This window comes from Pseudopodoces humilis, chromosome 11 (assembly GCF_049639895.1).
Source record: "Pseudopodoces humilis isolate 2021_Gansu_Grassland_sample_001 chromosome 11, ASM4963989v1, whole genome shotgun sequence".
NCBI lineage: Eukaryota > Metazoa > Chordata > Aves > Passeriformes > Paridae > Pseudopodoces > Pseudopodoces humilis.
Window position 1 is genome coordinate 22,679,689 of NC_142210.1, and position 72,089 is coordinate 22,751,777.

The window sequence follows — 72,089 nt, forward strand, 5'->3', positions numbered from 1 at the left end:
AAGTAACAAAGATATGGGAAGAGATTAAAAAGCCCCAGTCATGCAGCTGGATGAGCTGACTGGCTTTTCACAACTGCTTTTCTCTCCTTTGCAGAAGCTGATGCTTCATCCTGAATATTATTAATTAACCAGCAATCCCTGGACTGCAATAATCCCAGTGTTTAGTCCAAAGAGTGTCTGTAATCTGCCTGTCATCCCGGCTGTACCTGCCATTGGCCCAGGGCTTTGCAAACACACCTGAGAACTGATAACAGCAGCTCATAAAGCCCAGGCTTGATGTTGAACTTCACAGCCTGCAGCAGCAGATGAAGGAGCTGCAGGAAATTTAAGGTAAGGCTTTCATTTTATTGCTTCCAAGGTTCTTCTGGACAGCTTTGCCTCCCTGGTGAATGCTCGTCGCACAGCAGAACTTAGATTTATAAATTATAAGGATTTATTTCCAATGGTTTCGGGTTTGGAGGGAGACCAGGAGAAGAAAGAACTGAAATTCAGTGAAATGTGAGGCTTTGATGACAAGAACTTGATTAAAATCCTACTTTTCAGAAAGACAAACATTAGGTTTTTAAAGTTTTAGCATGATATCTAGGGCAAGACAGCAAGAGAGGATTTTGGGTTGTGATGGAGGAAGGGTGGTGGGTTAAAAATGGCAGCAGGAGCACACAACAATTTAAACTGTTATTTCACACACAAAATAGTTCATTCTGAAGTATTTTTCACTCCTTTGGGTCATCACTAAAGCATGTAAAAGTGTTCTGATGTTCAATGCACATGTGCTCCCACACCTCCTTAACTTCAAAGAACCAATTTCTCTGTATTTGAGGTGGTTCTATGAGGTTAAATGCTTTTTACCAAAAGTTAAATGCATTGGTAGCTGCCAGTGTGTATTGATCCAGCTGCTGACATTAGTTTTAATTAGTTTTATTTCATTTTAATTAGCTTTAATCAGTTTGATTGCTGATGCACAGCTCAGTGTTGATGGGTCTGGGTTGTCCTCTGAGCCAGCAGTGTGCTTTTCTTACCAGAAGAATACAAAAGGAATTTGGGAAAAACCTTGTGTTTTCCACAGCTTTTTAAGGCACTGACTCCACTGAGTTATTTCCCATATTTCAGTTGTGATTCCAGCAGCAATTTCTGTGCCATGAGCTTGTACACAATCTGTTCTCCCACTGTACAAATAAGCAATTTACCTCTGTCTTGCCTTCCCCACGTGTCCTGGACACAGCCTCAGAGTTTATTCCAGCTTTTCTCAGGTATATTTTTAAAAAATCAAGTCCCACCCTTCTAAAAAAGAATAGACTTGGAGAAAAGAAAGCTTAGAAAAGGGAAAAAAGAGAAGAAGATTTTCTTAGTTTTCTGTTTCAGGAGTTTTAGTAACCTGTGGGAAAGCCCATGGTTAATCTCAGGAGTGAATTGTTCTGTGTTAAGTGATTTGCAGGGTGAAAAATACATTCCCTCAGTGTAATAATTTAATAATCTGCACTGGGTGAATTATCATGAAGTGGAGATTTATGGCACGTAGTCTTTAAGGAGAGTTTTATTTAAGCCTTGGGATTAGGTGATACGGCTTAAAACCAGAATAATTTGTAAATGTTGCTAATTTAAGAAATTGGAAATGTAATTTGTAGCTGTTCCTTGTGTTTTACTTTGGCTGATGGAGTTTCTCTGGGTTCCTAGATGGGCAGGAAGTTCAGTGGGCTGGAGCTCACGCTGATTGTCCTCTTCTCCGTGGTGACTGTCATCGCCTGTGTCCTCATTGGGCTGCTGGCCACGGGACAGCCCGGAGTGAAATCTCCAGGTAAGTGCTGGAGGAGCAGAAACCCCGAGTGCAGTCTGCTCAGCTCTGCCTCAGGGCTCCTCTTCTTATTACCCAAATGCTCTTTTCATCATGAAACACCGAAAAAAACTCTCTAACTCGTTCAAATTAGAAAGTGATATGTTTATTGTGACACTGGGCAGCACCCTCCCAAAAATGTGTGTGAAATCCACAAAGCTCTTGCCCTCTTTTATCTACAAAAATCTTCAATGTTCAGGGAAATGATTACCTGTACCTGTGCATTTCCTAACCCTGCCTCATATTCAAATGAGCTCAAAGTCCTCCTGCACAGTTCTTCTTTCCAATTGAGTCGGTGGGTCTTGAAATGGGGCAGTGGTCTCCTGAGATGAAGTCAGGAACTCTTCCTCATGTTAAACTCTTCACCTTTGCCTTGTTGGCAGCCTCTTTAGTCCCTTGGCCATAATCCAGGCCTCCCTATCCTGGTTCTGGGCCCAGGTGCAGTTCTGGTTTCTTCATCCTCACAGTGGCTCGTCTTCCTCGTCTCCTTCCATCAACACAACCAAGTCAAGCAAGTCATTTATTGCCTTAGCTCTGTTGGCTCCATCTATTAATCCTATTTAATAATTAAATGATCCTTAATATATATATTATGATAATTAAATTAATCCTTTGCACAGCCCCTCTTTATCAAAATATATTGCCTCTGCCTCTCTAGCTGCATTCTCAGGATCTGAGTTCATTTAACCCTTTGGTTCTGTTATCCAGAGGTGGATTGTGGCCAGTCCTTGCTGTGGATAAAGTTACCAGTTAGGAATGCAATAAATGGCCTGAGTCAGGGTTTATTGTCGTGGAAAATCTCTTCTCTCTTCCTCCACTGATTGGACTTTCTTTAGGAACATAGAGCTCAGATAATTTCAAATTCTTTTTTGAGTATAAAATAAGATAACACTGGAAATAAAAAAAAAATTCTCTGATCCCCATGTGGGAGAGGCCAAATTGTGTGGAATATTACTGTAATCCAAAAATCCCACAGTATTTCTTGCTAATGCACTGGGAAATCAGGAAACCCTTGTGCTCCAGGGATGTGATGCAGAGCACCTGCTTCACTTCCAGTCCCATTTTCTGTAATTCCATTCCCACACAGGGACTGAAGCAAAAAACTCGGAGGTGAAAAGGGCAGAAAAATAAAAATTTTTGTTTTTACAAGGCAAACACCTCGGTGTTTTAGCAAAACTGCCCATCCAGACTAATATCTGCATATCTTTTTCCTGTTTCTGTCAAGAGCAGGTGTTTCCCTGAGCAAAAAGCACAAGTGCAGATGATGCAAAGAGGCAAATCTGGGGGAGTGTGTCCATCTCAGCCCAGGGCAGCTCCCTGCACTCCACAGTTCCACACATAAACAATGTTCCCAAACACATAAAGCAATCCTCACTGTTCTCTTTAATCTGCTAAAGCTGCTCACCTTAAACTCAGTCCCACAAACCTGAAATCTAAAGGCATTTTAATGGAGCTCTGAGGTGTTTCCAGCTCCTGTGTAAAACTCTCCTCAGGGGAGGGAGCACACTGACAGCCCAGCCTGAGAAAAGTTCCTCCAGTTTTTAATTTTGCACATATTTTCAATGAAGGGGAGCACATTGACCCACAGGAGTCCCTGGGGAGTGGACTAATGAAATAAAATTATCAAAATTACCTGTATGCTCAAAACTTCACAGTGAAGTTTTCATATCTGAAATAACTGTGTGCCACTTTCCAAAGGTAAAAATGAATCACAGAAGCAACTGTTGATGGTGATTTGAATCAGCAGAAGCAGGTGCTGAGTTCAGAGGGAATGAAGCTGTCCCCACAGTTTAGAAATGCTGGTTCTAACCCATTTCTTTATTTCCCTGACAGACTTTTACCCACAATGTCAGAAGATTCCAATAGCTGAGAGAATTGACTGCATCCCGGATCAATTGGCAACAAAGGTCTGGTAACATTCTGGAAAATATTAGAAAATAGATTTCATCCCATAAAACCTCCTGCTTATTTATTAAAATGTAATTTGTCTCTACTAGATCAGGTATTTCCTTTACCAGTTTAAATCTGTGCTTGCCCCAGCGTTTTCAGGGGAGCTCAACCCCTGCACAGCCATTTCAGTCTGCTGACAGAAAGTCTGATTTCTCTGGTTGGAGGAGAGGTGGCAAAAATATTGGTCAGGCAGTTAAAAGAGCAACTCTTGGTTTTTAACAACATTTTCTGAATGGTTTCATTTGGTGTGATGGTCAAAAACTGATGTTTTTAATAATAATAATTCATATATATAATTGAATATATTAAAAAGTCTATATATATAATACTATATAATATTATATATGTAGAATATATATGATGTATGTCACATTATATATAATTCAATAATAATAATAATTCAGAAACAGTGGGCTTTGCTTGGATGTGCAATTTTACAAGGTACAAGATGTGGTCAGTGTTTCCTTGTACACCCAGTTTGGATCCCAGTGCCTTCCTCTCCTGATTGGGGTGTCTGAAATACCAAAGTATGGAAAAGACTTTTGGCTTGAGAATCTCTGAGTTGAAATTCCCAGTGAAAAGCATCATCTCAGGCTGGATGAGGCTTGGGGCAGCCTGGGATGGTGGAAGGCTCCCTGCCCATGGAAGGAATTGGAATGAGGAGCTTTGAGGTCCCTTCCAACCCAAACCCTTCCATGATTTTATGATGCCCTTTATTTTTTCAGAGCTTTCACACTGAGAATCTTTCTGTAATAGTTAGTCTTGTAAGACTATTAATATTAGATTATAATTATAGATTATAATTATTTTATTGATATTATTATACTAATATTTAATTATATTGTTAAATTAATATATTATAAAAATATATTATATATTAATATATTATATATTGTATCATATATATTACAATATATATTATATTGTATATAATATATAATATACATTATGTTATTATATAATAATATATATTAATATATTAAATTAATTATTTATAATTATTAATTAATTATAGGTTAGATTAGAATAATATAATTATATAATATATCTTATATTATTATATAATAATATATTAAATTAATTATTTATAATCATTAATTAATTATAGGTTAGAATAATAAAATTAGTATTTTTCATCTTTATTACGGATTTTCTTGTTTTCTGGTGGATGCCTGGTGTCTCTCCTCGATCTGGGGAGGGGCAGCTTAGGAGAAAAATACAACCCAGTGTGATGTGGGTTATTTCTGTCATTCACAGAGGTATAAAAATTGTTAACCAGCTGTCTGAACCTTGGACAAAATTCCAGCCTAATTCCAGAGCTGGCTGTTGTCAAAGCCTCTCGTGCCGTGGGTTTTGTTATGATTTGTAGTTCAATAAAGTCCTGCAGGGGGTGGGTTAGGAAAGGTTCAAATCACAGCCTGTTCCTCGAGTCTTCAGGTTCCTTCCCTGCCCCAGGAACAGGCACAGCACTGCAGGAGAGGCCACACAGATCATTTAAATCTGTAATTCCTGCCTTTGGAGCACAGATCATTCATTTAAATCTGTAATTCCTGCCTTTGGAGCAGCCACCCCAGTGCAGGGCTGCTCTCCCTGAGCAGGGAGGGGAGCAGTGCTGCTCTGGGGGCAAGGCTGCTGCTAGGAGAGAATTAAAAACAATCAAATCACAGCTCCCAGCAGAAAAGTAGATGCAGATTGCAATAGTGAGGGGCCCCAGTCTGGAATTAGAGGTAAAGGAAATTATTTCTGAATATTAGTGAAGAGCAGGCAGCAGATTTGACAGGGTTAGAGATAAATATCACCTTTACTCCATGAGGAAAGCCAGAATCCCATCCCAGTGATTCCATTCACTCCTGGGCACGTTTTACTGGTTGTGCCAGGCTACACTAATGCAGCAACCTGTAAAACTGCATTTCCTGCATCACTCTTCTGCAGAGGTTTGTGTTAATGGTTTTCAGAATAAACAGCAGCTGGGAAAAGTGATTTGGCTAAGCTGACCTAGAAGGTTTGGTGTCTGCCTTGATTAATCACTGAAGAAAATGAGTAGAATTGCAGAAAGTAGAAGTAAATAGAAGAAAGAAAATGGAAGTAAGAAAAAGGAGGAAATAAGGAAGGAAGAAGAGGAGGGTAGGAAGAAATGAAGGAAAGAGGAAGGAAGAAAAGACAAATGAGGGAAGAAAGGAAGAGAAAAGAAAGAAAAATGAAGAAAAGACAAAGGAAGGAAGAAAGAAAATAGATATTTTGTATGTGATCATGTGGTTGGTGAAGACAGAGGTGCAGGAAGAAGTAAGATATTTAGGAACTATCCACTGCTGTAAAAAATTGCCAGGAGGTCTGATCAGACAAGCAGAACACACCAGTAAAACAAGAATTCCACTGAGCAGAGCTCGTGTATGCCAGGCTGACACCTCTGAAAGCCCAGGAAAGGGAGAATTGTTGGTTTGGGCTCAGTTTCTGAGCTTTTCTTCCCAAAATACCCTGCTGGTAAAGGCCTGAAGCACAGAACAGCACATTTTAGCTCAGCACGTGGCCACGCTGCTCTTTGAGTCGTTGGTGCTCAGCTCATGCTGTACCCCAGTGTGAACAGCTTCCTCGTGTCCAGGGTTATTCCTAATTAAGCTTTGGCTTTTCTGGGTGCTGGTATCTATTGTGCTGCTTTTACAGCTCACAGGCTGGGATTACATCTTTGTTTATAGCAGATGATTGCTTTTACAGCAGGCTCCTCAGCGTCCCTGGTGAACTCTGCTCTTCCCCTGTGCCAGGCATAACCAGTCCTCAACTCCTGTGTTTACTTCCTTGTGCAGAAAGCTCAATATGCCACAAAAATACAAATCTGCCAGGATAAGATCCAGCTGGAAAAATATCACTGGACTGTGAAGGAACTGCTGAAAATAGTTGAGAAGTATTCAGGAGAAAGAAAAAGATGCTTAGGAAGCTGGGAAAGTGGATGCTGAACTGCCAGGTTTCAGGAAAACCTGTTCAGTTTATTCAGATTTTTATGGGATGGTCACTGGTCTAGGAAGGGATAAGAAGATGGAAGTAGCAAATCTGTTCTCATATTTAGGATATTCCCCTATATGTGAAGGGACTAAAGCTGAGATCTCTGCAGTCTTGGAGGGTCTGGTGCTTCCTCTCCTTTACTCTGCAGTAGTTTATAGATGTGAGGTGGGAAGTGAGCCTGGGTTCTTCACAGCCTTGCATTGATCTGTGAATCAAAGGGGGGAAATGAGTGCCTGCATCTCTCCTCCCACCCTTCTTTTTGGCTTGGAACCTGATGGGAATGACAGCAAATGTTTTCTGATGGGATGAGTCCACGACAGAGAGAAAAACATTTCTCTGTGTGATCAATCTTGGGTTTATTTTGGGTGATTTCTGTGCTCTGCAAAACCATCAAATAAATGCTTGACTGAGACTTGCCAGGCCAGTGGCTTTGTGAGCTCCCTCAGTGCTTCCTTCAGCTCCTGCCTGATTGCTGGGCTGGAGCTGCCTTTGCTTTCCTCTGTCCAGAGCCTCTGGAATAATTTGACCTGCACTGACCAGTTTGGGCTCTCCAACCCCAAAGTGAGGACAGCAGAAGGTTTTGGGTCATGTCCACCTATTTCAGGCTGCAGAATATTTTAAATATTTATTACAAACACCAAAAGCACCTGAGCACAATCAGATGAAGGCAGAAAGAGCTGCTGAGAGAGGAAAGTGAGGTTTTGAAGGTGTCCCTGCTGGATTTGGATACCTGAGATCACCAATGGACATTCACCCTCAGTGAGAGTTGTTTTACCACTGTCCTTTGCCCTAAGTTATGAATGGGGGTTTAAGGAGAGAAAATGGGTGGAAACTTAGTGATTAATTGCCCCAATCTTATCTCCAAACATAAACCTCATGCACACAGCATGTGAGCAAGTTAATTTCTAACAGCACAGCAAAGGAATTTCACCTTTTTAGTGAATGTGTGTGTAAAGGTTGGTGCCGTTACATTTGAGGCTTGAAACAATAGGTTTGTTTGTTAAAAAAATATATATATTTATCTAAATTTGATGTAATACAGAAGCAGTCTGAATATTTCTGATACTGGAAAATGACATTAAAAAGTAGATATTATACAAAATGAGCAACTATGCAAATATAGATATTTCTTTGATGTTAATCATTTTCACGCCCTCTCCAGTGTGTGACTTTTGGTCGGACTCTGCTGTACCTGCCACAGCTCAAAAGTTTCAATAATTCTTCTAAAATGTTTGTTTTACCTGTGGATCTTGTGGTCTTAAGAAAGAATGCACGCCCAGTAAGCAAGTTTACTCTGAATCCAGAAAAAAATCCTCTTTAGTGCTTTGTGTGGTGCTGAGTTCACTCAACAGAGTTCTTCAAAGGAGGACTTGGCCTGGGCGCAGAAATTATAGAGTTTTCTGGCGTTAAGGGGTGAAATGTGTGCTTTAACTGGTTTAGTAGGGATTTATTTGTGTAACCCCAGCTGATTTGTGTCCCTCTGCCCTTGCTCAGAGCACCTGCTCCCTCCGTGGCTGCTGCTGGAGCCCCCAGAGCGACACCAGCGTGCCCTGGTGCTTCTTCTCGCCCAACCACGGCTACCAAGTGCAGGGTTCCCAGAGACCCACCCAGGCAGGTAAGCTCTGGCCTGGGCCCCCCAGCTGCCAGCCCTGAGCTCCCATTCCCCACAACACCCCGTGTTTGTCTCCCAAGGGTTTGAGGCCACCTTGAAGAGGCTGCCATCCCCTTCCCTCTTCGGGAATGACATCCAGACCGTGCTGCTCACGGGAGAGTATCAGACAAAGAACCGCTTCCGATTCAAGGTCAGCCTTTGTCCTCTTCTGCTCCAAGGCCTGTTTTCCCTGCAAGATGTCAGGTTGCCTGTGCAGGGAGTGTAGGATTGATGTCTCTGGAGCACTCTCATGATTCCCACTGAAGTCCTTTCGTTGTCCTCCCTGCTGTTGCAATGCCTCAGGTTAAAAGGCACTTGGCACGGTGGGAATTCTGCACAAAAAATCACCAAGAGCTTTGAAAAGCTCAGCTTTTTTATTACCTACCATTTGTCCTCATCACAGGAAGATCTGGGGGGATAAATGTATTTACTTTTTGTTTATGGCCTGGTCACATGTCTCAGTTATTTTGATAGACAATATTAGCTTTTGCAGTGGTTTGTGTTTTCCATGGAGAACTCGAGCCTGTGCCATGGATGTGGGGTATCAGTGACTTGTGGGATTGAGAACTTTCTGTGGGAGTCTGTCCTGTGGTGCTGGGTTCATGCAGAGCCAGGGAAACACAGAGTCAAATATTCTGAAGAAAATGGCTGGAAATGAGTAATTAAACTTGGAAGTGATCAGCGATGAAAGCAGGAGACGGGGATAAGGGGGGAAATACCCTGAGTATTATGGATAATGCTGGAAATTGTCTGTGTTAGGGACTAATCTGTAAAGGCCCAACATTTGTGCTGTGTAAATGTGTGCAGATCACTGACCCCAAGGCAAAAAGGTTCGAGGTCCCTCACGAGCACGTGCAGCCGTTCAAGGGCTCCATGGCCTCCGACCTCAGCTACAAGGTGGAGCTGAAGCAGAAACCCTTCGGCCTCGTGGTGACCAGAGCCAGCAATGGCAAAGTGCTGTAAGTCCTGCTGGGGCTTCCTCAGTGGCTCAGGTGGCACTGGGGCTCCCTGAAAGCTGGTGATGCCACATCAGATGCCACCTGTCAGGTGTCCTCTCGGGCACAGACTCTACTTTTTCCCTTTCCTTGTGTGGTGGATGTCCCTCCAGCACTCTTGGGATGACTTTGGGAACAAACTCTGAGATGAACAAGCTCTGTCTGAAAGGTTTTGGGTGTGGCTCCCTGATCACGTTCCCTCAGTGCTGAGGAAATCTCATTATGGGGAATTTTTATTACCTGAAGGGCTCTCTGCCAGTGCTTCCAACCATGTGGGAAAACTCCTGACTGTACTTTTATCTTCTTTGCTGTGCTCATGCTGAGGGCCTGAACCACCAAAATCAGGCTGCCCTTTAGCACCACCAAAATCAGGCTGCCCTTTAGACCTGTGATATCCAAGGGCAGCTGGTCATGTAAGGCTGTGTGTAAAATATTTAATGACCTTGAATATTGAATTATCTCATCCCATTTATGCTTTAAAAATAAATGAGTACAACCAAACCCACCAACCCAGAGGTGTCCAGGTGGCCTCAGAGAGGGGAAGTGCCAGGGTGAAGGTGTTCATTAAATCAGCCAGGAATGATTACCTGTCACAGGGCTGGGCCACTTGGATTAGCAAGGCTTCCAGCTTAATTAATTAAGGGTTGCTTTTGGCTCTTATTGGTATTGTTTTTTTGCTTGGAATCCTCTGTAATGATTGATTTGCAATTACAGAGGGCACAGACCTGGCAGCCAGCAGTGCCTGACTGATTAAACAGGTCCAGGGAGGGGCACAAGACACCTGTGGGATCACATGGAAACAGTTCTCTGGAATACTGCATACATTTCCTCAGGCCTTTGTTTAATTTCATACAAGTGTTTACATTTGGGTCTCTAAAGAAGGAATGATGATGAAAAGGATCTCAAAGGAAGCTGTTGCTACTACAGGATAAGGCAGCCCATCAGAGATAAATCCTTGATAAATTTATTTGTAGAAGATCATTGGTTTTCCCCAACTCTTAAGCAGTCCAACAAAACAGAGGCCTGTATAAAAGGACAATGTGTTAGACAGTTCATTACCAAAATCCTGATTATTCTGATTGAGTCTGTGACCTTCCACCATCATTTGTTCCACTTGAGGCCCCAAAAGAGAGTTCTGCTCCCAACAGCAGCTGGAAGAAAACCTGAAAGGTCTGGGTGTAGACCTGGCTCTGCCATCCATCCCCAGCTGAAAGGAGCAGAAACACCTCTTGCAACAACTCTCAGTAAAACTCCTCCTTCCTGCTCATTTTTCTTGCACTTTCTCACCAGGTTTGACACGACCATCGGGCCCCTGCAGTACGCTGACCAGTTCCTGCAGCTCTCCATCAAACTGCCCAGCGCCAACATCTACGGCGTGGGGGAGCACGTGCACAAGCAGTACAGGCACGACGTCAACTGGAAAACCTGGCCTATCTTCAGCAGGGATGTTGGCCCCTCTGCAGTGAGTTTGGGCTTGTTTCCCCTCATTCTTTGCAGTTTTGTGACCCAAACCTCTCGGGCAGTGAGCACATTCATGAATCCACTGAGTTTTCCCTAAAAGATTTTCCTGGATTGTTGTTGTTACTAAAAGCTCTGTGGCGCTGATGGATGTTCCCTGATTTTTTTGTGTTGGTGTGCAGTGGAAAACCAGTGGATAAACCTTAATAGATGGGTCTTCATCTTCTACTGATAATCAGAATAAATAACATACTAATAAATAACATACTAATAAATGACAATGTGCTTTGCTGCGTGCAGATGGCCCAGACTGCTGCAGCAACATCCTTGGAGCTCAAATGATGGGAAAATTCTCCTTAACAGCTGTCTCTTTCCAAAATAAAATATGTCTGTCAGCTGCTATTTGTTTCTATAGTTTTCTGGCTGTCCCTTTATGAAACAATTTCTGTGCCACCCATTCTTTGATAATTGTAAGATTATTTTCACCATTACCTCAGCTTCATAAAGCAACTCCCAGCTTTGAGAGAGAACTTTTGTTCTGCTGCACCAGGTGATATACAGACTGAAACCTGAGGGTGAGATGGCTGCATGTGGTTAATTAATGATCTGGAATTTGTACCCATTGCCTTGAGATTCCTTCTCAGTCTTTCCTCTGGTTTGAAGATAGTTCTTCACTGAATGGCTCCATTGAGTGCAGGCTCATTAAGATAAAATAACACTGAACAGCACCAAGTTAGGCTGGTTTCTAATTGCTCAGGTCCTGTTTCTTGTGCATTTGAACTGAATTTGCTTTTTCAGGAGAAAAAACACAACTATTGCAACAATCATTAGCATTTCTGAGGGGTTGTGATGCTAATAATAACAACAGAAATAAAAAAAGGATTAGAAAGGAAATGAAAAAGCAGCGTGGCACTCTCCTATTTCCACAGATTAAACATCAAAATTATTGCCTTGTAGGATGAATAGAAATACAGATTAGTTGTAAAACCTAACCTATGGTGAAAGGGGATGGAAGAACCTCTCAAGTTCTTGATGAGCACATTTATTCCTCAGAAACAGAGCTGTAATATCTTCCAGTTTTCCTGGAGATCCATCAGATCTGTTATCTATTTATTCTTGTTTTAATGGAAAATAAAGGAGAATAACACCAGGAACACCAGAACATATAAAACAGGGAAGCATCAGGATTTACATTTCTGCTGTTTGCTCCATTTTGAGACATTTCAAGTTCTACCCGTGATATGTTTTGAAATATTCCAGAACAGATCCTGCTATTAGATGTTAATCAGTTTGCTGTTCCCTTTATTATTTTAGGCAATGGATAATTTATATGGAGCCCAAACTTTCTTCCTGTGTTTGGAAGACAGCACTGGAGCCTCCTTTGGTGTTTTCCTGATGAACAGCAATGCCATGGGTAAGAAACCTTTCTCTGTGGCTCTGAGCAGTTGAATTTCTTTTGAAATGATCTTTTGGATGGCAATCAAAACTGAGCTGATGTAAGTGTCCCTTCTTAAAAACACCCCTAATATCTGAGGGCAGCCACAGGTGTGGTGTATAATAATATTTCAAATACAAGCAGTGAGTAGCTCTCAGTTAACTGGAGGAGTTTGATGGAAATCTGAGGGTCAGGAACTTATCCAAAGACTGTACAGGACTGCACTGGAATAAGAGACTAAATTTGTAGTGAAAAAAACTTGGAAGTAAATGTCCTTTAGTCCCTTCAGAGATAAGTATATTTATATTTATGTTTACTGAGCTCTGCACATCTTTGGGCAGGAAAGTTGTACTAAAAATTCAGAGATAAAAGGCTGAACCATTGGATTTCTTCTGGTTCTCTTTTCTGTAGGATGTAAAGGAATGGAAATAGGGACACAAAGAGTTGTCTGATTTCCCCTTCTTTGCAAGTTCAGCTCATGATTTCAGGTTCTTTAAGCATTTTGTGGTTTTTACTTTCATAAATTCCCTAATCATCAACTAGAAAATGGCAAAGTTATTTTAGGCTTTCCTGTCCTTGAGAACTGTTTTTGTGCACTCTTGTCTGGCAGAGTTTGTGGTGCAGCCTGCTCCAGCAGTGACCTACAGAACCATTGGAGGCATCCTGGATTTCTACATCTTCCTGGGGAACACTCCAGAGCAAGTAGTCCAGGAGTACCTGCAGGTACCTTCACCTACAGGGATTATACTTTGAGAAGAATTTTTCAAAGTGCTTGGGATTTATTTTATAATATTCTTTTTCTCTGGGTGCTGGAGAGGAGACCGTGCTCCAAAATCCATTGCTCCATTAATCTGTAATTTACCCTGTGGTCATTAGAGCTGGAGATGGTCTCTAGAATAATTGAAGTTTTCTTGCTCCTGTCATGAGGACTAATTCCTGTTCACATGGCAATATTATGGGATAGAGAGTGTGTTTGCAGGATGACTGGATTTTGTGATCATAAAATATCACCGAGTGTCTTTTGCACTTCTTGAGACCTGCCTCAGTTCCAGTGACACCTTAAAGAGTGGGCATTGTCCCAAAATACCAGCATTTATTAAAACAAATAAATAATATGGAAACAATATTGTATTTAGGAGTGGGTTGCTCATTTAGTGTGTGCTGTTGGAGTAGACTTGAGAAATGTGGTAATGCCTTTTTCTGAGGCTACCCAGAAAGAGAGGCCAGACAGAATTAAGGGAATACAAATCAGTTCTATTTCTATTTATTGAGGGGCCTCCAGGCACATTTAGGGCAGGTGAAGCCCCCCAGGGGCTGCACCCAAAATGTCCCACGGCTCACGGGTTTCACACTTTTACAAGTTTGGTCCACTTGCACATTGGGGGTCAATCCTGCAATTCCAGCTGCAGCTGATGAAGGCATTCAGCCCAAGTTTGCTGCCCCAGCTCCCTTTTGTTCCCATTTCTGGGGCCTGGGGCACTGAGGTGTCCTTGATTGCCAGGCCTGGGGAGGAATTGTTGTGTCTGCCCAGAATGGGAAAGCAGCAGCTGACGCTGTGTGTGGAGTTTGGAGTTCTGGAAAGAACTGCAGGGTTACAAATGTATGGAAAAGATAAAAATAAAATCCTAAGGGATCAGTGGATGCAGGGAAAGGGGATGAGGTGACACAGGGTGTCCAACAGCACGTGGAGTTTTTGTTTTCCCCTCGCAGCTCGTGGGACTGCCAGCACTGCCCTCCTACTGGAACCTGGGGTTCCAGCTCAGCCGCTACGGTTACGCCTCCCTGGACGAGGTGAAGGAAATTGTGGAGAGGAACAGGGCTGTCGACCTGCCCTACGTGAGTATGGAGCTTGGGGACACCACCCACACCCTACAGCTGGCTCAATTCCCATGAGTTTGGGTTAGGAAATGTGTGGCGTCAAAGGTTTTTGTGCATTTTGATGTTAGACCTGTTATCAGAACATCAGAACGAGGGGGGTGGGTTTACTGCAGTTAGATTTATTCAAACACTTTATTGTAATCGTTTTTCTTGTATTCTTTCCAACTTTATTTTTCTTCTCTTGAAATATTTTTTTTTTTATTGTCCTATGGACAGTTATGGAACCATATATTATTCTTAATATATTGTCAGTCAAAGACAAAGTACAATTAACTTCTAAAATTAACTTTTAGGAGATATGAACCTAATGTCTTCAATAGAATCAAAATACCCTAATATGTAGCTAATATTTGGGAAGCAAATGGACTAATAAAAATCTTAACCAAATCATTTCTCATGGGAAAGCTGAACTCTCTTCTCTTTCAGGATGCCCAAGTCATTGATATTGAGTACATGGACAAAAGGAAAGATTTTACCTATGACAAAGTGAAATTTAAAGAGCTCCCTGAATTTGCATCTTATTTGCATGACTATGGACAAAAATACATCATCATATTGGTAAGCATTTAATTACTCCTTTTTTCACTTGGGAACACTTTCATTACAGTTATTTATTATTATTCTTTATTTGTTCTGTGTAATTATTGCACTTATGGCCTGGAATAATGGATGGAATATCCTGATTTCTTCTTTTCTTTGTCATTTTCTAATTTCTTTAGGATCCTGCTATCAGCACCCAAAATCTGTCTGATGGAAGTCCCTATGAAAGCTACAGGAGGGGAACAGCGAGAAAAGTCTGGGTTAACGAGTCAGATGGAATAACACCATTACTTGGGGAGGTAATTGTGGTTTTACACATTTGAATTTGATCTCTTGTCACTGTTATGATTTAATTTAGCTCAGGGACTTATCTGCCAGTGAGAGCAGAGTTGTAAGGTCTCTCGTAAAATATGATAAAATGTAATTCTCAACTTTTCTTTACTTTTTTCAATTGTTTACATTTAAAAGGTATTCTTCAGTAATTCTACATCAAAATGAATATTTTTAAAATTTTAATTTCTTAAAGAAAAATAGAACTAAAATAGCAATTAAAATTTGACTTGCTCACAATATTCCTAATTTTTTTTTTACATTAGCATTAAAAGTTTTTTACATTAAAGGGTAGTTTGAAGGCCCAAGGGACATTTCACCAGCCAGCTCCTGTTTATTTCCAGCAGCAGCTGAAGAGCCAGACCCCACATTATCCTTTTAATTTATAATCCTAACTTCTGTTGAGAGTTTTCTCAGCTGTGTACTGTTCCTTGTAGGACTCACAAGAAAAGCAACTGAAGAATTTAAAGTTAAGAAATTCTTACTCTTTGTGTTCTTCAAGCTCCCATCCAACCTGAGCGGGTCTGTGATCCTATGAACCCTTTTAAATCCCATTCAAAGTTTCATTAATTATCTTCCTTGGAATTTTCCAGGTGTGGCCAGGGGAAACTGTGTTCCCAGACTTCACCAGCCCCGAGGGCACGAGCTGGTGGGTGGACGAGTGCAAATTGTTCTATGACATGGTGCCCTACGATGGACTATGGATTGTGAGTAATTCAGGAGTTTGATTTTGGATCTAGGTGATAGTAGCTGTTTATTACAATGAATTTTTATTGGGTTGAAAGGTATTTTTGCAATCAGAAAGGAGATGCTGAAGAATAGCAGTTAATGATTCCTTAAAGGATGACGGAATAGAGTGGAAGGATTTTTTTAGGGAAATGTGCTTAAGGCAACTTTATTACATCCTGTGTCTTTCCTTTCCAGGATATGAATGAAGTGTCCAGCTTTGTTCAAGGCTCAAAAAGAGGTTGTGCACAGAATGACTTAAACTACCCTCCTTACACTCCCAGTAAGTCCAACTACTTTAATCAGAATAATAAAATATCAAATAAAATGTTAATTGCATTCAAGGATGATTTTAGTGTAGTTCTTATGGGTGGGGTTTGGACATTCCTATTGACAGAAAATAATATTTATGGGCTTGTATTTGTGTATGCTTCAGGTCTGGTTTATAGAAATTCCTCTTTTATCTTGTCAAATAATTATTGGATATTGCTATTGCCTCTAATTATGTCTGATAATGTAGCGATCCTCTTGAAGTGTCGGTAGTTTTTCAGATATTTGCAGAACTCAAATGGAGTTCATAGTTTGTATTAATAGCAGATTTAAGTAACCTTTTGCCAGCGTGTTGCCAGATGTTGACTGAGGAATTTAGAGCACAATTCCCAGTTCCTTGGATGGGTCCAAAGGAGTGGAACTGATGAACCAAACCCACAGCCAAGAGCAGCATCTCGGTTTTGGAGTAATTAAACTGCCTGAGTGAAAGAGTAAAGAGAAAAAAAGGGTGCTTGGATACCACAAATGTGCATTAAAGATTGGAAATATTAACAGTAAAAATGTACCTTACCAGTGCTATTTGTATTCCTTTCTTCAAGGGATCCTTGACAAACTCATGTATTCCAAGACGATTTGCCTGGATGCGGTGCAGAAGTGGGGGAAGCAATATGATGTCCACAATCTTTACGGATATTCCATGATCATATCCAGCAGGAAGTAAGGAATGCATCCTAAAAATCCTGCAGAAAGGTTTCAGAACAGTCCATGACCTGTATTTTCCAAAGTACCACAAGACCTGACTGCTAAAGGAACGAGGTTCTTGGAAAATGCTGGGTTACGGTCAGGCCAGTTTGGCCAAGGCAAAATCCACAGCCTGGAGTTGGTAGGAAAAGCCACACATTGGCTGTCACAGCTGTGTAAAGAGATTATTTCAAATGAATATCTTGAACTTTGCTAAAACACACCTGCAAAAGGGGTGTCTCCATCCCTGGGATGAATCATCAGGGCAAATCAGTATAAATCTGCGTTGTTCAGGATTATCCATGTCCGAGCTGTGTTTTCCTCTGTGTAATTCCAGTCTCATTCCTTTCCAGAGCCATCGAGAAGGTGTTTCCAGGAAAGAGAAGCTTCCTCATCTCAAGGTCTACTTTTGCAGGATCAGGAAAGCACGGGGGACACTGGCTGGGGGATAATGCAGCCACATGGGACCAGATGAGATGGGCAATCCCTGGAATGCTGGAGTTCAACCTCTTTGGAATACCTTATGTAGGACATCAGCTTGTGCTGTCCTTTCAAAACTGAGGACAGATTATCTAACCACTCTAAATAACCACTTACATTGGCACCTCAAAATTAACCCTTCTTAGGAATATCCTTTGAACATTTCAATTATCAGGTTTTGATTTAGGCCATTTATTTTGATTTTGGTGGTTGTGGCAACATAAAAGTGGGTAACAAACTTATTATCTTATCCCAATCTACCTCTTAGTTTAGAAATTTTTAAACACTACTGAGGGATGTGAAACAATTCCTGGTTTTCTTATAATTTCAAATTAGAGACATCCACTTAGAAGGGAAATAGCCAGAATCCTTTTTATGATTTAAATTTGAATGGCTTTGAAGCTGTTTTCCCATTCTGTGCATATGATCACCAAGCAGGAAGGTAAAATTTGAAGGAAGCAGAATCATGGGCAGTGTTAGTGAGGGGTCAGTTTAATTTTTTGGGCAGCATAGCTGGATTTGGGAGAGGGAAGTTACAAACATGTTGTGCCTTTCAAGGTGCAGAACACTGGACATCCAACACATTCTGATTTTTCTAAATTTTTATTTTTTAAAGATTGGAGCAGATATTTGTGGTTTCAGTGAAAACACCACAGAGGAACTTTGCAGACGATGGATGCAGGTGGGAGCATTTTACCCATTTTCCAGGAACCACAACTGTGAAGGTTTCATGGTAAGTTGTGCTTTCTGTTCAAAGCTGCTTTGTGTTACACAACCACATTTCCTCTAATATCACTTCTAATCCTCACTATCACTGACCAGTTTGAAAACAGAACCCTAAGCTTTATGAAACTATGGATGGGAGAGGCTGGGTTTCATAAGGGTTAATTGAGAATACAATTATCTGGCAACAGTTTTATGAATTTTTTTGATCCTGCCACCAAGAACACCGAGGTCTGTGTGATCCACAGGCCGAGCCCCTTGGCATGAACCTGAATGCCAGGATGAATCCTGGAATAACCCCGATGGACAAGGAGGGATGGGCAGTGCAAACAGCACAGAGGGGCAGGACACCAGGTCACAGCACCAGAACAGAGAACCCAGTGCAGAGCTGCCCCACACAACCCCAGCCCCTCTCAAACAGCTTTCCTCACGTTTGCAAAGTGTTTTTGAAAACCTGGAAATAATAACAGTGGGTGTTTGCTTCCAGCATCAAGACCCAGCTGTGTTTGGACCCAACTCCTTGCTGGTGAACAGCTCCAAGCATTACCTGAACATTCGCTACACGCTGCTGCCCTACCTGTACACGCTGCTCTACAAAGCTCACACCCAAGGACACACCGTCGTGAGGCCACTGCTGCACGAGTGAGTTGGGGAGTTTCACAACCACTTAGAAAATCTGACACATTTCATGGGCTTGGGGACTTCCTGAACCTCTGCCCTGTGAAGAAAATGCACGTTGGGATGTCTGTAGGTGACTTGCCAATCTGTGAAACCCCATTTTGGGGTAATCAAGAGGGGATTTTTATATGGCATCCTTTAGTCATGACGGTGGACAATCAGTGCACTGAAACCTTGGGGTTGCTGCTGATATAAATCACAAAAAAACCCCAATTTCTTCTCTATCCTTCACATTTATTCAGGTTCTACTCTGATGAAACAACCTGGGACATCGACAGGCAGTTCCTGTGGGGCCCTGGGCTGATGATTTCCCCTGTTCTTGAGCCGGTGGGTTTGGCTGCTTTGGGATCTCTCCAGTAACCATGGGCCATGCTGAGTCACCCGTTCCTGCTCCTTCATTTATTGCTGCCAGTGACAGAGCCCACTGCTCTCTCACGTATTTTTACCCCTGCTGAAACAGAAAATCTTGCAGTGGAATCCTACTCCTGTTTTCCAGTCTTCTATGGAGCCAAGGATATCTGGTCTGATATTCTGCTTTACCTCATCTTCACATCATTTCCTGAATTTCCTTTGGAGTCAGCTTCTCTTGCTGCATTTCAGCTGCTCTGTGGTACAGCAAGAAAACAAAAAGCTTGTGGCTTATTCTGTGGCAGAACCTTGTAAATAATGATTTCTCCTGCCAGCAGCGCATTTGCCATGGAGAAACATAAAACATTTCTTAAATACAGAAAGGGAAAGTGAGAACCTGCAAAGTGCCAGCCCCAAAATACATGGAAATAAAGAAGATGGAGAGGTACTCGTGGATAGGATCTGGTTCACTGGGTTTAAAGCATTGTGGCTTTCAATGAGCTGCCACTTTGCAGAGCAGCAATTGAGTTACACCCCAGCAGCTTTGCAGAAATCCTGCTTGGATTGCCCTTTTCCCCCTGCCTGGGCACCATCCTAAACACCAGGAAACAGCCAAGCGTAGAAATATCAATGATTTCCTCGCCGTGAACTTCAGCTTTATTGGAAAATTGAGTTTATCTGGTTAAGTTGAAATATGAGAGTTGTTTCTTTGTTCCCTTTTAGGGTGCGGAGTCCACTCGTGTGTTCTTTCCTGAGGGAGAGTGGTACGAGTATGACACGGTAAGGAAATGCAGGGGATATTATGGGATTTTACACCATTTTCTAAATGGGATTGTGATGAAATAGGATTGTCAGCCCTGCTTTGGGGACAGAGACGCAAGGAAAGACTTTGGGGTTATTTGGGAGACAAGGGATGGAGGGTGGTTGGATGAGTACAAGAACTGGTGCCTCAAGAAAGGGCTCAGATTGACATTAAATCATAATGATATGCAATTATTTTATTTTATGTGCCCATCAACACATAGATATTTACATAACATAAGCTTTTTATCTAAGGAACAATTTGATGAAACTCAGGACTTAAGAAAACACCCAGCAGTAATACAAAATTCCTGTTCTCTTTTCACTCTCTGTCCATAAGGGTGAACCAGTCCTTTTAAGGAAAGTGTGGCATGAGATACAAACCCCAGCAGATAAAATGGGGCTGCACCTGAGAGGAGGATACATTTTCCCTACTCAGAATCCAGCCACCACCACAGTGGCAAGGTAGGATCCCAAATGGAACAATTTTAACTTTTTTTTTTTCCCCCGTAACGGGGCTGAGAACTTCTAGGTTACAAATAATAGCAGCTCATTGTATTTATGATTTTCACCTTGAAATGTGGGAATAGGTGTGAGCCAAACCTCACTTCCACTCCTTTAGTGATGAATTCTTTGCATAGAAATCTCTAAACTCACAGGGTATTTTAATCCATTTGCATGAAAACGAAAGGAAACCAAGGATTAGACTTAATTAACGCAATTCTCCAAGAACTGTGACCCTTTTGGGTGTTTCACACTTACATGAACATGGAGGATGCATCAAGAATGTTTAGATGTTTGTTATGCAGATAAATCTCCTTCCACAGCCGCAGGAATCCAATGGGACTCATAATTGCCCTGGATACCAACAGTGAAGCTTCCGGGGATTTGTTCTGGGATGATGGAGAATCTACAGGTGAGCAGTCATCAGGAGTGAAATAAATATGGTTAACAAAGATTTGACAAACTCAGATTTTAAAAGTTCCTGCTGAAAAGAAGACATTGCAACGCACTGCTGCTACTTGCTCGTAAATCAAATGGTTTTCATCACTTTTAAGTAGAAAACTGTGACTATTATTTAATGTAAGATTGAAGTCGCAAGTTAATTCGACACAAGCAAAGGACAAAGACACAAGGCTCTACTTTAAGGTCAAACCTCTGGTTTTCAGGAGAAATCTTTAGATTGTCATGAGGTGACAGGGTTTTCCCATGGGATTTAGGCAAACCACTGCCCATCCAGGGAGGTATTTGAGCATCAATATTGGAAATCTTCATGCATTCCGCTTGTCCAACACCTTTTTCTTGTGGGCTATACCAGTCATATCTCCCAGGAAACCTCCCGAGCCTCTGCTTTCTGGAATTTAGTGAAAGTCGGGGCTGCTTTTAAGAAATAGAGCAGTGATTCAGCTGATTATTGCTGCCATAAATCCGGCAGGCCTTGGGTGGCTGCTGTGCATGGGGGTGGCAGCTCCAGTGCTCCCCTGGCCTAAAATAACAAAGCCATTACTGCCCTCACTGCTGCTGCCAAACAGAGCAATAAAACATTGCATCATTTTATGGCCTGCCCAAAACTTACAGGTTGCAGTTTTATAGGGGAACCATTGTCAGGATTTGTCTTTTTGTATGTGGGAAAAAACAAAACAAAACAAAAAAGCCAAACTGACCGCATTTTCTATTTATTTTTCCTGATCATGTGTTATTTCTTCTCTTATGGTTCCATGGCATTTATCATTTTTATTGTCATCACCACTGTTATTTTTGCACGAAAAATCCTTATTTAGGTTATGTTAAAGGATTAGCTTTGATCAAAACTTTTATATCTAAGACAAACTAAGAAGAAATAGCAGTAGAATTAAAAATCACTACATTTTAGAAGAGCTGATTTCAATGAATTTTTGTGAAAAAAAATTGTATCTCCTGGGAGACTGGCCAAAGGAAAAAGGGACATTTCAGTTCCTCAAAGAAACATTAATAAATATTTGAGTTGCTTAGTGCAGCTTTGACTGCAGTCCTGATAATTAACAGTTTAATGGTCTCTACTTTAATTTTATTCTTTTCTGCACTCCAAGTGTAACTTGTTTCTTTACCTTCTAGGTACAATTCAGAATAAAGCCTACATTTACTATGAATTTAAAGTTTCCAACGTAAGTATTTGATTTTAAATAATCTTATTTTCCTGATTTTTATCCGGTATCTTTCAAGAGTGTTCTTTTCTCTCTTTATTGTCCTGTAAGCTTTGCTGGAAAACAAAACATTTGCCAAAGCCAAAAGGAATCATGTTCAAAATACTCTCATTTAACTGGGATGAAATCTGTTGGGTTTTTTTCCTCCTAGTTAATACAAATATCTAAATAACTCCTTTTTCCTTCCACATAATAAACTCAGCAGCAATATTTACTGAACAAGAAAGCTCTAAAGCCTAAGAGGCACTTAAAACAGAGTGAAAAAGGAGAAGCATGGAGTGTTTGTGATTCTCAAAACAGAGGCACTGTAAAAAATGTATATTTTTATACAGTGAAAATACAGCTGAATGGCTCCAAAGAGTGAGGGAGACCCACACCTTGCCTGAGCCCTCAGAAACTACATCAGGGTTAAGTTTTATTGTGTTATTTTTAGGTGGAAGCGCCTTTGCAGGGTTAATTGACATCAGGGTGGAGCTGTGATAGTGTTTCCATCCAACATTGGCAGTAACTATCACATAAACAAGGGTTGCAAATGGCATGATAGCACATTATTTGTACAACAATGATAATAATAATATGAATATTGGGTAAAAGTGTTCATTCCTTTCCCATGATGAAAGAGCATGAACCAAGTGAGAGAAGGCAGAGGAACACGAGTGAAGCGCATGAATCAGTAATTATCTAAACCATAATTAATCAGAGAAGCATTTGTAGATATTGTTGCTGTTGGAGTTTGAAACCCCAGCAGTGAAATCATGACTGTGATGACATTTGAATTAATAATTAACCTCAGTGTTCCTGTGGAGAGCAGGAGGGAAGTCCTGCACACACGTGAGACAGCCACGGCGCAATTCCTCTGCTTGGACTCCTAATCTAAAAATAATTAATGGCATGGAATAGGAAGTGGTATTTTTATATCAAGAGAAGTGAGAACCTTTGGTTCTTGGTTTGGTTGTTGGAACCCAGACAGGTGGAGTTTATCTGCCCTGTCACAGACCCACCCCAGCTTTTCTTTATTTCTCAAGCAAGGCAAAAATAAAGCCGAAACATGACTCTGAAAATTATTTTTTACGTGGTAGAAAAGCTTTGTTGTGGTAACACCAAGCAGAGCAATAATTAATTTGTGTGGGAAAAGATATTGGTTTATTTAGGCTACAATGTGAAAATCTTAATAGAAAAAAATTGGTAAATCAGGAGGATTTTTGGCAGATTTTTAAAATAAGAATATGACCACTGTATTATTTTCCAGAATGCTCTACAAATGACTGCGACACACAGCAACTACAGTGATCCAAACAACCTGAAATTCGAGGAAATCAAGATATTGGGATTGCCCCACGAAATAACAACAGTTTCTGTGTCTCAGAACAACGTTGTACAAAATTATCCCACTAATACCACCTATGATTCTGCCAGAAAGGTAAAGCAATAACAGGAAAATGGAAAGTAAACATATTTAAAATTGCATCAACTTTATGTTATGTGTTGCAAAGGACAGTACCCAGTGCCAATGTTGTTTCAATGAAATACAATGTGAATTTTATTATAGAATAAAAGTACAATTACACTCAACTCTGCTGCATGTAAGTGCATCTAAGTTATGCTCGTGGTGCAGCAGACAGCTTATTTCATGTATTTATTCCTGTTGGCTTCCAAGGAAGCTGTGGGATTAACTCCATATTTTTAGACTCTTAATTCTTCAGATTTTATCTGTAAAAATATCAGTTGTGTGTGTTTGTAAAAGTGAAACTGTATCAAAACTTACCAGATGGGATTTTGTAAATTTTCAGTTTTTAAGTGTATTATTCTTAAGGACCAGCACCTCTTCTGACTGAAGGAAAGCTGGATGGGATGTGACATTTAATAACTGTTTATTCTTTCATATTTATAAGGTTGCTGTTATAAGAGGACTTCAGCTTGAACTGGGAAAATCTTACACAGTCAAATGGGCTCTAAACGTGGCTCTCAATGAAAGATTTGATTGTTATCCCAGCCCTGACCCAACAAAAGAAAAATGTGAACAACGTGGCTGCTCCTGGGAAGTAAGTCATTATTTCACTAAACTAATTAGACAAAAAAAAAAATAAAAAAATAAAAATCCAGAATAAAAGGTTTTCCTTTGTGGTTGTTACAGAATAAAAGTGGTCTGGGAGATCAGTCAGGTTTAAATAAAATGGTACTGATGGATTTTATTTACCTCAGTAGCTGACAACCATTTAAATTGTACCAGATTATATCAGGAGTTGAGGGAAAATGAGGTATTTTTTGAAAGATGAACAGAAATAATATTAGAGTTATGAAAAAGTGGAAGAACATCTTCAGCTGCCCCTTCTGCCTCAGTGGCACCATGGCCTGCAGGGCTCAGCCCCTTGTGTCACCTTCAAGGTCACTCAGGGACATTTTAAGTCAAATTAACTCCTCTGGATCTCAGTTTGAGAGGAAATCCTTGAATTCCACAAAAAAACTTGATTAATTTGTGAACTTGTTTATATCTACATCAAGGAGCTATTTCCAAACCTTTATCTCTGACATGAAGCTCACTGACACGTGGTTTCATGAATTAATATTATAAATTATTTTATTATTTATTGTATTAATTTCTCAATACAATTATTTATTAATTAATTATTAATAAACATGTGAGAGCAACATGGCCTGGCAGGGTTGAACTTCAGAGGGTGCTTCCAACTCAATTATTCCCTGTTCTTCTAAATCTAAAATGCCCATTTTTGGGCCTTTCCTATAGGAATGAAATCCAAAATTCTGTGCTGGCTGCTCCTGCACCAGCACCTTGCTGAAACAGAACTGCTCTGGTTTTGTTGCAGTGCTAAAAGAATTTTTTGTAATTTGAGACATTTGGAAATGTCAGGAGATCTCAGATGAGTAGGATGTAATTTTCACTGGATGTATTAAGGATAATTTGTGTGAATAAAGGCAGTGGGAAGATCTGCTCTGATGTTGCCTGGGTATGAAATGGGTTTTGGGCACATCTCCTTGAAGGCAGCCAGAGAGCAATGGGATTAAAAGGGACGAAGCTTTAGGAATTTCCACAAGCCAAGATTAAACCACATTGAGGGATTGATCTGAAGATCACAGAGATGGGGAAATTAAATCCATCTTCATTGCACGAGGATTCCGTTTCCTGACTGAGCTATTTGTACAGCCTTCACAGGATGGCTTCATTACACCTGAGCCAGGGCAGAGATTATTCTGTAATATTTCTTTATTCAGGATTCCATTAATTTCACAAAAAAAAAATTCTACATTTGCCACGGATCTGATAAAAAGAAGGATTCCATGCTAATACCTAATAAAAAAGATCCAGCTGACTCTCTGAACTGAAACTCCTTTTTGTTTGCACCAGGTGACAGGAAAACCAGGCGTTCCTTCCTGCTATTACAGCTCCAACAACCCTTACTACGTATCCAGCCTCAATTATTCCTCCACTGGAATCAAAGCCACCCTCACCATAGACAGCAAGGTCAGAGCCAACGAGGATTTCACTGCCCCAATCAACACCCTGGGCCTGGAGGTGAAATATCATCACAACCACATGCTGCAGTTTAAGGTAATGCCATCCCAGAATTCCTCGAATGTTTTATTTATGGGAACTCAAAGGGCTTCCTGGAGCCAAATTTATATTTCCCAGACAGAAGCAGCCTTGTGTGAATATGTTTCTCCTTCTAACCAATTATTATTGCTCTTAGCCTGCATCTTTTTTTCATCCTAGAATCCTAGCTCTCAATTTTACAAAGAAATTACATGAATCAAAGGTATAATGTCAGTGTATGTATGTAATGTCAGCCAGGAACTTTGAAACTGGAAGTATTTTGTTAATCTACAGGTAAATTTATCTGTAAGTCTCTCATGACTACAGTTTATTTTTACATCCAGCATTGCAGTTCTATTCCAAAATTTTACAAGCACTGTTGTTTAACTGTAATTTATTGCCATGTTTTTAATAACATGATAATTATATTTAGATATATAATATAAATAATATAATTTTGAGCTAAGTGGTCAAACATCAAAAAATAACTTCTATCCACTTTCAAAATACAGAAAACCTGAAAAAGAACCCTAAAAGTTGAGTAAAAGATGAACTAGAAAATTAATTATCACACTTGCAAAGTATATACACCTATATTTTAAATATAAATATATACTTTAAATTCATGTAGTTAATTAGATGAGCCATTCCTGAGCCACAATAAATCTTTAAGGTTCATTGGTTGGGATTCTTCACCCCACAACAAAATCTTGTGAAAGAACCAGTTCAAGAATACGCATTTGAAAGAAAATACCACAGCAAGCGTTTTACAATTTGTATCAGATCCAGCTTTCAGAACAACTGTCTTGTTTAAATCAACTCATTTCTGCTTGACAGATCTATGATCCTCAAAGCCCACGATACGAGGTCCCCGTGCCCCTGAACCTGCCCAGCTCCCCCACGAGCTCCAGCCAGGACCGGCTCTACGACGTCTTGGTCCAGATCAAACCCTTCGGCATCCAAGTGCACCGCAAGAGCACGGGCACAGTCATGTAAGCCACTGCCCCTTCCTGCTCTTTCATTTCACACCTTCCTGCCAGCTTTTTTCTCTCTGTGCTTATTTTGAATAAGCACAGCCTCTCTGTGTGATTATTTTAAATGTTCTTTGTGTTGGGAGTGAAGAGCGCTGGCAGCTCTCAAGCTCCTTCTGCGCTTCCCAAGTTTCTGGGAGGCAGAATCATTTTATACAGTTCCTAAAATACTCCTTAGGTGACCACAGCACTGTTTATTAAGGATTGACCATTTGGGTCAGTTTTGGGGAAAAATATAGAAGTAGTGTCCCAACTAACTTGAAATTTTTGTTTTGGTAACGTGACAGATGAGTCTGGCAGGAGCTCCATTTTTCCTTGACTAAGTCAGATTTGGAAAGCAGAGAACAGTTGAGTGTCTTGTTTTTTATTCAATAAAAAACCCAATTTTATTCATTTTTCTAAAGTACTCAAAACTCAATTGCGAGTTGAGTTCTCTTTTGCCAACCAGAATAATAACTCAACCTGCAAATGAAACTCCTGGAACAATGGAATTCTCTGGCAGAGCCCACCAGGCTGCAGTTTGATTTCTAATTGGAAAGATGCTGATTTATAATAAATATGACCTGTGAATGCAATTTCAGTGTAATCTGCACAGAAAGTTCAGTGAACTGTAAAAAGCACTTTATTTAGTGTATTCCATGTGGCTCCAGTCTGGGAGGAAAATAGGACTGTAGTGTGCTGAAGTGCATTTTCTCACTAAATTGCTAAAATACGACGGAACTTGCAGTGCACGATGCCTGTGTGCGATTCCTCTCTGAGAGACTCGGAGGACTTTGTGTCCCTAAACTCCTCAGCAATTCTTAGACACCCCCATTTCATGTCCTTTAAGTTTCCTTGACAACCACAAGAGTTGTAGTCCACTTTTACTGAAGCGTGAGATTTCCAGAGAAAAAGAGCTGCCCAAAAGAAAGCCCAGAAACACAGCCCTGAGGACGCTCTATTCTTATTTTATTCTTATTTTCCCTCTCCTCTTCCCTCTTCAGCTGGAATTCAGGCCTGCCCACCTTCACCTTCAGTGACATGTTCATCCAGATTTCCACCCGCTTGGCGTCCCAGTACATCTACGGGTTCGGAGAGGCCGAGCACCCCACGTTCCGACACAACATGAGCTGGAACACCTGGGGGATGTTCACCAGGGACCAGCCTCCAACTGTGAGTAGGCAAAGCAGAAGAAAATATGATTTTTTTTTTGAACCAATGAGTGCAAAAATGTTCAGCAATGACTTTAAAATCCGGTGGATGTCTGCTGGTACCTGGGCATTGCCTCTGACCATATTGACCACAGTTCACAGTTTAGATGGTGTCTCCATGGCAAGGGGATTCTGTAAAGCCATTATTTGTGACCTGCAGGAACAGTGTGAGGAGCTCAGGCTCTCAGATATGGGAAGGTGACAGATAACTTAGGAGTAGCAGCACGTTCCTCCGTTTTTTATTCTTCTCAGCTCATTGTTTTGAAAATTAGACATGAGTCAGAACAATTCCTGTTGCTTGGGGATTAATTTAGTACTTACACGGGTGAAGCAGAAATCTTATCTCTGTTTATTTGTCTTATTTCCTGCAAGATAGCAGATTTCCAATTATCAGGGAATGGCCAACAAAATAGCAGCAGCTAATTATAGCTCTAACTTCCAGTTCAGGCTGTAAAACATTTTGGGAAAATTAAATGTAATGTCACCAGCGCCTCCTGAGCACGTAGACATGATTCTGTTTGTGAAGAAGGGAAAGTTTTGTCCTGAGGAAGCACCTTCTAGTGAAATTTAAGTGCAGCAACACCTTTGCTTTCCTTCCTGCCTGAGCAGGAAGCTCAACAAATTGTGATGTTCCGAGTGCCCTTCTGCAGGTCTGTTTTTTGGTTAGGTAAGATTTAGGTGTATAAATTTAAAGTTTATTTGCTATGTCTGGCAATTGTCTCCTCTTTCATTAATTTTATCACTAAATGTTAAAAAGCGAATGTTTGCAATGTTTCCCCAGTAAAATGTATTTTATTTTATTTGCAGTACATGATGAATTCCTATGGTTTTCACCCATTTTATATGGCTCTTGAAGAAGATAGCAATGCCCACGGAGTTCTCTTGCTTAACAGCAATGCAATGGGTAAGAAAACTTTTAATTTATTCCATGAAAAATTAAATGGGCTGGGTTGGAAGGGGCATTAAAGCTCCTCCTGTTCCACGCCCCTGCAGGGACACCTTCCCCTGTCCCAGGCTGCTCCAAACCCCAATGTCCAGCCTGGCCTTGGGCACTGCCAGGGATCCAGGGGCAGCCCCAGCTGCTCTGGGCAACCTCAGGGCCTCACCCCACCCACAGGCAACAATTTCTTCCCAATATCCCATCTCTGCCTCCTCCCTGTCATTTTGAAGCCGTTCCCCCTTGTCCAGGGAGCTTTGTGAACTCTCTCCACCCTCATCCGTGTGTTCTGTTTCTACAGTCAGTGTTTTGCACTGGTGGCAAATCCAGGCATCCTTTTCTCACTTCCTTCCCTCCACTTCCAGATGTGACTTTCCAGCCCACCCCTGCCCTGACCTACCGCACCATCGGAGGGATCCTCGACTTCTACATGGTTTTGGGCCCGACTCCCGAGCTCGTGGTCCAGGAATACACTGAAGTAGGAGCCTGACTAAGGCTGGGCTTTGGGGGGTTGGTTTGGTTTCTCTTCCCCTCCTCACCACGAGCGCCCTTTCCCCTCTCCAGCTGATTGGGCGCCCGGTCATGCCAGCCTACTGGTCCTTGGGATTCCAGCTGTGCCGCTACGGATACGCCAACGACGCGGAGGTCGCCCAGGTCGTGGAGGAAATGAAGGCGGCTCAGATTCCCTACGTACGTTGGGAGAAAACAACATCTGAGCTTTTGGCTTCTTAGCATTGACTAAATCCTTTTAAATACCAAACCAACAAGAAAAAAACCCCATTATGGTGTGAGACTTTCATATATAATCTCCAGTTTTAAAGATTAAGTATATTAAAATTTATTAGCAACTTTGTCAGGGAGAGCACAAAGTCTCTTTGAGACAAAGTTGTGAGTACTGCATGTAGGTATAAAAACTGCCATTCTAAGGCATAAAAAATGAGATTTTAGTCCAGTATACCAACCCTTATATTAACCCCTGTGGTAGAGAAGAGCAGGTTTTGTGCCACAGACTCTGGGCTGTGTTAAAAGCTGCTTAATTTTCTTTATTGTTCACACCAAAGAATGAGAGGGAGGAGCAGTGATTAAGAAAAAACAGCAGGGGAAAAAAAATGAAGCAGCATAATTTCATTGCCATAATGCTCTGTGTCAAGTCTGCTGTGATTTGGCACAGGTTGTTGTTGGGAATAACACCTAGATCTAACAAAATTATATATTAAATATATTTTAAAAATATATAATATAAAATATATATATTATATAGTCAATAAATTAAATAAATTGTTGGGATAGTAGGAATAGCACCTAGATCTAACAAAATTATATATTAATATATTAAATATATTAAAATATATAATACAAAATATCTAAATTATATATTAAATAATTTAAATTGTTGGGAATAGTAGTAATAGCACCTAGATCTAACAAAATTATATATTAAATAAATTGAATGTAGCTTCATTTCAAATATAATATGATTATAATTTAAATATAATATAATTATAATTTAAATGTAATAATATCAATGTTTCAATAGAGAACAACTATTTCTCTTGTTTCCTTATAGCTATGGAAATATAGGTGCAGTTTCTGTGTACGTATGTACAGAAAAATCCATTTTTTTCTCTATTTTTATCAATTTCTCCCCTTAGTTTAAATGCAGCAGTGAAAGGTTTATTTTGGTTCAGACCTGCTCATAGGTTGTGTGTTGTTCATTTAACAACTTCAGCCTGAAGTTACCACTGCTTCCAATTTTACACATCAAAAGTTCCACATTTAACTTATTTTGGCTGATTTCCAATATTTGGTAAAAAAGGGGAGAAAATACTTTAAAATTAATTGGGTTTTTTTTTTGAACTGCAGGATGTCCAATATACAGATATTGACTACATGGAAAGAAACCTGGACTTCACCATTTCATCAAAATTTGCTGGATTACCCGCTCTGGTCAACAAAATCAAAGCAGAAGGAATGAGATTTATCATTATCCTGGTCAGTTTGGAATATTGCTTTTAAATCCCAACACAGCATCATAAAACTGAGAATATATCCAACATCAATTTTTGGGCACAAGGGTAAGAGTGTTTCTAATTGCAGGATCCAGCCATTTCTGGGAATGAAACCGATTATCCTGCCTTCAGCAGAGGTGAGGCCGATAATGTCTTCGTACAATGGCCTGATACCAAAGAAATTTTATATTCCAAGGTACTGTCCAGGGAAGAGTATTTAAACCTGTGTGTTGCTGATGCTCAGTTTGTATTTAGTGTGGTTTGATTATTTTAAATATTCTCTGTCCTATTAGGTCTGGTCGTTTCTTCCCAATGTCCAAATCAATGAGTCACTGTCTCATGAAGAACTAGTAGAGGTAAATACTGACATGGTTTGGTTCTGGACTCAAATATAGACACTAATCAATTAAAATAGCAAACTCATTGATAAATCTCATGGCATGAATAAGTTGCAGAAACTGCAACTAAGCCTTCCTAAAAGCCAAAAAAATTAGTGAACAAGCCATGATTTTTTTGTCTTTATTTATTTATTTATTTTTAATTCCAGAATTTTAACTATGGAATACCTTCAGCCCCCTTATCTGTCTCGTTTTCCTTCTGTTTTTACAGTCCTATGTAGCACACTGTGCTTTCCCAGACTTCTTCCGCAATTCCACGATGGAGTGGTGGAAGAGGGAAATCCTGGAGGTCCATGACAATCCCGATCCCTCAAAAAGCCTCAAGTTTGATGGGCTGTGGACCGTAAGTGTGGAAATGCATCTGATTTCTGGATTGTCCTTCTCTGCCTGACACTGCTGGAGGGGACCCCAGTTCCTAATTCTCAGATCTGCACTGTTCTGGCAGAAGTATCCTGTGTTAAATTCCCATTAAGGAAATGTTGGTCTTCATGATCTTAGAGGTTGTTCCCTTGAAACAAAAAGTGGTTGAATGACAGAATAGCCTGGGTTGGAAGAGATCTTAAAAATCTTCTATTCCTGCCCCCTGCCATGGGCAGGGATACCTTCCTCTATCCCAGGGTTCTCCAATCCCTGTCCAACCTGACCTTGGGAACTTCCAGGGGCAGCCACAGCTTCTCTGGTCACCTCATGCCAGACCTCCCCACCCTCACAGGGAACAATTCCTTCCCAATATCCCACCTAATCTTGCCCTCCTTCAGCTCAAGGCCATCCCCCTTTTTCTGTCACTCCATGCCCCCATGGGAAATCCTTTCCTTGCCTTTTTGTCAGCCCCTTTAAGGAACATGGGATGTCCAACTGAGACTGCATCTTCAGGGGCTCCTCAGGAACCCTGCAACGCTGCCCGTGTGCAATTCACAATTTATGGTGTTCTGTAGCAAACTAAGGGGTTTTGCTCTGTCTTTTTAAGGACATGAATGAACCAGCAGCTTTTATGAATGGCGCCATAGGTGGCTGTAAGAATGACCTCCTAAATAATCCTCCCTACATGCCTCGTAAGTCTGATCCCTCCTTAAAACAGTCTCAGGTTTTTCTGGTTCCTACATGAATTCTTATCTGGTGTATGGGGCATAAAAGCTGAAATAAAGATGGGTTTATAAACCCACGGCTCCTCACTGAACGTGGCCCTTTATTCCTGAGATTATGGGCCACTACAAGCCCAGATATTTCAGCAGGAGCTGTGCAGCACTTTATTTTTACAAAGTTCTTTCCAGCTCCTCCCTGCATATGGATTTTGATCCCTATTTTGTGCCTAAGTGCTTTGCTTGAGGCATGGCAGAGAACTGAGCTCTCTGTTTTGCAGTTTTCTCAGATGAATAATGCAATTAATTAAATATTTAGAAAATACCCACGTGTCTCCTCTCATTACCATTTATGTGAGCACTCAAATGCTTGAAATGCTTCGCTTTCTTAGCTCGGCTTTCCTGAAGTACTGGTGTAAAGTAGTACTAATTAGGAATTATTTATTAATGGTTTATTAGCATACTCTCACTGCTTACTGTTCTATTCAGGTTTCACGAGTGGTTTCTCAGGAATTTCCAGGAAATTAATATTCGGGCACAGATCATATCCCCACCACACCCATTTTTCTGTTTATGTGGTTAGAGTGACAGTGTTTAAAAAGATTTGAGATATTTTCTGATATACTGTTTATTCTTTGAGCCTCTGTAGTAAGAGCATCTGTAACTGACCTATTAAAACATTCACAAACCCAGATACCTGCAGAGGAATATTGGAAATATTCCATTTTGGAAATGCTATTTTGATAATTATAAATAAATAACCAACAGTATAAAGAGACTGCATGCCTACAAGATTATGAAAATTAAGAAAAAATAACTCAAGTGATTAACACGTGCTTGTTATTAATAATAAATACATTTCTTCCCTTTCCACAAGATTTGGGATATAGGTCAACAGGATTAATCCACAAAACTCCATGCATGGAAGGTCAGCACTACCTCGCAGACGGGACCCCAGTCAGACACTACGATGTCCACAACCTTTATGGATGGTCCCAAGCCAGACCCAGCCTGGAGTAAGTGCTTTGCATATTCCATGCTGCCTCCAAAACACATTCCAAATGGATATTCCATGTCTACATTCCTAAAAAACTTCCACTGGTTGATTTAAGATGCCTGAGCGATCCTTCTCTTCACTCTGACCAATTTGGTTTTTCAATCCAGCTCCAAGAGGGGCTGGATGCTCCAAGGACTGAGCAGCTGCTGGAGTTGTTCCAGTCAGGGATCAACCCCTTGGTGCAGGAAGGGTGGTGGGACCAGAGCTGCAGGAGAAGGGGAGGGGGGTCTGTGCAGGGCTGAGCTGAAGCTGTGCTTCCATGGTTCCACTGCAATAAATCCCTTCTGCACAGAATTCCTAATAATTAAACATCACATAATTATTGTTTCTGGGCGTTGCTGGGCTTGCCTGGTTTGCTCTGGTTTTCCTCACACTTCACATCCAGCGAGGGAAAATGAAGATAGTTTTTCAGTCGTGTGAATTTCAGGAGGGCTCGATTATGTTCTCTATTTAAAACAAAGTGAAAAGGGGGGTGGTGACTTTTAAAATGCAAAGTGTGAGCACAAAGCTTTACTTTGAAGCATTTCCTTTCCCAGTTCCCAGGCCAATGTCATTATCTGTCCCTCTGAATTGTCCCCAGCCTGCTTTAGACAACTCCCAATCCAGTGGTGGCAGGGCTGGGCTGTTCCATTTGCATTTCAGCCAGGGAGCAAGGCACAGATTTTCTGTGCACGTCTCAACGACCTTAAAGCCCTGGGTAACTTTGATATTCCTGTAAAGAGGGAAAATATCAGGGCTGTTTGGATTTGGGAGAGGATGCTCCACTGGCAGCGTGCCAGTGCAGCCCTGCCAGCCAAGGCAAGGCTGAAACTGCTGACAGGAGAGGAGGGAATGTCTGATCCTTGTGCTGCCAGCCCAGCCTGATGGGATTTGGGCACCACAAAACGTGGTGGGTTGGGCCCTGGCTGAGCTCCAGGTGCCCACCAAAGCCCCTCCAACTCGTCCCTGCTCAGCTGGGAAGAGGAGAGAAAGTATAAAGAAATATTCATGGACTGAGGTAAGGACAGGGAGAGACCACTCACCAAGTACTGCCACGGGCAAAACAGCTCAGTTGTGGAAATCCAATCAGAGAGGACAATGACAAAACCCGACCTTAATTCCCCCAAGTCTTCACTTTTTTTCTAATCCATTCCCTATTTTCTACCTGCTGTCCAGCAGAGGTGGGGAGGACATGGAGCAGGGGTTGCAGCCAGTCCATCACCGCTGTCTCTACTGCTCTTTCCTCCCCCTTCTCTTCCCCTCCTCCTCTCTCCAGGGCTCCACAGCTTCCTGCAGGAATCCAGCACAGGCATCCCAAGGGCTCACAACTTCCTCTGGGCATCCTCCAGGGGCTGCAGGTGGATCTGTGCTCCCCCTTGGAGCTCCCTCTGCTGCAGGGACAGCCCAGCTCCAGAGCCTGGAGCATCTCCTGACCCTTCTGCACTGGCCTGGGCATCTGCAGGGCTGCTGCTCCCACACATCCCCACCCCTCTCTCCCTCTCTCTTTCCACCTGCTGTTGGGAGCTACATTTTCCCTTTGTTATTCCTGTTTTCCCAAAGTCACCCAGTGCTGCTGATGGGCTCAGCCAGGGGCAGGTCCCTCTTGGCTCCATCAGAAATGAGGAAGCCTCAGAATTTTCTCACTGGAGCCACCCCTGCCAAAACCCAGCTGTGCAAGCCCAGTGGAGTAGACAAGAATTTGATGGGAAAAGGAATATCGCCATCATTTCTGTGTTTTAAGTATGAACTGAAATATTCTCCTCTCTTTTGCGAGGCACTGCAACAGAAATCACTACAATAAATCTCTCAGCTCACACAGATATTCTCACACTGGAAATTTATAGCAAATGTTATCTCCAAAATATATATATATATATACATATATTTCAGTCCCAAATTTATTTTTTTTGGCAGTAACTGAAGGGGTACTTGTGCAACTGAAGAAAAGCAATAATTTATTTTGATACTAAACCATCCAAACAGAAAGATTATTTGCACACAAAACTCATGAAAGACTGTAACTGAAAAGTGAACATCGGTATTTTATGTAACCTGGAGTCATTTCAGTTCTCCATCCATCAGACACAGAAACTTCGGGATATTTCCTTGATGCTGTTCTTTTGTAATGAGGTTTTTGCATAGCTAGAGCCCTCATTAGTGAACACAGGAACTGTTTGGAGGTAAATTCAGCCTTTGTGACCTGAATAATTGTTTTTCATGGGTAGAGCCATGGAGCTGCAGGCCTGAGCCTCCAGCCACAGAACACTCAGGTCCTGCTCATCCCTCAGCAGTTTGACACGTGATATTTGCTGTCTTCACTCTGGAAATTTTAGCTGCCACTTCCAAGGCATTCTTGACACAGGGAAAGCAAGCAGAGAATTAAAGTGTTGGAAAATATGCTACAAAGGAATAAAATATCCTAGAGAAGTTACTGTTTGTCCCGGAGGAAATAATTGTGGCACATTAGTCTGGTTTAATTGCTGGGGTAATTTAAGTGACTTGTGTGTCTTTGCTGTAATTATGGTGTCACTAAAGCTGCAAATCCTATAGAAAAATAAGTAAATAGTGCCTTATTGAAGCAGCAGTTTAGGCAATTATAGTGGAGAGCAGTGGGATTTAATCAGGGTGATTTTCTGACTAATATTCATATTGATATCCTGTCACCTTGGTCTTTCAGAAGGGACTACAAATCCCTGAATCTTCTTTTTTTTTTTGTTTATTTCAACACCTTAAAGTCAACTAAACTTATCTTGAGAGATCCAATATTCCTGCTACCTCTTTTTTCACTCTTGTGAGCCTTTGGGTTGGATTTTTGCTGAATCCAACTGTTGCTTCAAGTTTTCAGATGCTGTAAGAAGGAATGACGCATACATTGTGGAGCCCTTAGAAAGTGAGCTTGGAAAGTTTTGCTACATTCCTATTTTCCCGCAGAAGAGCTAGCCTGAACTGGAAAACTCCTTTTTTAATCCCTCCTTGTTTGGCAGTTCTCTTTGCAGCTCCAGGCTGGCCAGCTTTGCCAGGACTGTGTCTGGATCCTATTGAATTGCCACCAAAAGCACACGTGGATTGGATGTATATGATGATATACCTTTGCTATGATAACATAAACCCATACATTTCTTTTCAGAGGCTCTTAGGCCATGAATTCTCGTGCAGCATTTCTCCTGTGACTGGTTTCTGTGTCTGTTTGTGACGCAGGGCTTTGCGGGGCGCCACCAAGGAGCGCGGGATCGTCATCACCCGCTCCACGTACCCCAGCAGCGGGAGATGGGTGGGGCACTGGCTGGGGGACAACACGGCAGCCTGGGACCAGCTGCACAAATCCATTATTGGTACGTGCCAGGAGAAGGGTTTGCATTCCTGGGATCACCGAATCAGGGAATGGTTTGGGTTGGGAGGGACCTTAAAGCGCATCCAGCTCCACCCCTGCCATGGCTGGGACACCACGGACCAGGTTCCTCCAAGCATTATCCAACCTGGCTTTGTTTCTCCTCCACCTCCTGGCTTTTTGTATTCCTGTGATTTTTAACTGAAAAAAACTGGTTCAAAAATCAGAATCTGTGCTGAATTCCTTTTTCTAATTTTCCTTCTTACTTCCTTCTGTACCAGGTGCTGGGAACTCCTTTAATTCCCTTGGGACCAGACCCCTCCATGCCCTGCGTCCTGCCACTCAATTTTTTCCTCTGCTCCTGTCCACCCACATCCCATCTCCTTCTGTAGCAGGAAAACACGACACGTTAGAGAAATTGTGGGGCTTGTATTTGGTTTTTTCTCTTCTGATTCAGTAGTGTAATAAACAATGTCTATGGAACCATAATGTAAAAAATCCCAGCCAGTAACTCCAATTTATTTCTCTTTTCAGGCATGATGGAGTTCAGTCTCTTTGGAATATCTTATGTAAGCTAATGAGTTATTAACTTATATTTAATTACTGTGATGCTGTACATGATAATACAGTTTTCCATTTGGGTTATTCTGAAAATTTCAGACAGGAGCTGATATCTGTGGCTTCTTCAAAGACGCCGAGTACGAGATGTGTGCCCGCTGGATGGAGCTGGGTGCATTTTACCCATATTCAAGGAATCACAACGAGAAAGGAACACGGGTGAGTTGCAATTTTTTTAACAATTCTTGGCAGCTGGGCCTTTCCAACACACAGGCAAAACCAGCCAGAACAATGCACAATTGCCCTGGCTCAAAAAAAAGAAAAAGTACATTCCAAGTCAAATGGAGGAGAAAAGAACACTTTTTTCACTGTCATTATTTCTATGAAAATTTTCATTGTCATTATTCCTATGCTGGCTCTGCTGTGTGCCTCCCCATCACCTGGGAGGTTTTGTGCCCACAGAGGGGCTGCTCTGGGACTTGGACACTTGAAGGAAGTTCCAACTTTGCTTTCACTGAATCAAACCCTACACATTTCCTCCTCTGTGCCATTTGGATTTCAATGAGCTACAGCAAGGCTAAAATGGAGATTTTATGGCAAACACACTTCAAGAAACAGAACTGACCTCGGCGCTCTCAGCCCTAATTGCCCATAATTATACAACAAATGAGAAAATGGGGCAGTGTAATAAGATGCTGGAGTGAGACTCAGGAATTTCTGTGCTTTGCACGTTTGCCACCATCAGCTATTGTATTTCTGCTAAAAGGAGAGGGGAATAATTGCCTAAATGCAGGCTAAGGACTGGAGTGGAGAAAGCTGTAAAACAAGATAACTGGGAAAATGAAAAAAAAGGGAAACAGCACTTGTGTTCCAGGGAAAGCTTCAGGTCTAGCAGAGTGGAGCTATTTAGATGGCAAATATCTAATGGATTAAAGTCTCCTTTTCAAAGCTGGCTGCTTTATCTGGCAGCACACACCTTCCACAGGCCTGTGAAAGCCTTCAAAATGCAGATTTGGGGTTATCGTGGTGCTCCCAGCATCACCCAATTTGCCAAGGTATTGTTCCATACATTTAATAAAGATTTGAGGCTCTCCTGACACCAGTCCTTGTTGCCTCGGAGTCCTGCTGCGAGTGTGGGAGCAGAGGGCTGATGGATGATGGACCCTGGGACGTGTCACACCTTGGGGACACTTTGCAGTCAACATTTTTACTGTTTCCCCTGGGGTTTTACCAGCATTCCTCTTCCTAGTTCCCCTCCTGGGGCTGACAGTGACAGCCACGGTTTTCACTTGCTCTGTAGTTGAAGAATAAATAGAGATGCTCTGCTTCAGCGGAGAAAGTTCCTTGGTTCGTTTTCCTGCTTTGATTTGGGTTTTTTAGCTTTCTCAGGCAGTCCAACACAGCTTCTCTAACAACACTCTCTTTCAGAGGCAAGATCCTGCTTCCTGGGATGCCAAATTTCATGAGATTTCCAGGAATGTGCTGAACATCAGGTACACCCTGCTACCTTACCTCTACACCTTGCTGCACGACGCCCACGCCCACGGCAGCACCGTGATCCGCCCCGTTCTCCATGAGTAAGTGCAATTCCCCTGCTCCCCTCCGAAAGAATTCCCATTAAAACTCCTCTGGTTGTGTCCCCCTAACAACAGAGTCCTCTCTTTGTTACAGCATTTCCCCCTTCAATAAAAAAACAAACAAAAACAAAACAAAAAACCAAACAAACAAAAAACCAAACAAGTCTTGGCTGGGGAAAAACGGAGTTTTTTGCGTGTGTTGATTTGTTTTTTTCGAAGAAACTCAGAAAACAGTGGCTCAAATTAAAAAGTCTGTCCGAGATTCTACTATTGTAAATAATAAGCATAAGACCTTCAGAGTTTTGTTGTCCCAATGTACTGAAAAGCAAAAGCAAAGAAATGGACAAAAAACCCCAAAGCTAAGCACTAATTTGCGTTTCTCTAACGAGTGCCTGGATCTTTGTGCAATATTAATTGATCTGAGTCATTAATAGCAACAACAAGGAAACAGATACTAGAAGAAATAGGTGAAATTACTGACAGAAGGGTCTTCAAGGAGGAACTTTTTGGGAAAGTTCAGCTCTGGCTGTCTCATCCCGACAGGTTTGTGGAGGACAGGAAAACGTGGGACATCGACGAGCAGTTCCTCTGGGGTCCTGCCCTGCTCATCAGCCCTGTGATGAAACAAGTGAGCTTTCAAGCATTTACTCCTAAAATCAGTTTGGTTTAGCTCCACTTTTTGATTTGAGGTGCCTAAAATTTGTGTGTTTAATTGCAGGGTGATCGGAGTGTGAACGCGTATTTCCCCAATGCCCGCTGGTATGATTACCACACGGTAAGTCATCCCAAAAAAATTGTATTTTAACACTTGTATTTTCTGTCTTTTCCCAGTGCTGAGTGTGGCAGAGAGGTGGGAACACTCTCCTGCCTAATTTGCATTTAATATAAGTTCTTAGAAACATAAAATCTACTCAGCTGATTAAAGAAATAATAAAAATCCTCGATTCCTTTATAATAATGTATAATAACATGACCAGAGTTATGATAAATGAAAAGGTGAAGTAATACCTTTAATTTAGAGTTCTTTTCACTTTTTGTAACCCTCAAATGATACACAGAAGGTTTTTGTAATGGAATGCTCTAATAAAGAAAGAAAAAAAAATGGGTTTTAGCTGCGTAATTTTTCCCAGAAAAAGATTTGGAAACAGGAAGAGCAGGTTCAAAACTGCCTTCATTAATCACAGGTTTGTGTTTCATCCACTTGGCCCCTCTGGTTCAGCTGCCATCACCCATGGGCAGGCCAGGCTTTTACAGAGCCAAAATTTCAGGGTTCCTCTTATTAACAGTTACTCCTGCAGTAACACCTAATTAACCTGTCTAGAGGAATATTATCATTTCATTCTGGAGGAAAACCGGGTAAAAATTCCTTTTTTTTTTTGTACATAGGACACAGATACTGGCTTTAGGGGACAGCTCCAAAATTTAGCAGCTCCTCTGGAGCACATCAACCTGCACATCCGAGGTGGATACATCCTGCCTTGGCAAAGACCTGCCAATACAACTGCTTACAGGTAGGAAGAAGTGAAAATTTTAGATTTCATTTGGTTTTTTGGGGGTTTTTTGGGCTTTTTTTTCCTAGTGGTCTTCAGCAGTAGGGGATGGGAAGATGGCTGTGGGAGGCCAGTTGGGTGGCGCACAACTTTTCTGTAAAGAAATTAACGTTTGGGGAATATGGAACGCGATTAGCTGAGGAAATTGAGAGAAAATTGTGTTTTCCACAGCCGGAAAAACCCGATGGGACTCACGGTGGCCCTGGATGACGCTCTGTTTGCAGAAGGACACCTTTATTGGGATGATGGGGTTCGCATTGGTACGTCCAGGGCTTCTTCCCTTCTTAAAACCCTTTTTTCTTTGCTGTGAGGATGGTTGGATACTGCCAAGTGAGGCTCCATCCCTGGGGATATTCAAAACCCAAATTCAAGCAGATAAAACCAAACCCAAGGATGTGAATTGAGAAGAGATGGACCAAACTCTGGGGTGTCCGAGGAGGAGCAGAGGGAAGGGATGGACTAGTGCCAAAGGCACCCCATTTCTGGGTGGCAGATCTGAACTCTCCTTCAGAGGCAGAACTGAAATGGAACCTGCAGAGCAGCGTTGCAGCAACACGACTCTTCCTGATTGAAGCCACACCACGCCGTGATTTATAGAATTAATATGTTGTACCAATGAAATTGTGCCCTGGGCCTGAGGCAAGGCAGATAACAAAGATTCCTCCTCAAACCTGTGGGAGCCATAACCATGGATCATGTGAGAGCTCTCACTGATCTCCTCAGCATGGCTAAATTTAAACCGTCTGCAGACAAGAGACGCGGAGCTGTCGCTTCTCCTCCCCACCCTTGTAACAACCACGAGTTCTGGCCCCAGATTCCCATCAGGAACGCAGGAAATGTGCCTTGCATGGAGACCCTCGTGGAGGGGGCAGTGTGCAGAGGCTGGAGGTGGATCTGGAGGTGCTCCACACCCACCGGCAGCTCCGGAATCCAGAACTGCTGGCCACGCTTGGGGAAATCTGATGATAAATGGAATTTGCAGGGATGGAGAGCAGCATCTCGCAGGGTGACACTGGCAGGAGTGGGATGGCAGGAGCTCCAAAACCAGAGATCAGCACGGCTCTGAGGGCAGCCACAGCTGAATTTACAGGGCTGGGAAATGCCAACAGTGATTTCAGAAAGGCAGCAGCCACCAGCACCGTCAGGTGTCACCTGGAATTGCACAGGGAATGCAGGGGCAAGCGGGAAATGGCTCTTCAGCAAGAAACAGAAACATTTTTCTCCTCATCTAAACTCCCCTGATCTTCCTAGTGCAACTTCTTTGCCTGCTTTTATATCTTAACCCTAAAATGTTCTCCTTTCACCTCCATTTCAACTTTATACACACTGAAAGTATTTTATATCTGATTGCATTCATCTTCTGAAAATGCAAAACTTCTCCTTATTTACATATAAATTCATCCCTTATATTTGTAAGGTGTCTATGGGCACAATCCTTGAGCAGATATTTTGATAATGTGTTAAATAAGGAGGACAGCAAAGATATTTTATTAAATTTCTTTCATTCTTTTTAATAGATGCATATGAAGACGGTGTTTACCTGCTGACATCATTTACTGCTAACCAGGTAATCTCATTAGCTCATATTTATTTAATAGTCACTTCAGGTTTTTTTTTTTTTTTGTATTTTTAACTATGGGTATTTTAATTTGGGTCTTCTTAATGTCTACATATCCCAACCTTACATTAAATCGTGCTCACAGATGATTAGGGTACAAGAAATGTGATTAAACTCTGTTAAGAATGAATTGAGGAGTGAATCTGAAGAGTATTGTTAAGTACAATTGTCAGATTTCACTTCTTACCATAACCACTGGAATATGTGGAAATAAATTAGGCTCTAATTATAGGGACTTTTGGCTTAAAAGAAAAGCCCTTTCTGTTGTAGGAGAAAACACACTTTCTTATTTCATTATTTTCCAGTGTGCCACAATGTCTCCTAATTTTATCCACACTGTTCTTTCTTCTCATTTAATTCTGTCTTTGTCAAATAAGAGTGTTAATTGCTGTGGAAGGGAGTTTGTTTTGCTAACACTCAATATTTGCAGTTGTAAGGAGATTATAAAATAAAAGCACCTTTCCCTGCTCTTACAAAAACTCGTTAAGGAAAAGCCTAATTACAGAGGTCTTGAATCAACCAAAAATGAAACACTCACCCTCTGAGCACTAAATACACGGAATTATGTCACAGCACATTTGTGGGGGGATCTGGGCGCATCCTAAGGGAATCCAAAATCGACTTAAAATGACAATAAGTGAAGGAGAGGGGGCCTGTGAGTGCTGAGGGAGGGGATGGGCAGGCAGGAGCTGCTCTGGGAGGGCAAAAAGCAGGAGGAGAAGAGCCTGGAGCAGCTCCCACAGCAGCTGGAAGGTGAGACTGGGGCAGGGAAGAAAGGGTTTGTCCTGCAGCTCTCGCTGCCCAGCCAGGGGTGGAGAATTTCTTGTTGCTTCACTCCTCACATCAATCAGCTGAGTGGCAGTGAAAGCACAGCAGAGCCCAGGGTTTGGCCAGGTTAACACTAATATTTTATGTTAGAATATTTTAAGCTTTCAGTATTTGAAAAATAAAGAACAACACACAGGTATTGGGGAAAAAAAATCAGAAAAAGAACCTGAAGACAGCAAATGAAAGCTCAAGTGGACTTCACAGGATTACAGAGCGGTTTGGGTTGGGAGGGACAGTAAAAGTCACCTCAGTTTGGGCAGGGACACCTTCCACTGTCCCAGGCTGCTCCAAGGTCTGTCCAACCTTGGACACTGCCAGGGACCCAGGGACAGCCACGGCTGCTCTGGGCTCGCACCAGCCTAATCCCAATCTCTGGGATTTGTCTTCTCCTCTTCCTTTCAGACCATTTTGGAGATCACAGTTCCACACCAGAATTACACCGACCCAAACAACCTGATGTTCACCGAAATCAAGGTGCTGGGGGTGCCCAGCGAGGCCACTCGGGTGACGGTGACACAGAACGGGGGGACCCTCCCAGCAAACCCCACCGTGGCCTACGACAGGAACAAGAAGGTGAGATGCTGCTTGAAGGGTTAAAAACATGATTTCCCACCTGCATTTCTGCCCTTAAAACTGCAGAGATTCAGCTGTGATACCATATTTAAAATAATGATATATTTAGCGTATTTAAAATATTTATATATTTACCATATTTGAAATGGCTGTGTATTTACCATATCTAAAATAGCTATAAAATTAGCATATTTATTTTTTTATATTAGAATATTTTAATTATTTGTATATTTACCATATTTAAAATATCTATGTAATTAGAACCTTTAAAATTTTTATATTAGGATATTTTAATTATTTGTATATTTACCGTATTTAAAATATCTGTGTCATTAGAACATTTAAAAATTTTATATTAGGGTATCTAAATTATTTGTATAGTTACCATATTTAAAATATCTGTGTAATTAGAACCCTTAAAATTTTTATATGAGAATATTTAAATTATTTGTATATTTATATTTAAAATATCTGTGTAATTAGAACCTTTAAAATTTTTATATTAGAATATTTTAATTATTTGTATATTTACCATATTTAAAATGTCTATGTAATTAGAACCTTTAAAATTTTTATATTAGGATATTTTAATTATTTGTATATTTACTGTATTTAAAATATCTGTGTAATTAGAACCCTCAAAATTTTTATATGAGAATATTTAAATTATGTGTATATTTATATTTAAAATATCTGTGTAATTAGAACCTTTAGAATTTTTATATTAGGATATTTTAATTATTTGTATAATTACCGTATTTAAAATATCTGTGTAATTAGAATGCTTTAAAGTTTTATATTATGATATTTAAATTATTAGTATATTTACCATATTTAAATATTTATGTATTTACCATATTTAAAATATTTTTACTTGGAACTTTTGAAATATTTGGATATTTACCATATTTAAAATATCTACACAATTATATACAATTAGCACTTTAAATTTTTTATATGAGAATATTTGAATTATTTGTATACTTACCATATTTAAAATATTTGCCATATTTAAATATTTATCTGTCTACCATATTTAAAATATACCATATTTCAGAAAGATGTACAATCTGCCATCGGGTAATGATTCTTTAATAGCATTTAATGACATTTCTGGCAGTGGATTTTGTTCTCTAAAAGTTTCCCTGCAACCTGGGAGCTGTGACAGGAGGAAAAGCATCTCTGAGATTCTGCTGTTGATCTTCTGATGGGGGGAAAAAATTCAAATGCACTGTTGAATTGCAGTGTATTCCAAATTTTGCTGCCTTTTAAAAATCCCTTTATTTTTAAAATAAAAGGAACCTCGGCTCTAAAAGAGCCAGTGGATGAAGGAAGGGGTCAGAGAGCCGTGGTCAGACTCCCAAATCTGTGCTGGTTAAATGATTAAACTGTGTTTGTAGTGATAGAAACACAAATGTAAAAGAAAAAAAAACAAAAAAGGAATAAATTCTTGCAGTTTAAAATAAACCAGTTTCTCCCTGGATCACAGAAAACACCGTGGATCTTTAGGTCTCGGCTGCTAAATGTGCATTTTGTGTTTTATCCCCAGCTCCTGACCATCACCAACCTCCAGCTGAAACTGGGCCAGAACTACACCCTGCAATGGAGCTGAAATGGGAAATGACATCGGCCACACCGCTGCGTTCTCCCGCATTTTTAAACCTACTTTTCAATTCTCAAAGGGCATTTTTTGTCATCTTGGAATACTCTTTCCCTCACAAGCACAGCAGCAGAGTCAGTTCATAGCCAGGAATTTTGTGTACAAAGCAGTCATGAGCCTGCTGTGGCATTTTAGGATAAGTTGGTTTTTCAAAGCTGAGAGCTGAAGGGAAAAACTCTGTTTTTTTCAGAGCAAAATTCCTGTCTGATTTCATATCTGATAAAATTTTGTAAAAAAGATGCAGCTGATGTTACTGAAGTAGATTTGAAGCCTATTTTGAAGTAATTTTCCCTATATTTAACTTCCATCTTAATTTTAATTACACCCATGCAAGCCATTATTCTGGAGAAGAATTTAAGGCAGGATAAAGCAGAAGCAAATGTTTCCAGATGACCAATTTAGCACGAAATAATGTTTCAAGCTGTTTATCTATAAAATATCCAGATACTTGAAAAAAGAATTTGAAGTTTGGGAGGGGGTTATATGACTTCAGCCACATTTGCGTTTCCTATGTTTTAACCTCAAGTTGTAAAATTAAACCTGAAATTTTAAGGTTAATTAATGAATGTTGGTCTCTGTTTATTTCACTGAAGGAAATGTTGTTGTTGTGTGTTTACTGTAATAATAATTCATGTTAAAGCCTCTTTTTATCCTAAGAGTGCAGCATTTGAACTAAAGAGATGGGGGAAAACATATTTACAATTAAAGTTGATGGGAACAAAGTGCTGCAGGAGGTGGGGGCAAGCTCCAGTGTTTTACATTTATTTCAATGATTGTTCTTTGCTTTAAAATGTTGGGGTACAAAACTCAATAGCCAGCATCTCATGGGTGCAATTAGAAATTTCCTGAAATTTCACTGTGAAATGATAATGAAGCTGGCAAAGATAATGATCATTTAGGGGTAATTTTATGTTTTATATTCTGACAAGTAAAAGTTGCCTGTTTCTCCAGAGCTGGCAGTGTCCAGCTGCTGAAGATGCAGACAGGGGTGAGGGGGTACAGAACCTTCAACCCACTCCCTCTCACTTTGTCCCACCATTTGCACCCTCCCCTCTGACACTGGAAACACTAGGGACAGCCAAAGGCTTCCAAAAAAAACAATTTTCCAATATTTATTTGGGGAAACAAATTGCTATCAGATTTTTCTTCAGTTTTGAGACCCTTCCAAGAAACCCCATTTCTCCTTATTTATTTGGGGAACCTGATTCTTGTTGTTTTCTGCATTGAGAGTCCCAGCACATCATCCTGAATCCCATGTTTCAGCCCCTGGGGAAGGTTTTACTGAGTTCCCAGGATAATAATTCCTAAGGAACTCACCCAGGCTGAGAAATCCCAGCTTCAAAACTCACTTTGGCCACCCCTGGGGTTGCTCCCTTGGGGTCTGTCCCACCCCACATTCTCTCAGACACCCTGGATCCAGCCCCACCACAGGAAATCCCATGAAAATCCCTCATTCTGAGCAGTGGGGAAGTTTCCAATTATTAATTTCCAATTATTAATTATTAATTAAACACCCTGCTCGTGCTGAAATGGGATTTTTTAATTCGCTCTCCTCGTGGTTTGACTTTCCAGCACTTGTGAAAAACAACACCCAGAGGTTTGAAACAATCCTGCTGTGTGCATCCCACCAGAAAATCCCTACTGAAGGCAAAAAGTCTTCCCTGAGAGCCGTAAAGTTCTGCATTCCAAACCTTTTTTCTGAGCTCAGTTTTGTTGGGACTCTTGGAATTTTGTTGGGACTCTTGGAATTTTGTTGGGACTCTTGGGATTTTGTTGGAACTCTTGGAATTTTGTTGGAACTCTTGTGGTTTGACAGCAGCTGAAGAGAAACGCCCAACCATGGCAGCTCAGAGGGAAAGGAAATGATGGAAAATCTTCTCTCATTCCATCAGTGCCATTCCAAAGGGTTCCCAAATGATCCCTGCACTGAAAAGGCTCCTCCTGGACCCAGACTTTGGGAGTGACGGGGTGGGGTGGAACAGGAGCAGAGAGTGCTGCACTAAACAGACACGGCTGGCCCCGGAATTACGATTCCACTCATGGAAAAGATAAAACCGTGTCACACTTGGCTGTGCTTGCTCTAATCAAACTGCCACACATGCACAGATAATTGGATTTTTCCTTGGAGCTGGAAGGAGCAGCTGGATGGCAACATCTGGCAGCACAGCTGGAGCGTGGTGGGATGGGGAGAGAGAGGGTTTTGGCACCTTTGGGGACTTCCCTTTCCCATTTCCTTTCCCTTTTCCTTTCCAAAAAAATAATTTTTGTGATTTTTGTCCTCTCAGCTGAGGAACTTCTGGGTTTTTTTTTCAGCCAAACCAGGAAATCTTTGATAAATGATGCAGAGCTGCAAGTTCCTCTTTACATTTCCTGGAAATGCCAATCTCCTGTGAGTTCCAAGGATTCAGACAAGCTTGGTGGTGTTTTTGATTACCAATACAGATACACTGCAATCTGAATTTTTGAATGATGATTATTTGCAAGTAAAATGTTACAAATTAATCCAATGCAATAATGCACTTCAAATGAACCCATGTGCAAAGTTTAAGTGTTTAAATACACATTTGGTGTATGTATGTATATAAATAATTCATAACTGCATGGTTAAGCGTGCACACTTAAGCATACTCTATGTATATTATTTATATTACTAATATTTTAAATTCTATTATGTAAAATAAGGGGTTTTTTTCCTTTATTATATGGTTGCTGTCACATTCAGGGTCATTCCAGTTGAATGTTTAATGCACATGAGGCATTATGCACATTATAATAATTATGGAATAAGAGATTCAGAAATGCTCCCTGACCAGTGGGTCCTTTTTAGGAACTTCAGGAGACCTTTCAGGTGGATGTAGCGCCCCATTTCCTCCCCCTGATATAAACCCCACACTCAGGGTCAGCCCAGAAAGGAGCTGATACTGAAATATTCCAGCTCTTTTTAAAAATGGATAAAATTTGCATTGAATAGTCAGTGCAGGGAAGGCAAAAAAACCCCAACAAAAACATTAAAGCAGAAAATCCAAAAATATCTGTTAAGAACATTATTTGCCATTAACTGAGTCTTGAAAGTACCACAGGGTTGGAGGAGAGCAAAGAATCTGATCAAGAGGATCCCTCCAGATTCATGGGATTCGGGAACAACCAGAAGAATCTTCTGTATTGAAGAGAAAATATTCAAAACTCCAGATCACCTCATCAGGACACAGCCACAGGAGCTGGAATTAGACCAGGTGTACCCAGGAATTCCTGTAACCATGAATCCATGGATAAAAATGTCCTTGTAGCCGGTTTTTGTACAATCATGGAATGGTTTGGGTTGGGGGGGAACTTTAAAGCTCATTTTGTTCCACCTTCCATTATCCCAGGGTTCTCCAAGCCCCGTCCAACCTGGCCTTGGGATCGTGGCTTTGATAATTGGGTAAAAATCTAGGACTGAGGAGTTTTGGACTTGGGATGAAACCAAAAGAGCTGCTGCCTGAAAATGACAGAACTTGGCAGGTTTGTGTTATTTTCTCCTGAATCTGGATGTTCTGGAGAGCAACAAACTGGGATGTGTTTGAATAAACTCAGCAAAGGGAAACCTGCAAAGAACTGGGCTCTGCTTCAAGCCCAGCCTCTTGTTATTGCCTTCACTAATAGATTTAATTCCATTGGTTATTAACAGATTAATGAGAAATTAAAATCAATTCTTATCAGTGTTTATGCTGTCAGATGAATATTTAATAAATGTAGTGACACTTTTTCTCCTCAGAACAGCACAACCCTGGACATCCCTTGAAGACAACAGCCACGAATCTCCTCTCTCCTTTGATCCCCACCGTCCTTCCCACGTTTCCCTCGTGTTTGGTAATGAAGGAAAACAATTTCCTGCATCCACAACCTCTCCAATTACTCTGTGCAATCCAATATTCCCACCCATGTTCCAGGGCAGGGATGCTGGGGAGGGAATTTTGCTCTTTTCCATCCAGGCAGCTCCTGCTTCCTCCGCAATATTCCAGCTCCTTTCATGGATCCCTGTCCCGCTCCCTCCTGTCCCCCTCAGCTCTCCCTGTCCCATTTTCCTGCCACCTTTGCCTCTGTTCAGTGCTCTCAGCTGTCACCAGCCTGGAGAAAATGCTTTTCCAGGCTCTGCTGTTCCATCTCTGCTTTAAACCAGGAAATATTTCCTCGGCAATCCTCAATGGATCGCGTTGGTTCTGCCCTTTAGAACCGGAAATGTTTTGGAGTGGAAATGGAAATATCCCATCCTTTGGAGAGCCTAAGCCCTTCCCACAGATCTTTCCAAGCAATAAAAACAAAGTTTGCCTGACTTTGAGAACTTCCCCTCACACAAAAGCCTTTTCCAAGAGTTTTAATTGAAGCCAAGCACCTATTTGGGTTACGATGTCCTATATTTAACTTGAATGGAATAATTTCTTTTCTTGTATTTAACCTTTGATCAGCTGCCTACCTTTGAACTCTGGATATCGATCCTCTCCTTGTTATCCTTGTCCCACTTCTCCTGGAGCTCTTGCATAACCTCAGGAATCAAAATAAAATTCTTTCCTTTTGCTGAAATAACTTTTTCTTTTTTGTTTTTTTCCAGAGGGATTGCTTGACTTTGTTCTTTTGTTTTTTAATGTAAATGCCACAGAGATCTGGACCACAATAATGGAGATGTTTGTACAGTTTTAAATCCAACACTGGGGGAATGTGTGGTTGCACAAGCAATAAAAATTAAAGAAAAACTCAAAACTCAGCATCAATTTATAAAGCAACATTAAAAATCCTGTCATGGTCTGAATTTTCCTCGTTTTTTTTTTTTTTTAGTATGACTTAGAATGATCTAAATTATGCAATTACCTCATTTCAAGTGCTTGCATTAAATGATTTCTTGCTTGAAAGTGATGCAGGTAAAAATCTTCCTTATTGATATTTGTTTCTAAATGATTTCCAAAGTGAATTTCTGTACTCAGAGTGCACAGATAAACAAACTGCCATCGATCCCCTTGTCCCCAAATCATTTCAACTACCCAGATCTAAGTGATTTATAAATCCCATGCCACTTCCAGGCTTGAGGCATGTCCAAAGGTGGTTTTCCCCTTTCTTTTTTTCCTTTTTCTTTGGAAATATCCTTTCATCCCACATCCCACCCCACTTCTTTCACTGTCATATCCCAGATGGAAAGTAAATATTTTCTTACCTAGGGACACAAAGAAATAAAACTGGTTTTTACAAAGACCAGCAAACAGCAAATCCTACACTCAGCCACAGCAGCTCCTTTGCATTTCCTCAGCATTCCTTGGGCCTGGATTTTCCCAGAATTTCACTGAAATCTCTGGAATTACACAAATAAACCCATCAGAGGACAATTTCCTTTTCATTTCCAGCAAGAGATTGTGCTGTTTCTCTGTACCCCAAAAACTTTGTTCAGCCCAAATTCCCATTCCTGGACGTCACTCCAGCCCTTCTTGGGCTGACTTCCCACAAACTGGAATTTTGGCTATTTCTTCACCTTTTTTTTATGCTTTCCTGCCATTCAAGAAGTGCAGTGTCCCATGCAGCAGAGCCTGAATCCCTTCCAAATTCAGATATTCCATGATTTAAATCCTCAGTACCAAGGAAATAGAAACCACTCATTAATATCTTATGAGAATAATTTTGGGTCAGGCTTTTTACCTCTCATAATGCATTTTAATGCACTTCTTATTGACTCTTCCATTAGAGCTCCACAGATTTTCCTTTTATTCAGTATTTCCTTGCAAGGGAATAAGAAAAGCTGGAATTCTCCACACCCTGTGACATAACTCCTGTGAGATTTTTGTATTTATTCCTTCTAGATGCCAGACTCACTTCCCACCATGCCATAAAGCAGATTTATCAGAATACAAATGCATATATGGGTTAAAATGATTTTTTTTCCCCCCTTAAATAAAGGGGGAGCAAAACTAAAAGAAGCTTTCAAAATAATGACAACGCAGTGAAAGTGTCCAATTTCAGTTATGTATTTCCAACATTCAAAGTTCCATACTGGGGAATGAATCAGAACTTTTTTGTTTTGTTCTGTTTTGTTCTGGTGGAGGAAGAGCAGCTGAGAGAGGAAATATTTTCAGCTGCAGGAAATGTGGCTTTCACACTCATCTGGAGCATCACCCTATAGATGTGTTTGTTATGATAAATATTTACATGTGCAGACATAAATATCCATATCCTGCAGAACTGATTATGTCAAAGGAAAATATTTGGGCACTTGGCAAAAAATCCTTTTCATTTCTGTCTCCTCTTTCTTTTCTCTCATTTATTTTATTTGTAAATGAAAAAAAAAAATAATGCACATTATATAAAATTGTATAAAATGTAATATATTTTAATATTAATTCCTGCATCTTTGAAGGATGTAATCTTCACACTATGGAGACTCTGTAAAAAGTCCACATGTTCAGTGGTTGTTTTTATTCAGACTTGGTTTTGTTTATATTTAATTTATTTATATTTATGCTTCATCTACATGCCCTGTATTCACGTATCTTCCCTGTGTAGGATGGATATAGGCAGTCTGCTTCCTTAATTTTTTGGAGATAGCTTTAAATAATAATGGAAATCCCTAAATAAAGCAGCATATAAGTCTGCATCTAAAAATAAAATAAAATAAAATAAAATAAAATAAAATAAAATAAAATAAAATAAAATAACTAAAATGAAATAAAAATTAAAATAAAATAATTAAATAAAAATTAAAATGAAATTAAATATAAAATAAAATAATTAATAAAAGTAAAATAATTTAATTAAATTAAATATAAAATAATTAAATAAAAGTAAAATAATTTAATAAAATTAAATTAAATATTAAATAAAATAATTAAATAAAAGTAAAAAATTAAATAAAAATGAAATTAAATAAAAAATAAAATAAATAAAAATAAAATAAATATAAGTAGCACATGTGCAGTAGCAAGGTTAAAAATGCTACATTCTGAATATCTGGGCAATTCCATTCAAGAATGAGGACAAAATAAATGCTTATTTTTCAGCAGTGTGATTTTTTTTTTAATTTTTAAGCACTTTTAAAATCTTTTTTAATATAAAAAAACCCTAAAAACCCTCTGTTGTTTTCAGTATCCTGGAAAAGCAAAAGTGGCAGCCGTGGACTTATTCCAAAATGAGTATGAGAACACCTCAGAAATGTTCTTATTCCAAAATGAGTGAGAGAACATCCCCAGGTGCTCACCAGAGGTAGCTCTGAGTATCTGCTGCAGCGGCAAACGTGATGGTGCTGCAGCAAATCCAGAGAATTTTCCAAGCAAGCAGCAGTGAGGAATGTTTCACATGGACAGGAAAGTCCCTCAGTCCCTCTCCTGCAAGGATCACACTCCTGTTCTTATTTACTTTATAAATATTATATTTACTTTAAATATTTAATTGGAGCAGGGCCCACGGAACACGACCCAGGGGTTTCACTTAAAGGTTTATTGCTGTCCTCCTGGAAGAGCAGGGACAGGAAAACGTGGAATTCTAGACTTGGTAATGTTGGAAAAGACTTCTAAAATCATCAGGTCCAACCATGACACGGCACTACCACCACATCCTGCTGAACCCTGTCCTTGGGCACCACATCCATGGATTTCCTGAACAATTCCAGCACGGGGATTCAACAATTCCAGCATGGGGATTCAACAATTCCAGCATGGGGACTCAACAATTCCAGCATGGGGATTCAACAATTCCAGCATGGGGACTCAACAATTCCAGCATGGGGACACAACAATTCCAGCACGGGGACACAACAATTCCAGCATGGGGATTCAACAATTCCAGCATGGGGACACAACAATTCCAGCATGGGGATTCAACAATTCCAGCATGGGGACACAACAATTCCAGCACGGGGACACAACAATTCCAGCATGGGGACTCAACAATTCCAGCATGGGGATTCAACAATTCCAGCACGGGGACTCCACCACCGCCCTGAGCAGCCCCTTCCGAAGCTTTGCAACCCTTCCCATGAAGGAATTTTCCTAAATATCCAATCTAAACCTCCCCTGGCCCAGCCTGAGGCCGTTCCCTCTCCTCCTGTCGCTGTTCCCTGGGATAAGATCCCAAACCCAGCTGTCCCCTCCTGGCAGGGAGCTGTGCAGAGCCAGAAATTCCCCCTGATCCCCCTTTTCTCCAGGCTGAGCCCCTTTCCCAGCCCCATTCCCTTCCCTGGATATCCTCCAGCATGAGGAGAGAGATAAGGAGGGACAGCCCAGGTGGAGCCTCCCAAAATCCCAAACTCTGCATCCCTGAATCCCTCAGCAGGGTGGGAGGGGTGAGGCAGGGAGTGCATCCCCAAGGCCACGAGCAGGGCAGCAGCACCAAGAGCTGCAAACGAGGGGGAAAAAAGTTTGCTTGTAGTATGTGAAAAATAGAAAAACTGGGAAAACTTAAAACTTCTCCTGTCTTTCTTTTTTTTTTCATCTTTTTTAAAATGCTAAGTCACAGATTTTAACAACAAGGGGTAGGGGGGGAGAAAGAACATTGTTGTTGAAACCAAAGAATTTCAACTTCCCAGTCTTCTTTATCGTTGTCAACTTCAGAAATTTCCACAGCCTAACAACATCACTTCAAAAGCACTTGGTCTAAACGAACACCAGATAATGAAAGAACATCTTTTAAGAATATTTCCAGGGACATAAAAACCCCCAGCAAGCTTCCACAAGCGACACTTTGACAAACGACGCTCCCAAAGAAAAAAAAAACAACCAAAAAAAAAAATGGAAAAATCTGGGCAGGGAACTAAAGCTGCTGGAGAGTGACACTTTCCCTCCTGCTAATTGACAACTTGGGGAAACAAAGCCACAAAAAGAGACACGTTCTGCTGTTCCTCCGGTGCCTGGAGCCTGTCGGGAGCTGGGATCAGCTTGGGTTTGATCTCCGGCAGCGCGTAGGGTTGAGGGGGAGCAGAAGGGATCTGCCTGCGAGGGCTGGCAGCACAAAGAGCTGAGAGAGGCAACCCAGGTGTGTCTGAGAGCCCGTGAGGAGCAGCCAAGGAGGCTGAAAAGGCAGAATTTTCAGTATTTTTAGTGTGCTGTGGTTTAATGGCGCGGCAGGGTCGCATCCGTGACAGCCAAGCGGGGAATGACTCCAGGGTGGGAAGTTGGGAGATGCTGGAGGCATCACTCGGGAGAGTGAATCACATCCAGGAGTTCTGCTTGGAGAAAAATGCAGGAATTTTGGCTAAAGAAGTGTTCAAGGCCAGGCTGGATGGAGGTGTGAGCAGCCTGGGCTGAGGGAAGAGTCCCTGTCCATGGCAGGGGTGAGCGAGAGGAGCTTCAAGGTCCCTTTCCAGCCCAAAACATTCCATGATCCTGTGATTCTGCTGACTCATTGGTTTCCAATAAATCCTGAATTGTTTTTGGTAATAAATCCTAAATTTTTTCCTAAAAATGGGGATTTTCCTTTTTCTCACAGTTCTGAGATCAGTAATTACTTGACATGCTTGCTCTAGAGCTCTCTCTATATTAAATATATTAATCTATATATTATATAGATTTATATATATAAATCCCACTATTACAGACTATTTTTGTCTTGTGAAAAAGATCTGAAAAATACTGAGCATTTTATTAACCCTTTTTAAAATCATTCTCTATGCAATCATGAGCCAGCCTTAAGTTTTATACTGGAAATTTCAGCTGAAATGATTACAAATCCCATGAAAAGAAATTTAGGTTTTAGCAGTCTCTTAAAAGACATTTTTTATTAAAATCAGAGATCCTACACCATCCAGATTAGATGCTCTGCTGCTTTTTTCTTTTCCTTTTATTTAGCAATAATCTTGTGTCTATCTGTACCAAGAGGGCTCTTAAAATTCTACCTTTACATGCAAGAACACTGCTCCAGTGGATTTTCCCCCCCCATTTTTATTTCTCTCTCACATAAAAACCAATCCTCCATGAACTTACCACCAGTGAGGCCATTAACAGAAAACAAAATGCACTGATGGAGATTTTAGTGCCGAGTTTCATGCTACAACCCAACCTCGTGGCTTGGTTAGAGGGGCAATAAAATCTGCCTTGTTCAGAAGCTGACACTTCCTTTTTATCTCTGAATCTCCAAAGGCTGGCCCGAGCAGTTTGGATGATTTTGCCATGAGAATGATGAGAAATTTTAAGGAAAAAGGCCAGATTTTTATATTTTGCATCAAAAAATAATGTATAGAGCATTCGGGTTTGTTATTTGGAATAGTGATCATGCAATTTAGCAAATTATTAAAAATAATGACAATTGCACACCAAATTCTGGGCATTTCCTCTCCAGGTTCTGCCATGCTGTATTTTGTTTCACTTTGCAGAGAATTATGTTTGATCTCCTGAAAAAAGATTAGCATCAAATATTAATAGTTCTTCCCTATGCAGAGTCAGAAGATGGGAAGTGTTTGACTGTTTTCCATCATTCTAATAAACTGTTCCGAAAAGAAAGAATTATGGAGTGTCTGAGGTGGTGAAAACATTGCAAAAAATGAGTCCCAGTTCTGAAAATCACAACAGAGAGCAAATCCAGACAAATTAAGAAGAACATTGGGGCTCTCCAGGTACAAATGCACCTTGTATATCCTTGTATTTCCCTAAATACCAGAGCACTTCAGGCATTTTTTTACCCTTTCACCCATTTTGGGGGTTCTGTGGGAGGCAAGTAACAGGAATGAAAGCTGCCTTGAGGTCTGAGCACATTGTTTTGAAACGCCACCCACAGAAGTTCACGTAGATCTCAAATAAATGAGGTGAATGAAACCCTGTCTTTCAAAAAGGAGATGGGCAGAGCCCATCATTCACCAGGAACTCGTTTGCCTTCTCTGCAAGTTCAAAATTTTGCTCTTTTGGCAGGAATTATTGACTTTGAACACTTCAGGTACAGACTGATTTCACAATGTGGGTAGGGAGGAACTCGGCCTCCAGATCAGCCTGGAATTCTGGGGACAACTCTGTGTCACCTCTAGACCTCATCACCTCTTTCCTTTTTTTGGATGCACCTGAAGGCAACCAGAACAAAGTTCAAATGGCTCAAATTCCTCAGAAACGTGCATTTCCTTCCTGAAAGGCTTTTAAACAAGAGCTGACTGCAGGAAAGCAAATACAACAGCTCCCTTAAAAACGGAGCCGTTCCTTCCGTAACATTTTAGATCAAATTAATGATTTAATGAGTACAAGAACTGCTGCTATCAGGCTTCCACAGCACTCCCAAAAAAGGAGTAGGTGGCTGGGAAAAAACCTGTGGAGAATCACTGCTCACACAGACATGGCAGAGCAGAGTTCCAGCTCTCGCCAGCGACGGGAGCAATAAAGTCTGACAAAGATAATGCAACAAACATAATGGTTTGCTTTGCATCTTAAATAGATAATGAAGCAACCAGAGGCAATAGATCCAGCAGTTACTGTGCTCAGGGCTCCATAAATTACAGCTCAGAGCAGCAGGATTTACTGTGCTAATAAAGTTAACAGATGACCGAATTCCGGAGCTTTTACTCACTGGTCATGTTCTCCCCATCAAGTTGGGGGGGTCGCTCCCAGGAGTGAGGCAACAGAAAAGTTTGGAATAGTGGAGCCAAATATGAGTTGAAATTATGTTCTGTGGGTAGGAGGAGGTCATCTTTAGGAATTGTGAATCAAGTGCTCCCAGAGCAGGTCCCACAGGAGCTTCCTTCTCCCTGCACAGCTCCAGCCCGCAGGAGATGGCTCCAGGCACTTCTCCCTGGCCTGACCCACGTCAGCCCCAAGGACTCAACGATTCCACTCTGTTTCTGTTGGAACAACCCACTCTGGGGTTCCCCTCACCTCCTTCTAGCTGCTCACACAGCTGAACAAACCTCCCCAGCTCCTCCAGCTGCAAGAAAGCAGCTGGAATTAGAGCATTGAGAGCACTGGAGCAAAACCCATTTCTCCTGATTTGGGGAAGCATCTCAGGAGCAGAAGGGAAGCAGAAGGGTTGCCCAGAAGTTGCAGATTCATTATTCCAAGTGTCCCAGGCCAGGCTGGATGGGGCTTGGAGCAGCCTGGGCTCATGGAAGGTGCCCCTGCCCATGGGACCGGAGGATCCTTGAGATCCCTTCCAACCCAAACCATTTTGGGATTCAGTTCGGACAGGGATGAGCTCCCACAACAACGAGGGGGAGATAAACAACCAGCCAACAGCAGCTGAGGCTCAGGCTGAAATGAAACAGCCTTGTACCTAAATGTTCCCGTTCTATTCCCACCAAGAAAATCCTCTTGTCATAATTTAATTACACCTAAGAGGACATTACACCTCAGCAGAGGCAGGGAATTCTGAGAACGCGGTGTCAGAGCTGATGACATTATCTGAGCCACTTCTGATGGGATTAATGTTGTTTAAGGGAGCTGAGGAGAATTTAGCTGCACGAGATAGAACAGCAACAGAACAACAGGTCCAGAGGGTGAACACAGCTCTTCCAGGCAGCGGTGGATAATTATGAAATGTAATTATCCTTGGAGTTTCTCAGGGAAAAGAGCAAGGCTTGATAAAATTTTAGCACATTCTTGCTGTTGGGAGGGAAAGAAAGGGAATAAAAAAAGGACATTTCAAGGAAATTAAAAACCTAAGGCAGCAGGTTTGAAATACTGAACGCTGGGATTTGACAGGTCATTTAAATACGTGAAAATGTTATTTAATTCATGTAACCTAAAACTGTACAAATAAAAGTAAATAAGAGGGAAGAGGATTATCTTACAGATGTGTGGGTGTGCATGTAGGATGGGAATTTTAAAATCTAGAACTAATCAGTGGCTAAACCCAAGACAGAGCCCCCCTCTCCCTGCTGGTGGCTTCTCCCCATCCCTCAGATCCATCCCATTCCAGCAGCTCTGGCATGGAGCGGATCCAACCCAGGTGCAATTTCCTGAACTTTTCAAAATATCCTGAACAAAATTATATTAAAAAACCCACATGGAAAAGGAGTAAGACAAAGAATCCTATTTATTCTCTTCCCCTTTACTCCTGCACTAAATTCTGAGTAGCTCACACTGGCATTGCCCCAATGGGATTTAAAATTTATTTTCTATTATCAATTGTGAAAAAGAATAAAATAATAGAAGACACTGGCTATGGCTGCCAAAATCACCAAACAAAGTGGATAAAGCAGCAAAATGCTTCTCCACTCCCTACTACTCACTTTGAAATAACTTTTTTGCAAACAGCAAAGATTAAATAATATGAACAATGTGCTCCCTCTCTGTCCTCTCCACTTCTACACACAGAAAAAAATGGGATGGGCTTTGCTGAGGACCCTGGAAGCACAAAGGAAGCTGTAAAGGAAAATATTTTAAGAGAGACTTTTTTTTTTTAATAACTCTCTTTTGAAATATTTCTAAATATTATTTTAAAATAACTACCATTTGGAGACAGTTCAATTCCAGAAAAGGTGACTCCTCAAAATTGTGGTCTCAAATTCCAAAATTCTGCTCCTTGGCATTGTCCCAGCACTGTGACTCCACCTTATCCATCTCCAATTTAGGACAGGTGTTGTGGGGTCAGAAATGTGTGATGCTGCAGAAACAGATGTGCTACAAAATGTGCACATCTGGAGCATCCCTCGCCTTTTGTCGCTTCAGATCAGCATTCTCATGTGTGGCTCTGCACGGCTGGGGACGTTCTGATGAATCTCTTTCCGACAGAATTCTGCATAAATGGGAAAGAACACATGGAATTTTGATTCCAGCAGATCAGAATCACACAATGCAATCAAGGACAGATTAAAAAACATTCTCTGTGAGGTTCATCAGGAGTGCCTGGGGGACACATCCATTTTTGTCATTTGGTGTCCCCCTCAACAATAAAACCCTGCCAGTTGTCAAGGTGTCAAGGTGTGTTGGCTTCACAATGAGCAAGGGAAGGCAAAACCTTCTGGAGGAGCACAGGAATAGAAATGCTGCAAGAGAAAAGAAAACGTTGGCTTATCAGGCGTTTTTCAACATTTACTCAGATCAAGCCTCTAAAAATAAAGATGTCTGCCTTTCCCACTAAATTAGCCTCAGCCAGGGATTCTTGTCAGATACATACATTACATAAAGCCAAAAAGAGCCTTAAAAATAGAAGAAAAATAAATAAACCAAAAAACAGAAAGCCAGCAAATCTCTTGCTTTGAAAGGAGAGATTTGCTTTCATATACATAAATACAAATGAGTCTTTTATCCTGGCATGTGTAGCCTTAATTAGAGCTGGATGTACAGGAATTTCCAGACACTACACAGGAGGCGTCAATACAGATCACAAAGTACATCTGGATGGGTGCACAAAACCCCTGGGTGCAGCAATTCCTGCTGCAGAACAAATGTTTGTTCCTTACTCATACCTGCTGTTCTTAAAAACCAATTAAAAAATCAAAAAAATCAATCAATCCTGCACTGAGTATTTAATGGAGAGATCATTTAGAATAAGTATCTTCTCTAGATGGTGATTTATTTTTCTTTTCTCCTGTAAATTCATTTATTCTACTATAAATAATTTTGAAGCCTGTTTGCACTTAGTGCAGCACCAAAGTGGAATAATTTTTTACCATCTGGGTAGATTTATACCCCCTGGTACATTCCCATCCTCATTATCCATGGAACTGGTTGGTTTTGTCCAGGGAAAACTCAGGCACAAACTGAACATCCTGGACTCATCTCCATGGGAATTCCAGAAGGGAAAGGGAGAGAAAGGAAGGACAGACAGACAGAGGAATTGCTACAGCAATTGATTTCAGAACTGCAACCTCTCAGGAGGGAAATCCCCAGCAAAGGGAAAATTTGGGCACAAACTACCCTGGAAAATAATTAGAGATTTTTGGAAATACAGCAGGTTTAAATAAATATGTACTTTTATATAAATATATTTTATAGATATACATTATATTATTAATATAGTTTATTAATATATCATTAATATATAGTATATATAAAATATATACTTTAATTTTTATAAATAATTTTAATACAGATTTTAATTTTTTTATTGTAAAAACACTATCACCTCCCACACTGACAATGGGAATGAAGAGAATTTTTTTTCACATTCAAAAATTTTCAGAGATCTCACCCAAAAAAACTTCAAATTTAAAGCCAAAACGAATTTAAACCCAGTAGGAAACCCAATTCACGAGCAGTGAGCACCAAGATTCAGTGTTTTAGATATATTTAGATAAAGCAAATGCATATTTAAGATCTGCTCCATTAACAGCAATATTTGTAATCTCATCAACCTCTGTGCCATTCCCTCCGGGCAGGATGGGATTTTTAACCCTGCAGACCACGGACAAAATGCAGGTGTAAAAACAGATTTTGTGGAAAAATGCAGATTCAGGTCACCAGAACTATTTATATCTAATTCACAAGATTGTCTCATCTGAGGGAAAAAAAGAGTTTTGAGCGGACATCAAAGGGCTTTTTTTGTTGTTTCAACATTTCAAAGCGAAATTGTTGCTATTTTTTACTTCCCATGTTTCATTTCAAAGTACTCCTTTCTTAAAGAGTAAAACACGAAGACATTTGGAAGATTTTTGTTTTGTTACAGGAGCTAATGAAAATAGTTTAGACTGACAGAAAACAAGCCAGGAGCTGTCTCAGGCATTTTGGGCTCACCTGGCAAAGCAAGCAGTGTTTAGTGATTTATTTCAGAACTTCCCAAGTCAACTGAAATTATAAAAATATGAAAAAATAAAGCACATCACTTGACAGTAATGTAAAATAAGTAAAATACACTCAAATGGTCATAAATTATTAGAATGTGAGTGATGCCTGTCCTCAAATTATATTTTAATAAAGTTTTCTTTTAATTTTCTTCATTTTTACGGAGTTAATATCAAATAACAGGAATCCAAGCAAACACCTGCTGGTCTGTGCTGACATTTCAGGTTCTCATATTAGGCATGAGTATTAAAATTATATGTATTTATATATTTTTTTTTATTTAAATATTTATAACGTGCCTTTTATTTTCTATACTCATGCTAAACGTTTTAATTCATATTTGCTATTCATATTTATTTGTGTCTAACTACAGACATTTCACACCAACATCTTTACAGAACAGCATGAAGTGTGGAGAGGAAATCTGAGGTTTTGAAGTCACTTCTCTTCCTTGGCCACACAGATGGACGTGGCAGAGTTTGGGAGACTTGAAATGTGTTTTTTTCTTTCTTTTCCCTTTTCCTTTCGAGATCTTTTTTTCCCTTTAGGATTCCATGACCTATTTGCTCAGGAATTTGCTGTTTGTGGGGAAGGAGCTGCCTGCCTGTCTGCCTGGAACAAAGGCAGCTTGATCACAGCTGCTGTTCTCAGCCAGAAAACTCACAGGGAACATCACTCCTCAACACCTTCCTTGGAGGCACAAAGCCCAGCAATCCCTGCTCTTAACCACACAAACCCAGGAATATTTGGGAATTCTGTCCCTGGGGCCCAGCAGGGGAAGGACCTGGAGCAAACCCAGAGGAGGCACCGAGATATCAGAGGGATGGAGCAAATTCCAGGGTGGTAGGATTGCTTTGAAAGCCTAAAATGAAATAAAAAACTTTACAGACTGCACTCCAGAAGAAAAAGGAAAGAACAAAGTCTGTGAGAGTCAGTCTGACATGGGAATTAGACCCTAAAAAGGAACTGGGATTTTACAGCAGGACAAAGACTCAAACTAAACTTCAGGTATGGAGAGTTCCTTAAAGCTCACGGGGAGAAGCAGCACTCCAAACCTAACAGAGAGGAAATAAAACTCCATTTCTCAACTGTATTTGCACTGAGAAGGAAAAACATGCCAGCAGGAGACTTCTCCTTCAGGATGAGTTTCCAGGGAGCCACCAACTTCCCCAGGCAACAGCACAAATCCTGCAAGAGCTCACAATCCCCATTCCACACCAGAATCTCCGCATTTTGATGCTGCTCTGATTCAATATCTCAACTCACTGGGACAGATTTCGTTGAGGATCTCACAAAGATCGTTTTGTAAATTGCTGTGGGACCATTTTGTGCAGATGAGAGAGCTGAAAGCCAAAAAATAAAGGATTAAAGAGGCTGGATTGTACAGAGTGCAGTGTGCATGCAGAAACACGTGTGTACACAGAAACATCACACTTCAGCTCTCTCCCAAATGCTGTGAGAACAAAAATAATTACAGTTCACAACGTTAATTAAAAGACTCCAGGTTTGCTACTTCTCAACCCTTTTCTTTTTTAAATGTTGAGGGAAAAGTGGAGCATCTGATGCAGGGAACTCTTCCGACTTAGGCAGTTACGGAAATCTCAAGAATTAATTTGAATTTGTGCTTTTTATGTTTTCTGTAGCTTTCTTCAAGGCTGGTAATGAAAACGTGGACCACGGATTGCACAGAGATCATTTCCTGAAGGCTCTGCTCAGCTGGCCTGGCAGTAAATCTCACTCCTGCAGAAATACAAGGAATTTTTACTTCTTCAACACCCACCAGGAAAGCCAGCTGAATTTTTTTTCTTTTTTACTTCAAAAACTCAGCCCCTCAACTTTTAAACTTCTCTCAGAGATGCAGGGTGATACCACAACTTGTTCAGAAGCCTATATGGATTTAGGAAATGAATTTCCTTGGGTTGTCCTCAAATCCAGGCTGTCCACATTAGGCTTAAGGGGGTATCTGCTCAGGGGAAAGCACAGAATTGTATTTACCACACAGGTTATTCCTCTTGGAAAGCAAAAGAAGAGAGAAACAGACAGAAATTGTCTGAAGGAAATGTCTTTACAGCCACAGTCACCCACGATGTATTCCTACAATTTGAAAAATAACCAGGAATTGGGAAATTTCTCATCAGGATTCAGCTGATGCCAGGGAGTGTCACCAGTGTCCCATGGAATTATGTAATGTGCAAAGAAATGTAGGGAAAGAGCATTTGGGAGACACCACCAGTCATGTTCAATACACCAAAAGCTCCATCTCAAAGGCCTGGAGATCCCTGAGGAGGTTTTTAAAGAACTGGAATTTCCAGGATTCCACCCATGCCCCCAGTCCCCGCATTCCTGGGCTGAGGTAAGCCCCACACCTTCAGGATTCCTGCCACATCATTCCTTTATTATCCAGTGGGAAATGGGCTCCAGCTGTGCCAGGAGAGGGTCGGGGGGGATATCAGGGAAGATCTCTTCCCTTGGGGAGTGACCAAGCACTGGGGAAGGCAGGGCAGGGGTGGATCCACCAGCCTGGGGTGCCCAAAAACCAGTCCAGGTGTCCCTTTGGGATATTGGTTTTGTGGGCAGGGTGGGGTTCAGTTAGAAGTTGGATTGGATAATCTTGGAGGTGTTCTCCAACCTTAGCAACTCCATGATTCCTCCCTATTTAAAGCAAGAGCAGTGAAATAACCCCAGTGACACATTTCGGGTTGTGACACCACCGTCCCTACATTCCATCCCCATGGAATGCCAGCACAGCCCTGGAGTGCTGGGCAAAGCCAGCCAATAAGATAACAGGGAAAAAAAAAAAAAATCCTGGGTTTTATTTACTTTGAAACAAACCAAGCCCTGGAACATCACAAATATTATCAGAGAAGTGTGGGGACTGGGGCTTGGGACCAAACCAGGGAGCGAAGATTTTTGACAGCACAGATGTATTTGCAAATTCAAACAACTCTGTTGTGGTTTTTTTCCTTTTGAAATTTGTTGTTTCCCTCTTGGTTCCAATCAGAGTCATCTCCTCTTAAAGAAAGAGGGAAAATATGCATGAACATCACATTTGAAAAATGAAATAAAAACCCATTTGCCGTTTTTTCCCCCCAAAAGCAGCAAACCATTTGCACAGCCGTGCCCAGGCCGTGCTTCTCCTCCCCACAGGCTCTGATGCCACAGAAAGACAAAGAACAGAATAAAAATCAGCCCAAATTTCCACAACATCCCCTGATTTTAGCTGAGAACAATTTCCCTGAGATGGATTTCTCCAGCTGGGAATACTCAGCACCAGTTCTGGACATTTCACCCAGCAAACCTCTGAGGACAGGAGGAAACAGCACAATTTGTTCTCACAGGAGACTGGCTGCTCCTGAAACGTCAAGGAGCTCGTGGCAAACGGGCAGGAAGTCAGGAATAAATAAGAAAAAATGGGGCAGCAGAAATAAATCCCCCATCTGCTCACTTTTCTCATTCATTTAAAATGGGAAAAGACCTTTGCTGGGCTCACAGGAATCCAGACACAGCGAATTTGCAAGTTGCAGGGAAAAAATGGGTTATCTGCTGTTTGAAATATCAAACTGGAAAGCAAAATGTAAAGACAGAGGCTCCCATAAACAGCCAGCAATTTGAGGAAATTATATCAGCCAGGGGACAAGAGATGTTTGCTACAGCCGTTTAAACAATAAATTGCTTTAAATTTGTAAGTGAACCAATGAAACACTAAATTTCACCCTGTTTTTTCAGGAAGCTGCTGCACCCCAGCAGGGATTAAATAACACACATTGTGCTTGATTTTACAAAAAAGTTGATCTCAGGGCTGTGAGTGTCTGAAACTCCACCTGCCCAGAGATTCACCTCTCCAGGTGCTATTTCATGCTCTCCCCTTGCCTGCAGCAGAGTTTTCCCCCTGCAGTTTAATCTGAGTTAATCTGAGTTAATCTCCCCACGATTTGACCTCCTCAGGTGCCCAGGACAGTGACATGGAAGTGACAAATCCCCACCTGGAGCCAAGTGTCTCTTGCTGCTCCTCAAACCACCAGGAAGGTTCAGAGCACGTGCAGGTGACAAAGCTGCCCCAGCCGGGTCTCAGTGGGAATTTCCTGAACAAAAGCAGATCTCACTCTCAGAAAAATCTCACTTCTCTGAATTCCTTGCCAGCTTTCAGGCCACACCGTGGTCCAGATTTTTCCCAGAAGAATTTCATCCTTGCTGGGACAACACAAAGAGGAGTTTCTGCAACAACCAGAGAGAAAAAGATGAATTAAACAAACTAAACTTGGATTGGAAGCACGTTCTGAGGTATTCCCAGATTTTCACCTTTAGGAGGTGGCTCAGATGGCAACACAAATCTCTGACCTGAGTCAATGTCTTATCCAAAAGGGTCTTTTAATTCTGTTTTTTCCTATCTTTTCCAGCCAGAGAGGAACTCCAAGAAACTTTCACAACCAATTGTGTGAAAGGTCCCTCAGAGCTTTTTAATTTCAGTAACAAAAGTCCATGAGTTTGTTGAGTAATTCCTTATTTGTTCTCCTCTATATTTCACTTTCTAATCAGCATTTTCATCACCAGCCTGACAAGCTGATTGATTATTTTTGTTATCTGTCTCAGAACTTCATCACTGAATTTTGAAGAGAAGTTATAGGGCAAATAAATGCAAACGATGAAGTGGTTTAAATTAGAAATGTTCAGATTTAAGACCAAATTACAAAACTTCATCTGTTTCTGTAACTCTAAACCATTATATAGGAGCTGAAGTGCCAGGACTCGTACTTTGCAGAGCACAGCAAGGCCCAAGTGACATGAAATGACATCCATTATTTGAATTTCCAAAGCATTTCACACCCACATTAAATGCCTGAGCAACTCTGCTCCTTCCTTTTATCCACAGGAAGAGTTAAATTGAGATTTTTTTGGCCTCAGAGGGCAAGCAGGTGGCTGGAAATGTGGTTCTGTGTTGCTGAGGGTGAGTCCCCACCTCTCTGGAGAGGGAAGGTGACACGGCAGGAGTTAGGAACTGCTTCTGCCCTGATCCCCTGAGCACATTCAGGAATTCACTCCATGAACTTTAACCATTATCCAGTTAATTCTTCTGGTCAAGTGAGTGCTTTTCTAGAGTTTCTCAGCAGTAAAATGTTGGGACCAGCAGTGGTCCCCATCCACAGGTGATCTCTGCATCAGGTGAAGGCACAGAGCAATGCACAGGTTGTTCACTGACAGAAACCTGGACAGCAGCACCTCAAGGGATCCCTCAGAGAAATCTGGGAAAAGATGGAGCAGGAATGATGGAGAAAATTGCTTCTCTAAATGTGAACAAATTCAGTTTTCAAATGCTGCAGGCAGAGCAGGACAGGATCCAATCAGCCTAAAAAAAACCAACTTCATCTACCTCTCCACCAAGGCTTAAAACTGGTGAGAGGAGCAAAAGCAGCTCTGTGATGGGATCCTGGCAGATGTGAGGCTGGAAGAGGCTGGAGCTGGAATGAGCCATTTCCACCAAAAACCCCGGTGAAGCAGAGTTTGGTGGTGCTTCACGAGTGAGTCTGTGAAGCCATCCAGAGATGGCTTCAAACATTGAATTTTACCAGGGCAACACCCCAAAATTTCCTACAAAACAACCAGGAAATCTTGGTCTCTCACTCAGGGCTCTCCCCCCCTCCAAAGCCAGAGGTGCTGCTATTCTGATAAAAGTAATTTCTATTATTCTCATACAGATATGTTAGCACCAAAACATTACCAGAATCATTATTTTGTAAAGAAACAGCTAAAATGCCTTTGGGCCAGCAAAAGAGGAAATCAGGTTGTTCAAACAAGGCAGAATCTCTTTTATATGAGTGTTTTCCTACCAAACAAAAAGCACTGAACAGAGGATGCATCACACAAATGCAAGATGAACTAAACTTCACAACAGATTTTTTTCCCCTGCATGAATAAAATCTCTGTCCACACAGAATGTTTGCAGTGCTTCACATTAACTCAGAGCACTCAGATCTAACACACGTGCTAAGCTCAAAAATAGGTGCCTGTACACTTTAATCTCCTTTCTGGAGTTGTGTCTTTGTTAGCAGGCTGAGGTTTCCAAAGCTGGGTGGCCAAAGAGGAATGGATTTTATCCAGGATTTCTCCTCAGGAATGCATGCTGCAAACGCCTTAATTGAAATGTCGGGGAGGGAGAGGATTTCACCTGAGCAACATTCAAAGGTTAGGACAATATGTCATGGGAGATATTTCCTCAATGCCACTACAGTGCCTGTGGAACCACCCAAAGCAGCTTTCATCAACTGAAAACTCTGTTAGAAGGTGTTCATCAAATGCATTAAATTTCCCTGTGAGTTACTCAGCAGAGTGAGGGAATCTGCTGTTGGAGTTGTTGGAAACAGCTACTTTGAAATCCCAGACAACGCTCAGGCTCCATGCAAAGCCTCTGCTACAGAGAATTTCTGGCTGGAGCATTAATTTTCATGCCTGAGAGGTAGTCTTGCATATTTTCTCCTCATTTAGCACACCTGAGAACAATGAACACCAAAAAAAAAAAAAGGAAGGGATGCTCTGTAGGTTCAGCCGAGGTGATGAATGCCTCAACTTCACGGCAACAATAGGACACGTCTGACCTGCACCCCTGAAAGGGATGATGAGCAGACATGCAAATCCTCCTTAATTACCTCTCTTTGTGAAAAAATGGGCAAAAAACGGGTGGTAACTTGAGGGAGAAGTAATCAGTCAGTCAAACCACAGAGCAGCGGAAAGGTCAGATTCTTACAGCCCAAACATCGCGAATTACAAGAAATTTAAAGCATTAAAATTCCAAGCGGCTGCTTCTTGAGAGAGGCTTTAATGAGAATGCGGCGAGAGACAGCAATCTGTCCTCTCGACAAAAACTGTAATGAGAATGTTCTCCTCTAAGTCTCTTCAGCCAGGGGAAAGATGTTTCTGTGCCAGGACCACGAAGGACTCGGCTCCTGTTTGCGCATTACACAGCTCAGGAATCAGTGATCCACTGATTCGTCCTTTTCCCATTCCAAAAAGGATGCTGAGAGCTCTGGCCTGGCTTACAACCGCCCTGAGCCACAGCTCCTGACTCCCACTGGGTCTGCAGAGCATCCCAGCTCTCCAGCGGGCGAGGAGCAACCAGGAAAGACACAGGAATAATTACAAATAAGAGCTAAACACGCCTGCTTCAACAATGACCCTTCAACCCCCCATTAAATCTCTAGCGAGACCAGGAGATGCACACGGTGTTATTTTAACTCTGGAACACTCCAAAACCCCTTGGAAGGCGATCCCAGGGCTCAGCCCCATCCCTTCCCGAGCAGCACAGATGGGCTGTGCAGGGAGCAGGGCTCTGCTGGCTCCGTCCTGCCACCACTGCCCACCCCAAAGGCTCTCCCTGCTCCCTTCCCCGAGCTCCAGCAAGGACTTCCAGAGCCCCAGCTGGCACTTCAGGACTTGACAACCCTTGTTAGGAACGTGCCTGGTGATTTTCATTCCCTGTGAAAAGCAGCATTTTTAACCCTCCCAGCGTTCCCTCAAACGCGCTCGGGAGTGTGAAAGCGCCTGACTCCGCTCCTGGCTCCTCTACTGCGCCTCCCATCAAGGATTTCAGAGCAAGTCTGGCTTTTTCTAACCACAAGAAAATAGATTTTTTTGGGGGGTGTTTTGGTTTGGAGTTTTCTTGTGGGTTTTTTTTTTCTGTTTTTTAAATTCTATCACAAACCATTACCAGTTTTTGGCAAGAGGCAGATAAATAACCCTCCTTGCTCCAAGGTGATTACACCTTTAACGACCCCATCATCACCACCACAAGCATATATAACAAGTCCTCCTTTCCATCTTTAAGAAATAATCAGGGTATCATGGTGTTTTACCATTGCATGCCCTCTTTTTTCCCCCCTCTCTCACCACCTCCAGCCCCACAGGAAGAATCATTTCTATGCAAATGCTGGCTAATAGAAATATAACTTCTCCATACCCTGCCTTTCCTTGGGGAAACCAATCTGCTGGCTCTGTTTGGAGAGGCACAGAAAGCACCAAGCTGCAGAATTTATCTGATATTAACCCTTTCTGCATCATTTACACATCCATGGCTGGCTTCCTGTGCACTCTTTATTCCAGAGGAGCAGGAACCACCTGGTTTCCAATGGCCAGGAATAACAGCAGGAGACTTGTGCAAACCCAGTTCAGCTCAGAAACCACTCAGAAAACCTCTTGAAAAGCTCCATTTGATGGGAAATTGCTCTGAATTCCCTGTTCTCCATGGGCTGAAGCACTCCGTGACCATTTTGGGGTAACACATGAGGAGCTGGCCTGCTCCCGGGCATGCACGAGGTCCCTGGGCTTGTCCCCTCCTGCTCAGGAGTGGAAATGGGGCAGAGATGGAGAATTATGAACAGGAATTATCAGCAGAGAGGTTTTCTGTCATCATCATCACTCAGCAAAGCACCTGCTGGTCCCTTGAGTGGGGGAAATCCTGCTGCTGTAGCAAATATCCCACATCCTCTGGACAGCAGGACAGGCTGCCAGCTTTAGGCTCTAGAGTCCTATTTTTTCCTATTTTATCCTCTTGTTTTTTGTGATCCAAAATGATCCCCTGGGGTTCCTGCTGTGGGAAGGAAGAAAAGGCTCTGCCCAGCATCCCACAAAGCCTTCAATGCTTCTCCTGAATGCACAGGCCAAGCTGGATTCATTTCAGCCCAGCTGCCAAAAATGTGTCTTTCTGAAGGAATCCAACTTCCTGGGAAAATGATAAACAGGGAGGAAATTTATTTGTGAGAACCTTTGGATTAATACACGGGGTGCTGATCTCAGCAAACACTACAGAGTGTCAGGCATTAAAACTCAGCTGTACTTTGCATTTCCTTCGTATTTCTGCCCAAGTACCGAAAGCAAATAAATAAATCAACAGCCTGAACCCTCTGTGTAAGAACAAATGTCTCAATTGCTATTTCCAGGGAGTCTGAGCTGCTTTTGCACATCCCACAGCCACACAGGTGCCTCCAGCTCCTCTCATCTTCAAAGCTCAGCAAGAAGCAGCTCCAGGAGTTTCAAGGGCTCCAGGAGAAGAAGCTCCAGGAGTTTTGTCCCTCTAAACACCACTGGCATTGCAAATCCTCTCACTGACAAAGTCTGTGCTGGGAGGGTGATGAGGCCATGGGATGGAATTCCCAGAGAAGCTGTGGCTGCCCCTGGATCCCTGGAAGTGCCCAAGGCCAGGCTTGGAGCAGCCTGGGATGGTGGGAAGTGTCCCTGCCCATGGCAGGTGAATGAACTGTTAAGTCAAAAATTAAAGAATAAAATCCATCATCTTTAAAGATAATGAATACAGGTAGAAAAACAAATCTCTGTCTGAAAAATAAAACTTTCTTTAAACTTTCTTAAAACTTCAAGGACTGCCCACAAAGCTATTTGCACAGGGATTCCTACTTCCTATAGTTTCTACATGAAAACTGATAACTGCATGCAAGTTACTGAGTTAAAAGACGTCTCCTGAAATAACTCCTAAAGATCTGAAAAAAAAAAAATCTTCATATTAAATTTAGCAGATTTTTTTTCCTTTCTTTCTTTTCATCAAAGCCCTTGGTTGTACTTCACCTGAACTTGCTCATCTCTCTCATGCTCTCCGTGGGGAGTGAAATGAAACCAAACTCATTGTTTGGGGTTGATGAAGCACCTCAGCCTCCCCCACCAGGCTCACATTTCCATTAATAACTCAGCCCTACCTCTAACAAAAGATCACATTTTCAAAAGAGAAAACAAAGAAAAAAAGAGAGAGAAAAAAAAAAACAACAATGCAGAGGTGTCACTATCTGGGGAAATAAATAGGAAAAAAACAAAACACCTTTTTTTGCAAATCAAGAAGGAATAAAGTGAAGCAATGCCTGAGTCAGCACTTTGGAGCCAACCTCCCTCCTCCCTTTCTGGCTTTTTACTCTTCCTCTCCTCACTGCTTTGGGTTGGGTTCACTTTGGTGCCAGATGTGGCAACTCAGCAAATTCTTCCATCAACCTGGAAATTCCGTTTTCCCTGCAGCTGGAGAGCCACAGCCCCATTTGTTTTTTGGGAACCCCTGTGGTCCCTGCCTGGTGCTGGGATGCAAGGCCCCGTTGGGGCTGGGAAGAGCTGAGCCCTGCTCCAGCTGTTTGGAAAAGCTGCCAGTGTACTCTGCTAACCTTGTGGGAATTCTGGAACATCAGCCTAATTAAAATTGTTGTTGTATTTGTTTTGCCAGGCTCTCCCTTTTATCTGCACCCATAATGATTTTGCCTCATCACTTCAAGAAGCGTCTGTGGGTGGGAACAGTGAGTGATAGATTCGAATAATGAGGCTCTAAACGACTACAAAAGACTTTACACTGCTGTGAATCATCCATCTCCAGCGCTGCATTATTCAGAAATTAATGCAACCCCATAAATGAATAATGGTTTAAATGTACTTTTAAAAATTGTTAATGCTCCAGCACTTTTTCCTTCTCTACATAATCAGAAAATTGATTATGACTACGACTAGACCTATGTTCTTAATTTAACTTATGTAATGGGGATGTAGAAAAAGCTTTGCAACAACAGTGGGAATGGAAAGATTTCCAGGAGACTGGAAATGGGTTTCTAACCTTCAGAATTCCCTAGCCAAACTCAGAGGGAATTAACACCAAAAAAAGCCTCCTGGAAAGCTGCAGGGTCTAGAGAAAAACTGAATTATTGCCAAAGCTGAGGAGGAAGATCTAAAATAGAACAGAATATGTGTCAAACAGTAAGGATAAAGGATCATAAGGATAACGTGAGTACAGAAGATTTTTTGCTCATTATTTGTTTTCCCACATTACTCTTTGTTTAAATAAAACAAGTTGTTTTAGGAGAATCCTAAAGCCAGGAGATGCACGAAGAGCAGAAACAACACAAACTGATTTCCAAGCGTTTGTCTGAGGGTGATTCCCATCTGGACCATCTGATGAACACCAGGGCTGAACACAGCACAGTGGGATTTGTAACAGGGCCTGTTTTCCAGAGCAGCTGTGGATCCCTGGATCCCTGGGAATGTCCAAGGCCAGGCTGGATGAAGCTTGGAGCAGCCTGGGACAGTGGAAGGTGTCCCTGCCCATGGAAGAGGGAGGCATGTGAGGATTCCACTAAGGTCCTTTCTAACCCAAACCTTTCTGGGGTTTGCAGAGTTCACTCCTCTCTCTGGGTTTTCATTTTTAGCAATAATGATCCCTCCCATCTCTCTTTGGAACCACCTTGATAAAGAGATTCCAAACTGGGGAAGGCTGGGAGTTCACACAGGGGTGGAGAGAATGGTTATTGATCCTTCAGGAATCACGGGTGATGTGACAACTTTGGTCCTGCACAGTTAATCTGATTAAAATCAGAATTATTCTGCTTTTAGGAGGGTGGAGGATTTGAGTAAAATTTGAACTGGGCCTGTGCATTTTTACTGAACCCTATCTGAGCAACACATCAGCTCTTCTTTAGGCACATGTTTTAAAAGAGATATTATGTAAATTATTAAATGCTTTTCTGGTCAATTCACACT

The 72,089-nt window shown here is 41.4% G+C and overlaps 1 protein-coding gene across 1 annotated transcript; it reads left to right on the top strand.

Moving 5' to 3' along the window:
- Window positions 1–247: 247 nt before the first annotated feature.
- SI (sucrase-isomaltase) lies at window positions 248–45,503 on the top strand. Its single transcript, XM_088060979.1, has 48 exons — window positions 248–330; window positions 1,675–1,795; window positions 3,665–3,738; window positions 8,273–8,393; window positions 8,471–8,580; window positions 9,237–9,388; window positions 10,715–10,886; window positions 12,197–12,296; window positions 12,928–13,040; window positions 14,028–14,153; window positions 14,622–14,753; window positions 14,915–15,034; window positions 15,659–15,772; window positions 15,990–16,074; window positions 16,661–16,778; window positions 17,156–17,327; window positions 17,899–18,015; window positions 18,493–18,647; window positions 18,926–19,010; window positions 19,755–19,811; window positions 20,173–20,297; window positions 20,660–20,748; window positions 21,927–21,976; window positions 23,265–23,435; window positions 23,908–24,057; window positions 25,380–25,583; window positions 26,403–26,557; window positions 27,580–27,748; window positions 28,594–28,690; window positions 29,089–29,201; window positions 29,288–29,413; window positions 30,587–30,715; window positions 30,821–30,928; window positions 31,026–31,088; window positions 31,342–31,473; window positions 32,098–32,182; window positions 33,087–33,225; window positions 36,444–36,577; window positions 37,108–37,142; window positions 37,234–37,350; window positions 38,560–38,708; window positions 39,252–39,336; window positions 39,427–39,483; window positions 40,095–40,219; window positions 40,430–40,518; window positions 41,776–41,825; window positions 43,107–43,277; window positions 44,827–45,503. Exons 2-48 carry the CDS (start codon window positions 1,675–1,677, stop codon window positions 44,887–44,889), a joined length of 5,424 nt encoding a protein of 1,807 aa, XP_087917105.1. The 5' UTR covers window positions 248–330; the 3' UTR covers window positions 44,890–45,503.
- The last annotated feature ends 26,586 nt before the right edge of the window (window positions 45,504–72,089 follow it).

Excerpts from the sequence above, each read along its gene's own strand:
- SI (XM_088060979.1), top strand. The coding sequence starts at position 1,675 with ATGGGCAGGAAGTTCAGTGGGCTGGAGCTCACGCTGATTGTCCTCTTC. Across the intron at positions 25,584-26,402 it reads ACCACATGCTGCAGTTTAAG|ATCTATGATCCTCAAAGCCC; the intron begins GTAATGCCATCC and ends TCTGCTTGACAG. Across the intron at positions 40,220-40,429 it reads GCCAATACAACTGCTTACAG|CCGGAAAAACCCGATGGGAC; the intron begins GTAGGAAGAAGT and ends TGTTTTCCACAG.